We start from the raw sequence: 58,221 nt of genomic DNA on the forward strand, positions 1-58,221 counted from the left end.
ATGTATATTATGTTTAGTTTGTAGGATGGATATTGGGGGGGGGGGGGGATTTAAGAGTTTAAGTTTTGTAGATTTAAATTTAAGCTTTTAAGTAATATATCACATATCTATATTAATTGGATATGTGTAATTTAAATAGACAAATAAAAAAAGACTTAAAACATTATTGATTGCTTTCTATTCCTTTATTTTCACTTGTTCCGCGTTATTCTAATTTGTTGATAAATTACATGAATTAAAAACTTCAATTATACTCCTACATTTTATATTTAAAAACATTATTATGAGATTTTAAATTTTAATAAAATTGCATCCTATTGGTTCACAATAAGATGAAAAAAACACTAACGTACGAGTTATGACATTAATTTATAAATTTAAATCATCATCCAAATAGAAATTTTGATAAATTGAATAATGTTTTTTTATCTTGAAAAATACATTACAAAAATCTGCAGTATCTTTGCATTCGGTAAAATCTATCAAAAAAATAAGTATTTAGTGACAAATTAAAAAATATTGGAAGAGTATTAACATGCTGAGACCATATAAAACTGGAGTATCATTTTCCTTCTTAAAGGTTGTAACGCCCGCCTTTTTCTAATCTTTTTGGGATATTTTTTTTTCTTTCCTTCAATATCTGCATCTTCCCTAAAATCTCTCCAACCACCAAATCCTTCAATATCTATCAGTTTTGCCTATAAATATCCCACGATCTTCACCCTCCTTCCAAATTTTGGGAAAAACAAAAGAGAAACCGAGAAATATAGAGCGGTAGCCTTCAAACATATTCATCAACTCCTATAGTAAAACTCACCCAAATCAGCTCGCACGAACGACAGCCGCAGGCTGATGGATGAAACTCCGAGAGTGCAGCGGCGGCGACCCCGGCTGTGGCGACAGGCTATCGGCAACAGCCGATGCGATTCATGGCGGCGCTGCAGTGCGGGATAGAAGGAGAACGGCGGTGCTGGCGGAGTTTCGCGAGCAGGCAGAGGCGCGATGGAGCTTGGCCACGATGGCATCGTCCCTGGACCATGGTGATTATCGCGGCTGGAGAAGCGGCGAATAAGGAACAGACGACGGAGATGAGAGAGAGATGTAGAAGGGAGAAGAGACCGATTTTGTGGATTTGAAAGAGGGAGAAAAGATTAGAAATTTCAATCACATTCTGGAATCTCACGTATGGTGAGAAAAGATGATGCTTTGCCCTTTTGTTATTTTTTTTATTTTTAGCCAAATGATTTAATTTAAAGTTTTGGGCCTATGGTTTTAACAAAGGAGATTGGGTTGGAGTTAATTTGAGCCCGGGCCAAACTAATTAAATGGAAGATTTGGGCCGGAGCATTTTAAATCAATGGGTGACTTCACGCACGCTTCCTGAGAATGGAACGGAAAGACAAAGTTGACGATTAAGAGAACGAGATGGACTTCCGAACTAAAGTGTTTCAAGAGCTTTCATTTTAATATATATCGATTTGAGCATCATGTTATGTGGGATTGATTTATTATATTTATTCCAATGATGAGGCGAGATATGTGATCAAAGTGAAAGTGTTGTTGCACATGTTATGTGGTGCTATGTGTTGATTTATTAAGTGATATTAAAATTGCTTGGCTTTGTTGATGTGATGTGAATTGATGCTCGACCTTGATAGAAATGTGATTTGTGTTTCAAATACGTTTTTGAGGAAAATAAAGTCTGCAAAGGGAATGTCATGCCGTGTTTTTATTTTGAGAAATGCCTATATGTTTGTTTAGCAAGGGAGTTGTCCCTACTAAACCTATTGAAATCGAATTCGGGTTTGTCTAGGGAGTGAGTCTCTATTCAAGCTAGTGTTCACAAAGGGGATCGTGCGCTATCTTTCGAGTTGGCCGGTCCGGTGATCGAGAATGCGACCACATTCTCGTTTCACATTATGATGTTGATGTTGATGATTGCTTAGTGGGGAGTGAGTCCCTGCTATGAGTTTAATCGAATTTGGGTCCCAGCAAGGGTGCGTCCCTACTCGAACTAGTGTACACGATGAGGACCGTGAGTCATCGAACGGGTTGGCCGATTTTCATGCTCGTGGAAAGTGGCCCCCTTACACGGCACCCTAAAGAACAGATATGACAATTTCTTTAATAATTCAAGGAGAAATGGTTGTGTTTTGAAATGATGAGAAAAAATGATTTGAGGATGAGTTGAGAGTTTGTGTTTGAGATATTTTTAGTGTCTCGGGCCTTTTCAAGTTAAAACCCCGAGGTCACTCAACGGTGGCATAATATAATTGTTTTTATAAAATTATTTTGGCATTTATCCATTGAGTGCATCAAGTACTCAGCCCTGCATATGTTTTCCCTATGTGCAGGTCGAGCGGTGACGAGTGTGGTGGGTGTTGAGCAAGACCGTTGAAGAAATTTAAGTGTGTAGAATGTGTCATGTCTTCACACATGGCATATTCATTCTCTCAAATGCTTCCGCTAAGTAGTTGTCATTCTTTTGAGTTCTTGTATCACTGAGATAATATTCATTTTGAGTTGTTGATTGTTGAGATACTCTTATTTTATTCGAGTTATTCCCATTTGTTTCGAGTTATGGTCGATTTGTGTTGTTTTCCCCTTTCTTCTCCGCTTCTTTAATCCTCCCCTAGTCGCGATCAACCGCGTTTTCTATCCTTAGAAAATGCGGGGGTGACAAAGGTGGAGCCCGCGCACGCCTCTATTTTTTTTTTCTTTTCTTTTTTTATAAATTGTACACATGTCCGATTAATATCCCTTCTAACTTTCAATTATATGAATAAAATTGAGTGGTCATAATAGACATTTGTTATTACATATTTTTCAAATTAGAATGATTTTCAATTTTGGCAATTTACTTTAAACTGATATTTGGATTTTATGAAACCAGTATAAATGTACTCCACTTTATTGCGTATCATTATAATTGAGCGTTTATTTTTTTGTGTTTTTGCAATAGTGATATTACTGATAAAAATATTAAAAATTACTCCCTCTGTCCCGCTTAAGATGACACATTTCCTTTTTCTTGAAACTTTTTCTCTCCAATTAAATTATTCATCTTTCTTTCTCTCTCTATTTTAATACTTACACCCACATTTTCTCACTCCAATTTAACACTTTAACAAATAACTCCTAAAATCCCGTGTCGGCCAAGAAATGTGTCATCTTAGTCGGGACGAAGGGAGTACTATTATGTATTGTATTTGGACCGTCTCCCATAGTTGATAAATTATTACTACGCAATAGTTTCACACTATAGCTCTTTTCGTGTAGAGAGCCTATTACTACAATTTAAATTCAAACTATAAAAATAAGACCAAAAACTTTTAGGGCGTGTTCACTATAGGAGGTTTCCATTTCTAACATTTGGAAGAATTAAATTTTCCAATAATTGAACCATAATTAGCCACATATATAATTCTTTTCCCCATTGTTAGTATCCTAGAATTGGCCAAGAATTGACCCAAATATTACCCAAAATAAAGACTTTGAACCAATAGAATTATGGATTGATAAATTTATCCCTCAAAGTGGAAAGGGGAAAATGTGAAAATGTGGAAAAGTAGGGCAAATGTATAAAACCAAGTCCATTTCTTTGTGCATTTTTCAATGTACAAACAAATCTTACATAAAAGTCAAGATTTCAATTCTTCCTCAATTGGCATGAATAGTGCGGACCCCACCTCAATTGTAAGGACCCCAACAATTAATTAGTGGAAGGTAAACACCATAATTCCCCAATTGGATCGAGAATTGACTAATTCTTACATAGTGAACATGCCCTTATAGATTTGGAATAATACCAAAATATCATTTTAGAATATTGAAACATACAGTATCTTATAATAATATAATGCAATCTTCAAATAAGTTTGTTTGAATAACTATCTATTGATTAAAAATACTAATTCAAGCCTCTTCTCCAAAAGAATACCTTTAGCAGGAAAACTTTTTTAAAAAAGTGTGCAGTTTGACTGATTTATATTACTCTCTTTGTCCCTTTTTAGTATCCTATTTGAGTTTGGCACAAGTTTTAAAAAATGTAAAGGAAATTTGGTGAAAAAAGACAGTGTAATGTGGAACCTACTTTTATGTATATTAGTTTAATAATAAAATGTGAGTGAATAAAAGTTAGTGGAATGTGAGTCCTATTACCATTTATGGAATAATGCTACCGGGACTCCTAAATTGAGACACCAAAAAATGGTAAATCGGGACTCCTCAATGGGACGGAGGGAGTACAAGATATTAGCCCGTGGTTATTGGAAAGCAATGTTACAACAACTCACAAAAATAAAAATTATTTTTTACGTATTTGGTTAATAGATTCAAACGCGAATCAATCAGTAATTCTTGAGCATTTTGCCATGCATAATTTCATTCTTCAAAGTGCTAAAGAAGCTACGAAATATTGCAATGCCGATTTTCAGTCTTTAAGGTGCATAAGAAGTTAATAAATATTGTATTTCTGATTTTCAGTCTTGAGTGTTGTTTTGTTTTAAGTTTTTGTTCCTATTTATGAATATCAATGTTTATTTTAATCAAAATTAAACTGTTTATTTATTAAAATTATATGATTTTTTCATCTTTATCCTTAGTAGAATAGTATATATTATTCTAACTATGCCATAAGCTTTGATCCTTAGTCACATATCTTCTCTTTGTGTTTATAGTGTTATGACTACTTATATAATTAACACATATTCTTAAATATGAACTTCATTATATTCTTTTTATCCTTTGTTTACTTACCTTAGAATTTATTATCATTATTTGAAAATTCTATGTCCCAATGGTGATAACACTAGTAAATCAAGAATTGGAAGAGGTCTTAAAACCAAACAGCCCCTACCGGAACAGATCCTTGATTCACAACTCTAAGGCATCTCTTCTGCCGCAGCTGCCATTGCATAATCAGGAATTCTCAATTTTGTATAGTTTTTTTTTCACGAAAAAATAGTTATGGACAAGGGGAAATCAGTGATGGGTTCGGGCCGGCGATGGGCCGTCGGATTCACGGACAATTCGGCGTCCTCGTCGTCACGTGATATTCCGGATCCACCGGGCTTCACTCGGGCCTCCCAAGATCAGGTGTGTGCACCTTTGCAATCATCTACATGAACTACACCAAGTTAAATTATCAACTGTTTGAGCGCACACACTTAGTAGATATCGACGTTAGTGTTTGGTTTTCGGGGATTTAGTTTTGATGGATCTTTTTGGCGGGTTTTTGAGTGATGCGATTTACCTTTTTTTTGGGGGTTTAGGATGATTCAGCTGTGAGCAAGCAGAAGAAGGACGCTGAGCCAAATTGGAAAGCTCAGGTAAAATTTATGCGTTTTTAGGGATTTGATTTGGTTTCGATTGCAAATTTTATGAAGCGAGGAATTAGTATGGATTTGGTTGTAACTGAGATCGAGCTTTTTGTTGATTGATACTGTTGCTTATGATTGTTCTTAATCATGAACCAATTGGGGGTGTAAAAGTTTGAGTTCTTTTTTATGTTGGGGTTTGGATCGAATTGCTTGAATCTTTTGATCTATTACTAGGTTTACTCTGTATTTGACTTTGTCTAAAATGCTTTTGATCCTGAATGTCTGATATTATCGTGTAATCGACTACTTCTGTAGAAAGCTATGTGAAGATTAAGTTTAAAAATGTTATTTGGTGATGTAAAGAATTCCAAATAGGAGTTATGATTTCTTAAGAGAGAAAACTGGATTGAAGTGAAGAAATCAAAGGGGAAGAATTTCCTAGTCTAATGTGAAGGAACTTGTCTGTAATAAAATTGCTACAGTTTGTAGGAGGAGAGGGAGTTCTTATCTTTACATGTTGGTCTTCGACATGTTGGTTTTCGACTGTAGCTTTAAGCTGCTGCTCTGTATAGTGTTGATGCCTTATTTCAGTGCTTTTGGCAGTGCAGTCTCTGAGTACTGAATGGTCTTTCTTGAGATTTGTTTAGTTTATACTGAGTACATCTTTACTCCTCTTTACTATACTGGTTGATTTGCATCTTCTTTTAAGATTTTGTGCTTTTGCTTTTCTACTATTTGGCTTTATTACCGCATCTTAGTTAGTTTTATTTCTAAAACTACTGAAAACATTCATTTGTATGTACAGAAAGCATGGGAGGTCGCACAAGCACCCTTTAAGAATTTGATGATGATGGGATTCATGATGTGGATGGCCGGAAGCACGGTTCATCTATTCAGCATTGGCATAACATTTTCAGCTCTTCTACAGCCAGTCAACGCACTTCGTGGGGTTGGAAAAAGTGAGTTACAACATACTCCCTCTGTTTCCTAAAAATAGGAACTTTTGACATGGCACGAGTTTTAATGCAAAATTGGTAAAGTAAGAGAGATAGAAAGAAAAAAGTGTGTTAATGGAAAAATGGGTCTTACTTCATTAGATAGAAAGAAATTTCCTAAATTGGAAAGTTTCTATTTTTAAGAAACGAACCAAAAAGAAAAGAGTTACTATTTTTAGGAAACTGAGGGAGTATTTAATTGTTGTGCATCACTGATTTTATTTCATATGCACTTAGTTTTTCCATTTTCTACATCAGTTGTTGCCTTTCTGTGATATATAGTGCACCAGTCACAAGAAGTCATATTTGTTGGCCTGCCTTCATTTTTGTGTATAATACACAGAACAGTGGTTGCTGCTATATTTAGGTGTTTCTATAGTTATGTTGTTGTTTTTATCTCTTAGTATGGCTTTGCAACCTATGCAGCTGCATTGGATGCTTATCGATTCTGACAGCTTGGTTTATCTATGAGTGAACTAGAACATGATGGCTTTTACCTTGAAACACTCTACATCACCCTAACCTTTTCAATTCTTACACCTTACTGACTTACGTATACTGTTGCTTTTGTAGTGTTTGAGCCATATAAGGACCACAAAGTCGACCTTCTAGCACCTAAGCTAGTATTCATCGCCCTTAATGTGGCAGCATTAGGGCTGGGCGTCTGGAAGGTTGGTTTTCGAGCTTCTTTAGAAGTCGTGACTCATTATAACTCCTCCCAATTGCATTTTGAAGTATTTGTGAGACCTCACCGAATTCTTTTCTTTGTTGACAGCTTAACACACTCGGTCTTCTTCCAACTCATTTATCGGATTGGGTTTCATCCCTGCCCCCACCACAGGTTTGTTGAGCATACTAACAATTAGTTTTGTCCGAATATAAACTCAATGAATAATATAATCTTGACTCTTTATTTCACGACTCTAAATGAGTTCCACAAATAGTGTCATCGCTCTATGATATTCTCTGATGAGTCCCAATTTGGATGTTCAGGAGGTTGAGTATTCTGGCGGAGGTATCCCGTTTTAATAGCTTCTCCTCCGGTCAAAAATAGGGTTGGACGAGAGGCGTTTTGATTGAAGGGCATGATCTGAGGTGTAGGTAAAATGCTGTATTGCTGTCTCTCATCCCATGGATGCAGCTATAGAATGTCAACTTGGAACTTGGATTTTGCAGTCTGAAAAATAACTAGAAGATTTCAGTTATTCTGGGAGGAACTCTAGCATCGCTTTTTGATTTTTAATCTTGGATGATGTAACATAACTTCATTTTTAGTTTTATTTAATTTTATTTTACCACTTTTTAGTGAACTTGATACTGTTGTTAAAAATGAAAATCATCTTATTTTACCAGTTTTTACTTTAGAAATGCTAAACGATGACACATATTGGTGTCAAGCTCTCAATTTTATAGTATTCAGAATTTGATTAGAGACATTAATTATTCTATCACTGCGCCAACACAAACAAATACTATTAATATATTCGTATAATGTAGTAGTATTACTAAAATAATGATGACAAAAGTATGGATTGTGGTGGATCTCACACACATGACACATCTGAGGAACACCATCATATACTCTTCTTATTAAAATGCAATTGTGTGTCTTATCCATTCAATACTACGCGAATAAAGCCTTGTACTACAAAATATATATATAAAGATACCAACTATAATACCATAATTAATTATTAAAGTGCACAAAACAAATGGGCAGCATTGCTGCATTAGCATCCTCAAAAATAAGCATTAGCTCCCAACACTCCAAAAGCTCCCTTCTTTATTTTTTACTGACCATCATAATTTGTCACGTTGGAATGGACCCAAAGTCTAGCTCATCCAATTGTAATAGTAAATCCATATCAAAACTGACCAACTAAAAATTAAAATTAATAAAAAGTGATATTTCATTTCGTTGTATTGATTGGAAAAAATCAATGTTTTAAAAACCGGACCGGACCGGCCGGTTCGACCGGTTCAACCGCGAAACGGTAGATGGTCCGGTCCGGTTAGCACTATAAAACCAGTGACATGTTCAACCGCCATGAACCGTCGAAACCGGCCGGTCGGACCGGTCTGGCCGGGAACCGGAAACCGGTTGAAATGCTTTTCAAAATTTTATTCTAAAATTGGTCTGGCCGGGAACCGGAAACCGGTTGAAATGCTTTTCAAAATTTTATTCTAAAATTTTGGCCTTGATAGGGGTCGAACTCAAGACCTCCCGGTGAACTTACCAACAATTCTACCACCACACCACAAGGACTTCTTGGTAGTAATATGAACATAAATTATTTTCATATGTTAAACACGAAATATTTATCTATATAAACTAATAATCCGTGTTTAATACGTATATATGTATATTAAGAATATGTGATTAATTATATTAAAAGTTTACTACTATTTGATTATGTACTAGGAGTATTTACTAAATATATATTTTTAATTTATGTTTATTCATATATCTTTGTGTATAATATTATTTTGCCGCATTACTTTTTGAAAATAATACTATGAACTTATTTATTTTTATACATAAATATTAATTTTTTATTTACAATAACTTACTACTAGTATAATTTATATATTTAATTATATTTGTTGATAAAAAATTAATAAAATTCTATCATTCACTAAAAATATATTCTTTTTAATTTTATATTCTTTTAAGATAATTCATTTTAATTTTATATATTCTTTTAAGAAATTGTTAATTTTAATATATTTCTTATATTTTAATTATACTTTTACAATCACTAATGTTTTATAATATAGGATTTTATAATTATACAGAGTTTAATACTAGTTTTTAATATTGCGTATTATAATTTATTATTGTATTTAAACTTAACGTCATTAAATATTCTAATATAGTACTAGTACAAGACTTGTTTTCTATAATAATACTATTAAATGTATAATACAATAATATTTATTGATAAAACATTTGATTAAATTTTATTATTTACTACTAAATAAATATATATATATATATATATATAAACAGTATTTCGGTTCAACTAATGGTTCGACCAGTGAACCGGTTGAACCAGTAAACCAATAATGACGTCGATTCGCTTGTTGGTCCGGTTTTTAAAACATTGGAAAAAATAGAGTGCACCCTACTGTGATTTTGGTATGTGACCTATTTTGGAAAAAATAGAGTGCACCCAAATCGTCAATCGCTGGCTTATCATCTCATGATCAAAGTTTTCAACGGCTGTGATCTATCGATCAGAATGGTCTGTCCCACAGCAGAAATATTGAGTCGGTCTCTGCAAACTAGAAAGCGACCCCATTCTCTCCTCCTCCATCTCCGCTCCTTTTTGCCACTGAGGTGGATTCAGCTCTTGATAAATTATATAGTACTAGTATAAAAATTTAATCTTTAATATACCCAGCCTTTTCTTCTATTGTTTTACCAGCTAATCAGATCAACCCTAGTTTTTTAATTTTGGTGTTGATTCATTGTTCCCCTATTTATCTGAATCTTGATTTGCTATTTTTGTTTAAGTTTTTTTTTCGTCCCCTGTTCCTATCTATTAAAGATTATTTCTTGAATAAAGATTCAATTTTTATTGATTATGTCATCAAGAAACTCTCTCTTCACAATCCCTAGACCATGCGAGCATCTAGTGGATTACAAGATGAAGCACGGATTAAAGGGTTACAATTCGATCCAGGATTTGTTAAGGTTCAGCCCCTGTGGTAGAATAACGATTGATAAATCACAGCCCAGATGCAGTTCCTGCTCTGGCAGCTGCTGTGGCAGATTGTTTATGTGTTTGATCTGCTCCTCAGTTACATGCTGCATAAATCAAGAATCAAATCATGCCCTTTTGCACAGTGAATCTGTTTGTGGTCATGAGATTGGTGTTGATATGGAGAGGGCTGAGCTCTACTGCTCCGTGTGCTGTGATCAGGTCTATGATCTTGAATTTGATAGAGTTGTGATGTGCAAGAAAATGTTGGGGTTGGTTAGAAATGGGGATAATGGGGTTGTGGAGAGTGGTCAGCTGAGGCTGAGCAAGAGGAGGAGGTTGGATTTTGGGGCTGATTTGGGGTCGGAGAGTGTGAAGAGGTCGGTGTTGGTGAGTAAGCAGAGGTCGAAATCGTGCCTCCCGTTGGGGTTGAGGGGGTTGAACAATCTTGGGAATACTTGCTTCATGAACTCTGTGTTGCAGGCATTGCTTCATGCACCCCCTTTTAGGAATTACTTTCTCAGTGATAGGCATAACCATGAGAGGTGTACGAAGACCTCTGCTGATAGGCTGTGTTTGCCTTGTGATGTGGATGTCATCTTTGATGCTGTTTTCTCGGGTGATCGGACGCCTTACAGTCCTGCTAAGTTTCTTTACAGGTTAGGCAATGTTGATGGATCGTTTTTTTCGTGCTTTTTGGCAGTTCTTGGTTGGTGGTTGCATTCTGTGTTTATGGATGTTAATAGTGGGATCATATTTGGGATGAGTAAGTTTGAAAAAATGGTAGCTTTAACTTCATATATTTGGAAGGATCATATTTGGGATGAGTTCTTTTTGGGTTTTGATAGAGTTAAAACTATTGAAGTGCTATTTATATGCTTGTATTATCTGTATATGTGAGAAAAACTTCATATATTTGGAAGGGATCTAATGGTTTTTGAGACATTCTGAATGAAGAACAATGTTGTTAATTGAGGTTGTGTTCATCATTTTCAGCTGGTGGCAGCACTCAGAGAATCTTGCTAGCTATGAGCAGCAAGACGCTCACGAGTTCTTTATCTCGATGCTAGATAGGATCCACGACAAGTTGGGGAAATCTAGTCTTGAAAATAAAGGTAAATTGAGCTCCAAGATTTTGCATTTCCTATTTTTGCAGATTGCAATTTTGTTGAAAGATATTAGATTACATTATTCTTTGCTTGTTATGAAAAAAAAAGTCTCATGCTAAGCCGAATGAATAGATTCCATCAAACTTGTATAGATATTTATGCATAGAGTCTGCACTACAGAATGTTGAAAAGATTCAATCATTTGTTTTTTTCTGTTTCGCTGATTGTAAAATCCAACATGTTTGAACAGGAAATGGGGACTGCCAGTGTATTGCTCACAGGGTATTCTCAGGGATTCTGAGATCCGATGTCACGTGCACATCATGTGGGTTCACGTCTTCGACCTATGATCCGTGCATGGACATCTCCCTCGACTTGAACACAGGCGCCTCCGCTGCAGCTGACTTCAGCAGCCGACCAAGTAAGCTGAATGAGACCTTAGCAGGCTGCTTCGACCTCTTCACGAGGCCGGAGAGGTTGGGACCAGACCAGAAACTCTACTGCGAGAACTGCCACGAGAAGCAGGATGCGCTAAAGCAGATGTCTCTGAAGAAGCTCCCGCTCGTCCTGTGCCTCCACATCAAGCGATTTGAGCATTCCCCAATCAGGAAAATGTCGAGGAAGATCGATCGGCATCTGCAGTTCCCATTCTCCTTGGACATGAGGCCTTATCTGTCCTCTTCTATAGTGAAGAAGAGATTCGGGAATAGGATGTTTTCTTTAGAGGGAGAGGAAGCAGATGTTTCTTCGACTGAGTTTGAGGTTTTTGCAGTGGTGACTCACACTGGGATGTTGGAATCTGGGCATTATGCGACGTATCTAAGGCTGAGAAACCAGTGGTATAAGTGTGATGATGCCTGGATCACAGAAGTTGATGAAGAAGTGGTTAGAACTTCACAGTGCTACTTGATGTTTTATGTGCAGAAGGTGTTTTACCACAGAGGGAGTGAAGATCTCGGGTGCCAGCACATGTCACCACTGGCAGACGCATTCGTCCCTATAGCTGGCTGTTGCTAGCCGGAGATGGGTTACGCAGCAGCTGAGTGTATTTTCTTGTTGGGTTTCTTTTCAGCCTCGGCATCACTGTAAACGACCCTTGCAATGCAACTATGTACAGATACTAACTGTTTAACATTTGACAGGAAGGGTTTTGGAATTATCTATGTCACCTCACATTTGAAAATAAAGATCAATATCAAGACAAGAAGCTATGATGATTATCAATAAAATGACAAATGTGACTTAGAATTGTTGTATACTCCCATCTCTTTGCAGTCACCATCATACAGTTTCTTGAATTTTCCTACAGCAACGAAGGTGTAAAAGAGAAATCAATAATGAGATACCTTATTATTGATCTCATACCTTAAAATAGCCTCATACTCTGCAATGACTTTGCCACGTGGATATATCGCCTAAAAGGCCACGGAGCTGATCGATCAGAATATTGAGATACTTGTTCTTCTCTGCAAGTTCCTATTCCAAATCAAGATATATAATGAATTGTACTCCTCTGTACCATGTTAATAGAGCCGTTTTCTACTTTGGGAAGTTTCAAGTTAATTGAGTCATTTCTATTTTGGACAAAAAGTAATTCTCCCTTTTACTTTATTCTCTTCATCTCTCTTACTTGATTCTCTCTTACTTTTTCCACCATCCATTTAACACTCTATTCTTAAACTTTGTGCCGAAAAAAATGTATCTATTAATAAGGAACGGAGGGAGTATGTTTCAAGTAATAAACACATTGCAAACATTAAAAAAAACATATGATTTGCAAGTGAATAAAAGGAAAACAATCTATTAGCTGGTCTCTTGATCAGGTCTTCTACAACTTCATAAGCCATAGAACAAGTATTGCCAAGTAGAATACTAGGAATGCCATATCAATGAGCATTGAGCAGCAACAGATTGATCAACATTTCATTTAGGTATAAAAGCATAACCAAAATACAAAAGATTTATGCATTCAGTTCCTCTTAATTGTAAATCTTCACATAATAAAGTATTCACTAGAAAACTCAACCAACGACTCTACTACGCGTATGTTATCACACTGAAAGTAATACAGAGTAGTACCGTTCTTAAGATAAGCTCGGATGCTGATCCTGAAGTGCTTGTCAAAACTGATTCGGATTATTTAACCTGTTTTAGTTGAACAGAAAAAAAGGCACTCAAAATCAAATTCACCTCACAGTGTAACTTAACATCAAGAATATAAAGACCAGACACTAAAAATCACCTCAAACTGTATCACTATCACACAATTAAAATATGCAGCTCAACAGGAGTTCCATTAATAAATGATAAATCCATCAAAGTAAATTTTACTAGTAGATTAGAGCAACAATAAATTTATAAGCTTGATGCAATTAATAACTCACAGAAATCATTGCCACAACCTACAGGCTACATCCAATCAAAATGCAGTATTCAGAGTGCAACAACTTGAATCATCAAACATCCATAGATAATTAGATTAATCGGCATCAGCCTTGCAATACGTGGAACATCCAAAACCAGTAATGCAGAATTACAAGTTTTAGGTCAATTGCAATTTAACATTATTTATCCTCAATAATTGACAAAAATAGAAAATACCAGATAGAAATTACACCTTGTGCGCATTGGAAATAGCGAGGAGGACTGAACGTAGAGACGCGACGGAGGCCTTTTTATAGTGCAGCCGAGCTTGGTCGATGGCGCCTCCGCCGATCTCGAAGCTATCGCGATGCTGAGAGGCGGAGGAAGACGCAGGAGAGACGTCGTTAGTGATGATAGCGGAGGAGGAGGTGCTTTTGGCCTTTAATTTTCTTTTACCTAACTATTCTTTTTTTTCCTTCTACGCATTATTCTCATAAATAAAAAATTGTGCAATTCAAATTAAGAAAGTAGAATATTTTGAACAAGAATAAATAACTAATGCACTCAAGTTTTAAATTGATTATCAATATTTGTCTGTCCAAAAAATTTTAGTCTTATATTAAATGTGATATTTTCTGGTACTAAATAAGAGTATTTTAATAAGATTAACTTAATTATTTGAAATTAAAAATTAAAAGAAGAATGTCGTTTTTTTAAAAAATTTAAGGAGCCATTTGCCCATTTGTTCCTGAACTAATTTGCTGATTTTTTTCACTTTTCCCCATATTATCAGTGTATAATACGGTGGAGAAAGGGACTTATAAAATAAAAATAAAAAAAGAAAAACATCAGTATACAGCAATCAATATTTGGACAGCCTACAAGAGCGAATTTTGATAGCATGTTACAAGATGAAGACTAGATAGAGAAACAGGCTATTAGCAATTAGCATCACTGTATTTCCACAAAATAAGGAAACATGAGATGAAGACTCACACAAGTTTCAAATTTCATGATTCTAGAATGGTGGATGGTCCAGCTGAACCGAAACATGTCACACTTAAGAGTCCAGCATCTGTGATGATCACTGAGCCAATTTCTTCAAGTTCTGCAACGTTTTCTGCTTGATCCATTGTCTATCGTATGGAAGATATGCCTGAATTGAGTGATCGTAGCTGCAAAAGCATGATGATCAATTGACAGGTTAATGAAGTTGGGAATCTAACTCATACACGAGTGTTATGACTGCATAAGTTCATAAGAGAGTGAGCGAGACAGAGAGGTTTACACTAATGCACTCAAATCAGCAAGTCCATCGAAGAAATTGTACAAATCTGAGATATCATATGTGATATTTCTTATGGCTGGATTTAGATCCTTCAGTTTTCGTTCATACAGTCCACATATTCCTGCAGAAATTGTTAACTCATATAGACCTTTAGCATGGGATCTTGAAATGCACACGGACACCTATATCTGAACAATTAAACAATACTAGATCATACTGTAAAGACATTTAGTTCTCATTTTCTTTGCTTGATACAAATACCTCTCATCTTAAGAAAAAAGAAAAACACAAGCACAACTGCCATAAAACAAAACCAGAAAAGTTTGCATAGGCATCTTTTGTTCCCTCTGATTTTCTTTGAGCTAAATTAATCAGAAAACAGCAAATAAAACATTGCAATTTTGTACAATCTCAATCCTACAAAAGCACAAAGAATGAGCAGAGGTCATAATCATCAATGCATCTCATTTTTATCTATCCAACATTAATGCTTTGTAGAGTATTCTCCAAAAATATAACTTATAAAGCACAGCTAGCCTCTACCTTGGACACTATGAAATCTGTTGCACAACTTAAATCACGAAATGATACAATTCTAGCATTGTTTAGTACTACTCTGATGTAGGAAATGGGTGGCTGGATGGTTGCAAAATGAATAAACAAGTACGATTAAAGAACAAGATTTGTACCTAATGGTAAAAACCACACTCACTTATCACCAAAAAGATGTGGCCATTTTCTGTTTTGGATGGCATAAATTTAATGGTTTCCACTACTTCATCATTTACTGCAAGGAAGCTGAACAAACCTAGCATCTACTCGGGATACTTTTTACACACACGTTGATTTGCATACAGTCGAATCCAAAGAAAATGGCAGGCTTTGAACATTACTAACTCAATCATTATTTATGGAATGGGTCAACGAATTCAAATTCTGCAATCTGAACTCACCTACAAATGCCAATATCTGAACAGTAAAAAACATTCATAAGGTGTACATTTTTAAAGCATACCATCCATTGCTTGGCTGATCGACTCATAGTCCATGAACGTGCGGGATCCTCTGTGTTGGGATGTTTGCATCAGAATAATAGTATGCCTATTAGACTGCAAAGTGTATGACGCCAGAAATAAGTAAATAACAAGTGGCAATTTTATTCCTTCAAAAATGACACAAAATATAATTGCTCAGTGAGAATTCAGATATCCGCAAGCATAACACTAGAAATTAAGCTAAAGAAGCTACATATGATTGTATGAGAACAACACAATCAAATGCCTTCTAAACCAAAATATGTCTAAATAGGAAATTTCAAATAGTAGCAACTAAAATTACCTTTTTCGTAGTCTATAAAAGGAAAAAGAAAACTTTCAGAAACCACTCGAACAGCAGCAATACAACACAATAGTATTTAGAGATAGCAAAAAAGCAGGCGGGTGAGTAAAAACAAAAATAAAAACTCAGGGGAAAAAAAGGAAACAAACGAGAAAAAAAACTGGAATTCACAGGTAACCGACAAATACACACCATGTGCTGTTTAAAATCACAGAAACACTACCAATGCCAATCCAAAATAAAGATAAACGAGTAAATTGATTTTAGAGTATTCTGTAGCGCCATAATCACGAAACCCTAACGATTAACGAACAAGAGAAAGAGTACATACATGAACGCATAATCATAAAATCGTGGGGCTGGTGTAAATGGAGTTAAAGAGGAAGAACATTACCATTTTGGAGGAGCGAAATGATACGGAATGAGAGAATTTCCGACGTCCGATATTAGTGTATGAGTGAAGAAGTCTACTCTAAAATTCACTGACTTTGATGATTCATTCATCCAAACTGTTTTTAATTTGGGTCGTTTACGAAAATTAGTCTATTTTCCGTCAATTTCTGATGTGATTGTATTTCTATAACAATTTCAATTTCTTTTTTTCCTTTTTATTTTCTACATTTTATATAAATAAATTACATATGTCATTTTTATTATCCTATAAAAATTAAAATACATAGTACTTGCTAACTTTTTCTTTTTAACGAAATACTTCAATCAATATTTCTTTTTACCTATTCCTGCTATGCATTCAAATATGTCTTATTGCAAAATATACTCCTTTCATCTCAATTAATTAAGTCGTATTCTTTTTCAAAATGTCTCTGAGTTATTTCTTTTTTTAATTAAAAATTAAAATATCTAATCATTTTTATATTATTTTCCTCTCATATTTTATTCTATTTTCAATTAATTTGTTCCACACAATTTCTTAATGTATGTATTAATTTTTTTTTACCTTAATTTAGTTGGAATACAGAAAGTATAATATTTTATGAAACAGAAGAAGATATACGCGGAATTTTAATTTAGGTCTCATTGTCTACACTATTTCAACTTTTTGTTCTTATACTGTGCTAATTATATGTTAACATACGTGATATTCCCAATATTTTTTTTGGAATAGGGAGGGTATATTTTATTATTTTTATATTAAAGCATTTATCACTCGTTAGCTAAACAAGACTCTTAATATTGGACACATAAAATATTAACTTTTGCTTTTATTTTTTATGTTTATTTCTTTTTTATATTATACTATTAATTTTGCATTGAAAAAATATTAACTTTTGATTTTATTTTTTATGTTTATTTCTTTTTTATATTATACTATTAATTTTGCATTGAAACTTGTGTTATATATATTACGTTATCAAGACAATTAATATTGGAAGAGTGGAAAAGTATTAGCTTTGTTTTATTTTTTCTACTTTTGACATGGGAGACTATATATTAATATTGGACGAATGGAAAAGGATTAACTTTGCTTTTATTTTTTCTATTTTTGACATGGGAAAGAAAATATGGGTGAACTTGAAGAAAATTTCATCTCAAGTATATTGCTTAAAATGGTTGATTAAATCTAATTAATTCACTAAAGTTGTAATCGTGCAACACAAGAAATTAAATTTGTATTCCACCCAAGTCTTGGCTTATGTTCGATCTGCTACTCCGTTGAATATTGATGGATTTTGTTTTAGTAAGAGGTTCCTTGATCATGTACTCTGGTGGTGGAGATGGTGGAGGAGGTGGCAGAGGCCATGGAGTAGCTTAACGCCATTCCTCATGACCACCTTGTGTTAGCCATTCTTTTCTGATCTCTATACCGAAATCACATTCTAGTTTTGAATTAATTCAACCATAACATTTATACTATAAAGTGGATATAGAATCACCAACCTCCATCCATGCTTATTAATTTGATGTAGGGTTGGATCCACTATTTGATGTTTCCCCTTAAGCTGCTATTGATGTTTATCCTCTCCTTGACCTCAAGCCTTCTATTTGATTCTTTTAATGGATAAAGAACCAATAACTTTTAATATGTATATATATCGTGAGGATATATTTATATCTATATATATATATATCACTGCCGAGAACATGCAAATATATTTTTGTGAATTATCTATTCATTTGCATGCATGAGGCCTTTTATAGACTAAGAAGTCTCCTCATGAAAGAAGGTGACGATTCATTTTAACTTTATAATGAATCAACCGACCCCTAATCAAAAGGACATGTTGATTGAAATTGCAGTTGTCTAATATCCAAAATAACTGTCATTCACCATTTTAATCAACACATATATACTACCTTAATGCTCACGGCAGATTCAACATATATTATATATATATATACATATATATATATATATATAAACATTACTTTGAAATATACTATATACTAATAAACATGAACTCTTTTCGTATTTATGTATTATTATATTTAATACAATAAATCCTTTCATATATATATATATATATACACATTCTTAATAGAGGTAAGAGAGGAGGGTTATCAATACACCCGATTCTAATTCTTTAATCGAAACCGATCCATCACGGTATCGTCTTTTATATTAGGATCCAACTTTAAGTATGAACTTGAACTTTAATATTAAACCAATCTTTACATAGGTCACATATAAGAATAAATATTCATACATTCTCCCACTTGACCTTTGTAGCTCTCAATGGTTTAATAACCTTTATGCGCACTTTACAACTAAGTTCATATATCCTTTAAATACCTATAAAGTTAGATTCAATTGGATCATGGCGGTCACACACTCATTTAGTCGACATGATTCCTTCCATGTATCACAAATCAATTCTAACTTTATATGAATAAACCTTTCATTGAGATGTACTTTAATTCTCAATACAACATATGCTATCTAAACAACCATACTGTATACAACTTTAATGATAACATATAAACAAGCAGAAACACAACTTTTATTGAATTCACAAGAGTGTTTACACAATACATGAGTCCACAACTAAAATAGCAAGGCTTTGTCTATAATACCCATACGTTCTACATGGCCAATAAACATACTGGGTGGTAGTCCTTTAGTTAACGGATCCGCTACCATCATATCCGTTCTTATGTGCTCAAAATACACCCTTTGTTTCTGCACTTCTTCTTTAACCGATAAGTATTTCAACTCCATGTGCTTAGCACCCTTCGAGTACTTATCGTTCTTTGAGAAGAAGACAGCTGCGGAATTATCACAATAAATTTTCAGCGGCTTGGCTATGGTGTCGACAATTCCAAGTCCCGAAACAAAGTTCCGCAGCCACAATCCGTGAACTGTGGCTTCAAAGCATGCCACAAACTCTGCCTCCATAGTAGAAGTAGCAATGACAGACTGCTTTCCACTTTTCCATGATATTGCTCCATCGGCTAAAAGGAACAAGTATCCAAATGTCGATTTTCTTGTATCAACGCATCCGGCATAATCTGAATCTGAATATCCAACCACCTCTAGATGATCGGATCTTCTATAGGTAAGCATGTGTTCTTTGGTGCCTTGCAAGTACCTGAGAACCTTCTTTGCAGCCTTCCAGTGGTCCATACCGGGATTACTTTGATAACGACCCAACATACCAACCGCGAAGGTGATATCTGGTCGTGTACATGTTTGAACATAGTTCAAACTCCCAACCACTGATGCATAGGGAATCTTTTCCATTTCCTTACGCTCCAATTCATTTTTCGGACATTGCATTAAGCTAAACTTGTCTCCCTTCTGAATTGGAGCAATTCCTGCGGAGCATTTATCCATTCTATATCTCTCTAAAACTTTATTGATATAGCCTTTCTGAGACAGACTTAACAATCCTTGTGATCTATCCCGGAATATCTCTATTCCGATCACATAAGATGCCTCACCCATATCCTTCATTTCGAAGTTTAAAGAGAGATACTTCTTTACATCATGTAGTAAACTCATGTCATTTGCGGCTAGCAAAATATCATCAACATATAGGACCAATATGATAAACTTACTCCCACTGATTTTAATGTAGATACATCTATCAACGATGATCTCTACAAAGCCATATGAAACAATGATATCATTAAACTTTATATACCATTGTCTGGAAGCTTGTTTGAGTCCATATATTGATTTTCTCAACTTACATACTAAGCCTTCTTGTCCTTCTATCATGAATCCTTCGGGTTGTTTCATGTATACTTCCTCTTCAAGTACTCCATTTAGGAAGGCCGTCTTTACATCCATTTGGTGAAGCTCCAAGTCATAATGAGCCACCAAAGCCAATACAACTCTTAAAGAATCCTTCTTTGAAACTGGAGAGAAGGTTTCTTTGTAGTCAATGCCATCCTTTTGAGTGAATCCTTTGGCAACAAGGCGAGCCTTGTACCTTTCAATGTTACCTTTCGAATCACGTTTTGTTTTAAAGATCCATTTACAACCAATGGCTTTAAAACCCGTAGGCAATTCTACTAAGTCCCAAACATTGTTATCTCTCATGGATTTCATCTCATCCTTTGTTGCATTTAACCAATTTTCAGAATTGTCACTTTCCATGGCTTGTTGGAATGAGATAGGATCTTTATCAATGCTCAAGTCACATTCACTTTCAACGGAATATACCACATAGTCATCCGATATGGCCGATCGTCGTTCCCTTACTGATCGCCTTAAAGGCTCTATTGGTTCATCATTCCGTTCTTGAACTATGACTGGTTCATCTTCAATTTCAACAGGTGGGTTATGCACTTCATGTTGTTCAACAGGAACAACAATCTTAGGTGCAACAAAAGGTGGATGAACAATCTTTTCTTGAACTTCATTGAAGTCCACTTTACGAGGTTCATCACTCCCACTAATTTCAATGAACCTAGCATTACCCGTCTCAACTATCCTCGTACTATGGTTAGGACAATAGAATGTATATCCTTTCGACTTATCTGGATAGCCAATGAAATATCCACTGACCGTCTTTAAATCCAGCTTCTTTTCATGCGGATTATACAACTTTACTTCTGCGGGGCAACCCCAAATACGTAAATGCCTTAAACTCGGTTTCCTTCCCGTCCACAGTTCGAAAGGTGTCTTTGGAACTGCCTTACTAGGAACCCGATTAAGCATATACGTTGCAGTCTTTAATGCATAAATCCACAACGAAAGAGGTAAATTACACCCACTTAACATGCATCTAACCATATCCAAAAGAGTACGATTCCGCCTTTCCGCTACACCATTTTGTTGCGGAGTACCGGGCATTGTATATTGTGCACAAATGCCCTTACTTTCGAGGTACTTTGCAAATGGACCCGGACATTGTCCAGATTCATTGAACTTTCCGTAGAATTCACCACCTCTATCTGATCTCACCACTTTAACTTTTCTATCTAGTTGTCTTTCTACTTCATCTATGAATATCTTTAAGACATTCACGGATTCAGCCTTTTCACGCAATAGATATATGTAACCATACCGTGAGAAATCATCAATAAAAGTGATAAAATAATTTCTACCATCCCACGAAGGTGCATCAAACGGACCACAAATATCAGTATGAATTAATTCAAGAAGTTGAGAACTTCTTGTGGCTTGTTTCTTTACTATGTGTTTAGTTTGCTTCCCCTTTATGCAATCTATACACATATCTAGATCACTAAAATCCAATTGAGGAAGAATATCATTCTTTACCAACCTCATCATCCTTTCCTTGGATATGTGACCTAGTCTTTGATGCCACAAGAAAGCCGAATTTTCACTTGACACACTACGTTTTATGCCTCTACTTTCAACATTAAACAATGATTCAGAAAACTTTGCATCAAGATTGAAACTGTAGAGTGAATCAAACAAAGTACCACTTCCATAGAAGTAATCATTTCTGTACAATGTAAATACACTATTTACAAACTTGATTTTAAATCCTAATCTATCCAACCTACTAACAGATACAAGATTTCTAGCACAATCTGGTACATAGAGACATTCCTTAAGATCTATATGACATCCCGTGTCCAAGATCAGTCTATAGGTCCCGACGCCTTTAATTTGTGCCTTCATCCTGTTCCCCATGAACAAGTATTGTTCACTTCCTTTTATAGGTTGGATCGTACTGAATCCCTGTTCAATGTGAGACACATGAGTAGTAGCACCAGAATCTAACCACCAAGTATTATTAGGCACTTCAATAAGATTTGACTCAAAGCAAACGAAACTATTATGTTTACCTTTCTTATCGAACCATGCCTTCCTTTTTGGACAATCCTTCTTGAAGTGTCCCGGTTCTCTACAGAAGAAACACTTCCTTTCCTTTTGGATCTTCTTTTCGGGGCCTTTAGGAAAAGAAGACTCTTTACGTTTATCCTTTTTACTTGCCTTTACCTTACTGGTGCTTGCTCCTCCATGACCCATTAGATTCACAACTTGGTCACCCATCTTCTTTAGTCTCCCTTCCTCTTGAACTAACATGGCCTTTAGTTCTTTAAGGTCCCATTTATCTTTTATGGTGTTATAATTCACCTGGAACTGGCCAAATTCAATAGGAAGAGAGTTTATGATGAATTGAACCAAGAACTGTTCATGAACCTCCATTCCTAAGGTCGTGAGCCTTGCTGCCAAGTTTGACATGTGTGTTACATGATCGTGAATCGGCTTAGACCAGTCAAACTTTCTTGTAGTGAGCTCACTCATTAGGCTCCCCACAATTGACTTGTCGGCCAATTCCGATTGTGAACACTCCTTTATCTTTTCAATAAATTCCCTTGCACTCTCTGTCTTAGGCATAGATGGCTTGAAACTTTCTGCCATCGTCATCCTCATAAGATTGAGACTTAGCCTGTTAGAGCGCTCCCAAGTCTCATATCGAGACTTATCCGTTTCGGAGCTTTCTTCCGTAATGGCTGCAGGCTCATCTTCCGTAAGTATGGCATGGTCAAGTGACATAACACCCAGTGAAAACCGGATCTGTTCTGACCATTCACCATAGTTCTGCCCATTGAACTTTACGACGGAGTTTGCAGATGCATATATATTAGATGAAGCTGCAACATTTATACATGCTTACAATTAGTGCTTTGAACTTTAAACACCGATTCAGATAACTGTAATACTTTAAATAACATGCATTCAAGTAACCTTTGGGCAATACTTAAAATACACATACTTTCAACGATGCTAAAAAAAATTTCTTTAATAATTAATCAAATCATACATATACCAAATAAGCATGTTGCCTTTGGGTATACATACTACATAAGACACAAGTAGACATGATTAATCCCTTTCGTAATATTAAATGTATACAATGATCCACCTTTGGGTGATCTCCAAGTATATAAATAATAATATAATTGATCAATCAAACTTTAATGTCATTTATAGCATCTCTTTAATCATGATCAATTAACTAACATTCATCATGCTCAATAATTAAATGCAATATAACAAGACCACTTTGGTGATTAACAAGTCATATATCATTTAAATATTGAAATCTTTAATGGGCAGAAAACATTATATTTGTTTTATCATTTCATAAAACAATACCCAACACATAAGCGGAAGCAAATTTAACCAAAATCGAAAATTAATACCATTTAAATTTCGATTTTGAAAAACACATAAATGGTGAATTAACCAAATCTAGATTGGCTTTGATACCAACTGTTAGCCATTCTTTTCTGATCTCTATACCGAAATCACATTCTAGTTTTGAATTAATTCAACCATAACATTTATACTATAAAGTGGATATAGAATCACCAACCTCCATCCATGCTTATTAATTTGATGTAGGGTTGGATCCACTATTTGATGTTTCCCCTTAAGCTGCTATTGATGTTTATCCTCTCCTTGACCTCAAGCCTTCTATTTGATTCTTTTAATGGATAAAGAACCAATAACTTTTAATATGTATATATATCGTGAGGATATATTTATATCTATATATATATATATCACTGCCGAGAACATGCAAATATATTTTTGTGAATTATCTATTCATTTGCATGCATGAGGCCTTTTATAGACTAAGAAGTCTCCTCATGAAAGAAGGTGACGATTCATTTTAACTTTATAATGAATCAACCGACCCCTAATCAAAAGGACATGTTGATTGAAATTGCAGTTGTCTAATATCCAAAATAACTGTCATTCACCATTTTAATCAACACATATATACTACCTTAATGCTCACGGCAGATTCAACATATATTATATATATATATACATATATATATATATAAACATTACTTTGAAATATACTATATACTAATAAACATGAACTCTTTTCGTATTTATGTATTATTATATTTAATACAATAAATCCTTTCATATATATATATATATATATACACATTCTTAATAGAGGTAAGAGAGGAGGGTTATCAATACACCCGATTCTAATTCTTTAATCGAAACCGATCCATCACGGTATCGTCTTTTATATTAGGATCCAACTTTAAGTATGAACTTGAACTTTAATATTAAACCAATCTTTACATAGGTCACATATAAGAATAAATATTCATACACCTTGATCGTATCTCGGTACTTTCTCACGTCCTTTCGGTTGCATGGCTCTGTTCGGCAGCATTATGATGCGTTTCAAGTATGTCATACTAAGGCATTCGCATTTCTCAACCATCATTATGTTAGAGTTTGTATACTATAAATCACCTTTCGAGTGATTGAATACTGTAAAATTCTATATGATATTTTCCAAATGAATAAAACAAATTATTTTTGTCATAATGTTGTTATGTTTTACATTTAATGGATGGTTATTGCATGTTTAAATGTATAAGCAATACAACAAAGTCTAAGTCTTTGTTTTAGTAGACCGGTTGTGGGCGTCGTCTATTTAAGGTAACACGGTCAGTTCTAAACAAAGAAAAAGAAGAATTTCACAACCTAGATAGGCCTAGACTACATATCGTGAAAGGTTGCAATGTCAGTCCGCATATTTCTAAGCCTTACTGAAATAAGATGACATTGGTTTGGTATAGCACTGAATTGGATCTAACGGCAAGACGAGTCTTTATGCTATCTAATGAAAGACGAGGTCTTGATAATTAATCTCTTAATCAATGTGCGTTAGCATTGAGCATACGGTATTGATTATGCACTACTTTGACTTACCAAAAGGTGCGAGTTTTTCGCAACCCAAGAATCCTGGTATATTGGGTAGTGGTGATTAATATCTAGCGGTGCTAGGATTGCTATTATATTGAATCGTGCGCGAGGTGAGTCTCCTTTGATAACGTCCACAAGAGGAGCTCGAAACAAAGTTTTATTATTCGAACCTAGCTAGTTGGAGTTTGATTACTCTATGAATAATAAATAAGCGTTTCTTGCTAAGTCCACTCTTGGAGTTAATAATATGTTAATTAATTAAGTCCATAGCAGACATTGATTAATTAATGAACGTTTCTATCTTAAGCGCGAGAAATTAATGACAAACAAATGGAAACCCGGAATACTTGTGATTTCAGATTTGGATGGGCAGTGCAATATTATTTCTGTAGTGGCTGCTCGTAATATTCCAATATAAGCTTATATTAAATTGTGGGTTCAATTTAATTAGTAAAAAACTAATTGGGGGAGGCTATATCCAAATTCTTCCATAGATCCCTGACTGGGCCCAATATGTGACTAAATATAAATAAGAGAATAAAGGAGACAGAAAATACACTTGTATTTTCACATTATTTTCATCCCCCCTCCTAATACACATAGGGGACGATTTTTTTATCCTCAGTGAGAAAGGATTTCCTTCTTCTTTATTTAAGTCCTAGTTCTCTGGTGAGATTAGCCCACACTAATATCAGATTACAGTCTGGGAACCAGTCAGAAGATCCGTGGTTTAGTACTCAAGATCTTCACGAGGAGAAGACGCGAGCCATCTTTGATTCTTTAGTGAATCAACGAGGTAAATTGGCTTACTCCGTAGAGAGCATGTTTTAGTTATTATTTGTGACTAAAACGTGTTTAAATTCAAGTTACGAGCATGATACATGTGAGAATTACGCGAATAGAATTTGTCTAAACAATCTGCTAAATAGATCAGAATTTATGTGATCCGTTTTGAACGCACGCTTCTGCTGCCAACCCTAACACATTAATCATTAAAGAAGGTTCTAATCTCTTTCAAAACGGCAATGTGCACAGTGGATTCGCTTCACGGAACGAACGCTGATACTAGTATATCTACAGAATATCCACATATCTCTATTATTTAATACGGAGTATATCATTAATTTAGCATATCTTGCATATTTCTTGATCATTGCAATTAAAAAATGGAATTAAAAAATGGAATTTATTTAATAAAATAGCAAAACCTTTCATTTGAAATAAATAAAAGGCAATATTGCCAAAGCAGTATGGCGGTCCGCCCGAAAACCGCCACAGGGATATGACGCATCGGTATGGTATGATATGACTGTCATTAATTAAATAAATAAAATAATATTTATATATTTATACATAATTAAAAAATTAAAAAATTATAAAAATATAACATCAAAATTCAAGAATTCTTTAAACAATTAATAAAGCAAAAAATAAAAAAGCTATGTATAAGTCTAATAATTAAAGTCTTAGTTCAACAAAACATAAAGTCATCCTAAGCAATACTCAATAGTCATCGATCATCAAGCTCAACTGTAATATCCCAACCTTAGAAGAATTAGGAATTAGAGATTAGAATTTATAGTTTAGTTAGTGGTTTTAGTTGCATATGTTTTTGTTAGAAATAGAAGAGATAAATATAGGATTTTTTTTGGAAATTTAGGAAAAAGAATGAAATAAAGAAAAAGAAGAAAGAAAAAGAATATGAAATTGATGAGTAAGTTAGTAGGAAAAAAACGTGTCATGTGGAGAATTAGGAAAAAAATAAGGAAAGGAAAATAGGAAAAATAATACCCATCCTCTTCTTTCTTCTCTCTCTCTTTTTTTTCGTTCTCCATCTGCCCATGCCAACTTCATCTCTGTGTAAATTTTCAATAGCCCTCTACTCCCTCCGATCAGCTACCGCGAATCCTCCGGCCGCTCCACCGTGAAACATGTAATACACTCCATCAGTCCAAGCTCTCAATTCCCCTTCTTTCCCTCAATTTTGGAGCTTAGGTTGCAAACCCACTTCCACTAATCTTTGGAAAATTGTTGAATTTAGAGGTTAGCTTCCTCCATAACCTCTTCAATCATGTTTCTAAGTATAGTAGTGATGTTAATTTGATGTGAATCTTGTTGTTTGGTCGAAAATTAGGGTTCATAGATTTGGAAATTTTGTTGTTTGATGCTTTGGTGTAATTTGGCTATTTAACTATGCAATTGGAAGTAGGATATAATATTTAAGCATGAAAGTGATAGGAAAAATCTGATTTTTGGGATTTCATTTGTTGGAGATGAATCATAATTGGACTAAAACCATGTAATTTTGTTGTTGAACATGAAATGTTTGGAGAAATTACCCAATGACACACAAATAGGAAATAGCTTGTATGTGGGCTGTTCTGATGCTACTGTACTGGTCAGTTTCGGCCACTTTAACATGATATAATTTATGTTCTAAAAATTTTAATGCATACTATAAGGTCTTGGTAAGATGTCTGCAAAATTTCAGATCGTTTCGTCAACGTTTGCTATTTTTAAAAATTCATGCTAAACCGTCGCCAGAATCTGTCACAAACTGGCAGGCTGTAGTCAAACGTTCATAACTCCCTAGTCCCTTGGAATTTTGAGAAAAACCTTTTTTGTAATTAAAATAGACACATAGGGGTTTATTTTGGTGTAGGGCTCGACCCCTAGTTATCTCCGAGCTAAGTCGGTTTATTATATGAAGTTGATGTAATGCAGTCAATATTTTTCTAAAGCTTTAAAAGTTGAGAATAAAGGTTTTTATGCTAAAAGGGAGATAGATAGATGTGATATTTTGGCTTCCATACTTGTGCTTTAAGTGTTTATTTATAATTTGTATATGTGATTGTTTGAAAAATTAGGTGAACCGAGTGCAAGCACAAGCGATAAGGGAAAAGGGCACCTCCATGGTTGACTAAGCAAGTAATAGCGAGTTTTTTTGACGTGTACAGGTAGTGTACGCGTGTTCTAGAATTTAGTTCCTTAAACTTCGATAAATACTACTACTTGTTTGTGTGATTCGTATGCTTATGCCATAGAACTTAAGAATGATTGTGTGGATTTTGTGTACTTTCAAGGTGAAGTGACAGAAACGGTGGTATTTCTTATGCAAAGTGATTTAAATATTTATGTGTTGAATAATGTGAAAGTTGATATGAAATAGTTGCGTTGTGCCCCATTGCTTGAGTGAACCACAGGGTATAGTTGGCATGCCATAGGACAGCAGTACTGCACACATGTTGATCATTCGTCTTCTGGATAACCGAAGCGATGGTCTATATGATATATCGATTGTTGTAATGTACCCTATATGGGTAATATATGACAGTTGCATTGCATAGGCCATATGGAAGATTACAGTGTCCGATTCGGACTTACATGATAGACGCCCTCATAGGGCTACAGATAGTGTCCGTGTACCCGTGTTCATCACTAAGCATAACTTGGGGGCTGAATGTGACTTTCTATTTTCGAAATAATATGGTTGTGCTTTGAATTCTTTAAATTGTTATGTTTCTTATAGTATAATTATGTTGACGAAGGAAAGTGACTGCTGACAGGATCCTTTGTTTATATCATGTTGTTGTACAGGATGAATGTGTTGGTTATTTGCAAGTGATATATGTGATCTTAACTGGTTCAAACTTTTAGTAATGATAATATTTGGTGATATTGTGTTGAGTTTGTATATTGATGCCGATGTAAATTGAATATGTGTTGTACGACATTCCAGGTAATAAAGTGTTTACTTGAGCTAGTGATATGGATTGAAGTTTTAGAGATTTTATTCTGGAATGCGATTACACTACGAGCTTTTCGAAGCTCACCCCCCCTTTCTTCTCCCTCTTGCAGAGTATAGAAGCGAGTGAACTCGCTAGTTGGCAGCAGCACGTGTCAAGTCACCACCTCCCTTTTTGCTGGTACAGTCGTAGTTTACACGTGGCATGCTTAGATTATCTTTTGGTTGTAAATAGTTGGTTACAAATGTAAGGTTATAACCTTCTTTTGCTAGTGGAGTTGTAGGTATGTCTATATAAACAGGTTAATGTTATTTTGTTATGTATAGTAGTAAATAGTTGTGTTATCAGGTTTAGTTTCTTTTATGATAGTATTGTATGTTGAGTGTTGCAAAATGGTTAAAAAAAAATAGGCAGGTTTTGTTTATCGATCGTACCGAAAGGTAACGTCACTTATTTGGTTAAAACTAACCGAGTAAGGGGTGTTACATCAACATAGTCTTCTAGTTCATCCTCATCACTAGAGGTGCCCAAGGTTTAGGGTTCGGTTACAGTTCCGAACCGGAACCGTAAGAATTTACCCGACCGAAACCGTCGATTTTAGAACCATGGTTCGGTTCAGGTTTGAAAATTTCCGAACCGAAACCGTGCCGAACTGCCGGTTCCGGTCGGTTCCAAACCGGAACTGTGAAAACCGCCTGAAAACCGCAAAACCGAGTCGGAACCCCCAAAAAAACCGAAAACCAGCGGTTCAGAACTGTGAAAAATCGTAAAAAACCGCCAGTTCGGAACCAAAACCGGCGATTTTGTAACCGAGAAACACCCTCGCTGTGCGGTTCCGCCGTTCCGGTTCGGCAATTTCCAAAACCGAAACCGCCGGTTCCGGAACTTTGAGCACCTCTACTTATCACTATCATCGGCATCCATTGCTTCACATCACTATAATTAGGGTTTCAATTTCTATTTTAAGTTTAATCTATTTTCATTTTAATTATAAAATAAAATGGGTTAGAATGGTTGGGTGGGCCTGTTCAATTTTGGGCTTATACCAAAATACAATTAAAAAGTAAAAATTCCATTAAAAAGTCAAAATTAGAACAAAAAATAAAACACCGCCATGGCGGGATATAATGGGGCCATGGCGCCACGATCGGCGGGCATGGCGGCCGATACAGAAAAATGTCATAAATTGGTGTGGCGATGGCGTTTTCATTACTAACCGATATGATATAGCGCCATATCACCGCCATAGCAGCTATTTAACAACTTTGATAAAAGGGTATTCGTACTTCACTGATTTCTTATAGTATTTCCTTACTAAAAGACTACTAATATAAATCAGCAAGATAATCAAACGATCGAGCACTCACAAATAAACGACGACTTCACTAAACAATAAGTCCAGAAATAGCAAGTGTTTCAAGTATCCACGGGGCTAATAGGTTTTCTCCACATGGGATCAGTATCGGTAACTTTGCCAAAGCATTGCGTTCCATAATCCGATAAACAAGATGTATATATACACAAGACAAAGGACTTATTTCATCGAACTGTACTAAAAAGGTAGAGAGAATTGAGTGACAGAAAATACACGGTAACAAGCAATGAGCACGTGAGCACATGATGTATGCATATGTGGAACTCATGCTGCAAGAAGCTTCTTGATGTCCTTCTGTAGAAAAGCCGGGAAAGATGGATTATTTGGAGAAACATATTAAAGAGAAGCTTTGATATGGATCAAAGAGTGAACATTTCATTTCTTGATTATCTTACTGGAGAAACAGAGAAAAGAAGGTGAGGAACTCTTTGATAGTAAATTACTACTACAGAATCGATTGTGATCCTTTAGTTTTCATAATAATGAACGCATAAGTGCTACAACTACATGTATATAAATTGAATTTCAAGTACTCAAGCTGTAGAAATATACGTTCCAATGCACCAAACTCCACACCTAAGTAGTTCTTGCATTGAAACAAAAGGATATTGTTTTACCAATTCAGCCAACGCCACATAATTGGGCTAGAAAATTTCAAGACAGATTTAAAACTTTATATAGATGTAAGGAAAATTAGAATGCACATACCAGACCACGAATAAAATTCTTCAGAAATACTACATAAATACATATAGTATATGATATATTTGTTTCTCTCGGAGCAGAAATTTACCTCTATCTGCAGTGGGGAGGTTGTAGGTGGATATCTTTCGACTACTTTACCATCTTTGTTCACCAGGAACTTCTCAAAATTCCATTTAACTAAATCACCTAGAAATCCTCCAGCGTTCGACTTCAGAAATTGATAAACAGGAGCGGTATTTGGTCCATTAACATCAACCTGCACAAACTAACCTTTAGAAACTGATTCACAAGTTCTACTGAAAAAGTACCATGAGGGAAATCTACCTTATCAAAAATTGGGAATTCTGCTTTGTAACGTGTACAAGCGAAATTCTTAATATCTCTATTCGATCCTGGCTCTTGGCCTCCGAATTGATTACAAGGGAAGGCCAGAATTTCGAGTCCTGCATCATATATTTGCAATTCAACCTCACATAATCCTATTGGAAAAACTTAGATATTTATGAAATATTAGTGTGAGATCTCACCTTGAGATTTGTACTTTTCGTATATTTGAGAAAGCTCAGTGTAATTGGATGAGGTCAAACCACTGAATCCACAACCAATCAATCACGTCAGTTGGCATGCACTCGACACAATATTTCAACTTAGAGATAAGAAGTCAGATTCGCAAGCATATTCGATAATCACACAATTCAATTCGAGAGAGGATAAGATATTACCATTGTGAAGCAACATTTACTATTAAGAGTATACTTCCTTTGAATTTGCTCAGCGCAACGTCCTTCCCATCAATATCCTGTTTACAGTTAGAGCAGTTTACGGTTACTCTCTAATATCTCTAATATGAGAAAACATTATAGACATAGGTTAATAACCTTTCAAATGCTGCACATCTATTATGCAACAATTCAATGTCATACATTGAAAGAGAATAAAATGAACCCAGACACAACGGGTTAGGTTCGATCTTCAAGTTCTACGAGGTCCTCATTTCTGTTATTGCGCAGTTAATCCTCCTAGCCACGATTCACTAATCTTTTCAACAGCTAAAAATGTAAGAACAACTCATTGTGCTTAAAAGCCTAATTCACTAGACAAAGAAATAGAAAGCGAAAACAAGCTATAAATCGTTACACCTTATGAATAAACACAGAATTTAGAATAGGTAAATAGGTAATCACAGAATTCATACAAGTCTACAAGCATTGCGCTAAATAAAAACTAAATCAGGCCAAATAAACACAGAAGTTAGCTAATCAAAACTATTTCTAAGCAACTTATTAGCAAGAAACACTACATAAACTTCAATTGCATTTTCTAACTGTGTGAGAGAGAGGGGGGTAATAACTAATAAGTTACCTTAACGGTGAAATCATGAATTGTCTTCTCCGTAGCAGCTCTGGCGTAAACAGAGGCAAAGGATCGAGACTTGATTGAAAACCTAGATAGAATTGGGGATAAAACGGGGAAGCCATCTCGGAAAAACGTTGATTTGGAAGAGGTGAGAGTCGAGCGATTGGACGAATCGAGAAACGGCAGCGCGGAATTGGTGATGAGGTGCAGTTTAGAGAGAGCTACACTCTGCAGCGGTGGTGAGATAATTGAAGAGAATGACATGGAAGCCATTGGCGAAGGAGAGTGTGGTGTGTGAATGTGTCAGTTTGATGCTGGAAAATGGAAGCTCAAAATTTGTGTGGCGAATGCGCTTGTCTTGCAACCGCCACGTGTTCCATTAAGCACCCACTGTTTTTTTTTTAAAATCTAAACTAAATTACTGGATAGTATAAATAGATTATTACCTAAACGCGTTTTCTCCTTAATCTGCATCCAGTATTAATAATTTTGATGTATAAAATTAATAAAATATATTTTTTCCGACCCATCTTCTCCCCGACACGAGATGAAACAAAGTTATATTTAATTGATTAAATAAAATAAATAAGATTTATTATTTTATTATTTGCTACAGAATTAACTCAAATAATTTGAGATCTTTAAAAACAAAATACAACTCAAATAATTTAGGTTGAAAAGATTGTAAAAGTTAAATAAGTGGACGGTAGACTAATATTAGTAAAATATAGAAATCCACTTTACTACAATGACGAGAATCTTATAATTAAAATGAGTGACCTACAAAAATGGTCCATGAATTATGGGTTTATCTCGCCTATAGTCCTCGGACTTTAAAAATATCGCCAGATAATCTTAGACTAAGAGTTTATCTCAAAATTGGTCATTTTGCCTTTTTTTTTTCTACCCGAAAATGCCCTTTTGGGGTGCTGGACAATTTGGTCTTTTTACACTTTTAACTTTTTAAATCTGATATTATTTCAGTGATGTACTAAATCTGATATTATTTCAAAATTACCATTTTTCTTATCTTTTTTCATCCTCCACTTTGTTTCTTTATTTTAATAATAGATTTAATTTTATAAAATTAAATTTTATATTTAGATTTTAAATATCGATAAAATTTTGTTAATTCTTAAATTATTTTATCACAAGCATTTATAACAACCGAACGAAGGCTAAGTAGAATAACTCTTATAATTTCCATCATGATTAATATTATTTTTCTATACTTCTTCAATTCAACTGAATATTATATTAAATAACAAAAATTAACAGTGTTCATCAATATTTATAATGTCCATGAATTAATAGTTTTAATTAAAATTTTTTATTGATATTTAAAAATTTTAAATTTAAATTTATAAAATTAAATCTAATATTGAAATAAAGAAACAAAATGAAGGACTACAAAAGGAAAGAAGAATGATAATTTTAAAATAATATCAGATTTAGTACATTACTGAAATAATATCAGATTTAAATAGTTAAAAGTGTAAAAAGATCAAATTGTCTAGAACGCCAAAAGGGCATTTTCGGATGAAAAAGGCCAAAAGAACCAATTTTGAGATAAACCCTTAATACATGATTGTCTGGTGATATTTTTAAAGTCCATGGACTATGAGTGAGATAAATCCATAATTCAGGGACCATTTTCGTAATTCATTTAATTAAAATTGAATAGATTACTTTCTATGGATAAATTAAAATAAAAAGTATATTATGTTTATTATCAAGTGAACGGTGCACCCTCATGACTCACGAGTACTATTTTAATTTGAACAACTTTAGGCAGCTATACACACGCTTATTTCCAGAAGAAAAGTTTTTTTAAATACACCTTGTTGGCAAAAAAAACCTCAAAAAAAATCTCGATTCTTAAATATTCTTCACATGCTTACCCTACCAAATTAACCTAAGCCAATTGCTATAACTTGTGATGTAACAGAAGACCGACTTTGTAAATGAGAATAGTAGTATTTTTTAGAATTAAATTTAGTCCCCAATTTTTAGCATTTTTCAGAAAAAAATATTTAATTTATGTTTTATTTGAGGAAAACATTTTTACAGCAAACAGAGAGATTTCGAACAAAAATTCGCATCAATGGCGTCGTAGAAAAAAAAAAGTTCTTGCACTTACCCTAAAAAGAAACAGGGGAAATAAAGAAATGACGAAGTGGTATGGCACATAGAATTAGAATTACCTTTTACAGTCAACACAAAGTCCAAATCTTTTTGGTCACAACAACACTCGATCATTCTCTTTCTCGATCTCGTTTCTCTCTCTCATCAATTCAATCTAGCTGCATTTGTTATCCCTCATCCAAAATCCGGAAAGCGTTGCTTTCTCTCTTTTCTTCTTAACTTGATTTCGACACCGTCGAGATTTCAGGCCAATCGCGCTTTATTTCCTTATCACGATTCCGTAAATTCGTTCGATTCCTCAGCTGGGCTTCTAAGTAAGTATCCTTTCAAAGTTCCCACCTTTCACTTAATTGCGATTCTCATCTTGCCCAGCTCACGAGATATTGTACTATTTGTTTCTTCTTGATTTTTATTTAGTCTGATTCGTGCATCTCTTGATTTATTAGGGCAGAGGGTTTTTATTCTAAATTATATGGATTGTCCCAGCTGTGATGTGTTTTTATGTTGGTATATATTGGATTCTGTTAAGTTTTCTCGGGAAATTTGTGATATGGGGGTGGAAGTGATTTTGATTACTTATAAAGAATTTTGATTTGGTTTATTGTTTAGATAGATGAAAATAATTTTCACTCGGTGTCTCTGTCTCACCCACTTTCTATTTTGATATGTCTCAACAAAGATGGCCCATTTCTATATAAACACTACTATCTGATGGATATTGGATAGACTAGTTTTCTTGAAATTATTACATCACATGTACTGTAAATCTAGTCTTTCACCCATGGTAAACACCCTTATAGTGTAAACTTAACTGTTCTATATATACATACATTATGTGTGTGTGTGTTTCTCGAACTGGCTATTATGGATTCCAGGCTACTCTCGTGCTCCGGTGACTATTGAAAATTGAGAAGATAAAATTAGTAGTACCAAAAGTTGAACTGTATGTGATTTTTGGTCTCAGAAAATTTTGAAATTGATTATGGTAACTCTTTTGGATTTCCTACTCTCTGCATTCGTGCATATATATACATACCGTGTTGTGAAATATTTTTAAGTGCTGCTTGAATTGACTGCATGTTCGTGACAGTTGGAGATGGGAATATACCTCAGCAGTCCTAAAACAGAGAAATTATCCGAAGATGGTGAAAATGATAGACTTAGGTTTGGTCTGTCCTCCATGCAAGGATGGCGTGCTAATATGGAGGATGCTGTAAGTTGTTGGTCAACTCTAATCTCTGTACCAATTAGTAATGAATTGTACAAATATTGTTTCTTTTAAGCAAGAGAGTTGTTTTGACTTTTGATAGCATGTATGCAGGCACGGACGGCTCTGCAAAAATATGAATTTTTAGTTTTGACAATGCAGAATCCTGCTAGTTAGGGGCTTTTGCAGATTTCATTGACTATATTCATGTTTTCTGTTTTCTTTTAATTAAAAAGTATGATTGTGCTGACTGGAACTGAGTTCTGAAATCAATTTCCTGATTCAGCTTCATACATATGCCACAAGGAGATAGACTTCCTAAATTGTTAATACAGTACTCCCTCTGTCCAAGAAAGTCCTGCATACATTGGTGTGGCATGGATTTTTATAAAAATTAGGCAGTATGCTTTGTAAATGGAGAAAAGGCCCCACTTAGTTGATTCTTATGTTTGTATAGCAGATAATGGTGTGCCATGTTTGTAATTTTTGTAAACAGGTGTGCAAAAACGAGGGCAAAACAACACAATTAGGAAATGGGTCTAAAAAGAAGAAGTTAAGAAGTGTGCACTATATTTTGTGGGACTCCTCAGAATGACAAAATGTGTACTATTTTATGGGAACTGGGAAGGAGGGAGTATTGCTTTAGTCTGACTAAGGAACAATTTTCCTCAGCAATGCCTTAAGAGCTAACAGTGCTTTGTCTAACACATGTACAATGAACTTAAAGTTGGTTCGTTAGTCATGTTTTTTTAAAGGAACACTTTGATATTTCCAGATGAACCATCTGGCGATCTGTCATTTAGTCTAGCAGCTAAGTTGTCAAAAGAAATATTTGGTTAAGGAGGCATCTGCTTCCTGCTCCTAAAGAAATCATAAAGGGAGAAGAAAAGATGAATCAATTCCTGAGGACGTATAGGAGTTTGAAAAGGTAAAATGGGAGAGTTGGGGCGATGAAGGAATACAGTGAATAACTTTTAGCTTAGAATGTTCAGAAATATTTTTCAAAGATAAGTAAGTTTTGGTTATTAATTGGAGGTGATCATGCTGGATTTGCTTTATTGTTAAACAGTGCCGTGATGTAAATTAGTACTCTCTCTGTCCCTTGCTAAGTGACTCATATTCCTTTTTGGGACGGCTTAAGATAATTGAGTCATTTCCTTTTTTGGCATTCTCTCGCTTACTTTTTCCTCTCTACTTTATTCCCTCTCTTACTTTATCCACTCAACTTTACTAACAAAATCCCATTTTCTTAAATTCGGTGCCCAAAAGAAATGCATCTCTTAGCAAGGGACGGAGGGAGTATTATTTTATATGACGAATGTCCTATTATGGTGTTTTAAACTCGTGTTTGTTATTCCTAGCTAATGCAGATGAACTTCATTTTGATGATATCTATCATGTCTTGTTCTTGTAGATGTAATATTTACTAAAACCAAGCTAGTTGTCACGAAATATGATGTTGTTACTCTGTCTTTTAGCATGCTGCACTTCTGAATTTGGATAACTCCACATCATTCTTTGGTGTTTACGACGGCCATGGGGGTATGTTTAAGATTATCCTGCACATATATAATCTTTTCGCCCTAACTTATTTGCTTTTGTCAAATAATAACTTGAAATGAGTTTTTCACTTTATCATTCCTTGATTTTGCAGGCAAGGTGGTTGCTAAATTCTGTGCTAAGTTCCTACATCATCAAGTGCTGAAGCATGAAGCATATTCAGCTGGCGATATCGGAACAGCTCTTCAGAAAGCTTTCCTCAGGTTATTTAAAACTGTAAATTTACTTTACTTCTTCGCCATCGCTTCCAAATTTTTGGTATATGCCTATCTTATAAAAGTGGGAGCATGTAGAACGGCTTGGCTTGCCTCTCGCACATGTGTCTATTTACTTTCTAGATTAGGAAAAGTCTTACCAGACCATCCTCATCAGAATTCATACACACACATACTTATATTTAATTAGGATAAAGACTGGTGATCAGAAAAATCATGATGAAAGGTATCGTAGTTTACGATTACCCAAATTTGATTCTCTTTTCAAAAGATCAGCAAGAAGAGTTATGTTTAATTACGTGAAAGAAAGATACCTCGTTTACACTAAAAGCTGCTGAATATCTAACTATATCTTTTGTTAAAGCAGGATGGATGAAATGATGCGTGGACAGAGAGGCTGGAGGGAGTTGGCTGTCCTGGGAGATAAAATGAACAAGTTTAGTGGTATGATAGAGGGTCTGATATGGTCTCCGAGAAGTGGTGAAAAAAATGTCCAATTTGACGAATGGGCATTTGAGGAGGTGCTTAAATTGTTCTTGGTGACTGAGTAACCATTTCCACTGTAACTTGGACTTTTGGGCTTTGGCTTAATGTATGCTTTGTACAGGGACCACACTCTGATTTTTCAGGACCAACTTCCGGATGTACTGCTTGTGTTGCAGTCATAGGGGAGAAACAACTTGCTGTTGCCAATGCAGGTGATTCACGCTGCGTGATTTCCAGGAACGGTCAGGTAACCATGTCATGTTTTTTCATGATCTTGGTCTACTTATTTATCTTATATAACTAATACTCCCTCCGTCCTGCCATAAGCGAGGCGTTTCTTTTGGGCACGAGATTTTTAAAAAATGATGTTTAGAGATTTAAATGGAGATAGAATAAAGTAGGAGAGAGAATAAAGTAAGAGGAGTAATTATGTTATACTATTTTTCAAAAAAAGGAAATGGCTCATTTTGGGTGGGACGTCCCTAAAAGGAATACTAGTGGATTATGGTGGGACGGAGGGAGTACTATGTTTTTCATGCTGTGGTGTTAAGAATATACTGCGTGCAGAACATATTTTCGTTTTAAATTATAACGTTATGGCATTTTGTCAGGCATACAACCTGTCAAGAGACCATAAACCCGAACTGGAGGCTGAGAGAGAAAGAATTTTAAAAGCAGGGGGATTTATCCATGCAGGGCGTGTTAATGGCAGTTTGAATCTTTCAAGAGCAATAGGTGCTGCTGCATGATTTTCTCTGTCATTTTTTTTTCAATTTAATAGCTAGGAGAGTCCGGTCATCTTTACAGCTGATCCTGGAAAATCTCAGGATAATTTTGTGCCTAAATCCATAGCCTTGTATATTACGATGATCGAATTAGCTAGAACTGTTTAGTCATGAGCTGTTCTTGCTGTGATGTATACATAATTAGTCAGCTGGAGACTGGTAGTTTTTGAGGTTTCTTACGGAAGACCATGTGTTTGTTGCAGGTGATATGGAATTCAAGCAGAACAAGTTTTTACCGGTGGAAAAGCAAATAGTTACTGCCGACCCGGATGTCAATACCGTATGTATCTTCATCTTGTGTTGTGATGGATTTAGAGCATAGTTATAAATTCTTCTGTTTCTTTAGGCTTTCCTGACATCTTCTGCTTTGATAAGAAGGAAGCAAGTTACACAAGTCGAACTTCCATAAGATGAGAAATAACACCCGCGGACAGTTTATATTAAGGCCAAAAAGGATACACCACCCTATGACTATCCAATAGTAAACAGTGCTATCTATATTTAGGGAATATCAAACTAAGTTAATGTAATATTCCAAGTCCGGCAGCAAAATATATCCATGAGATTTGGTGATGATATTTATTGGGAAACTTTTAGGTTCTTCTATTTGCTGCAATATCACGAGAAAACATATGAACTATACTTACTAACATCACTAACATCTGGTCGTTCATGTATTAAACCAGGTTGAACTTACAGACGAGGATGAGTTTATTGTGGTTGCCTGTGATGGCATTTGGTATGTTGCCTGAACTTCTTTTATTATTTAACCTGCATAACTTCTCTTGAGATTTCATCCTAGGGTTGAAATAAGTTTTCTTATTGTGTTCTCGGTAATAAAGCATGTGTTATTGCTATACGTTTGATTCTTTTGTATATTTAGTTACAAAAGGACATCATATAATAATTTTCTGATTATTCGGTTTCCACTGCTATCTGCCTCTCAGGGATTGCATGTCAAGCCAACAACTTGTGGAGTTTATACATGAACAGCTGCGACATGTAAGTTTTTCCGGTACTACTTTATAGTTGTTCCTTCCTATCTCAAAATATAGCTTCCCGTCCTAGTAGTCGATGCGTTTTGAAGGCTTTACATATTATATGTACAAGAAAAAATGCGTTGCTAAATTCTGTGGGCAACAATCTTTGAAGCGAAGCTTTACATAATCCTGAAAACTTAAATGCAGCGAAAAATCGCAAAAACTTATAAAACGATGTTTTAATTGCAATAAAATTAAAAATTCATGTGAAAATCGCTAAATGGCTTTGAAGTAGTAGTGTGAAATTCGATAAATATATCCATCCGTTATTACTATGATCCTCTTGTATATATCTATCTTCTCACTCTACGTTGTGCAGGAGAGTAAGCTCTCGTTGGTGTGCGAAAAAGTACTAGACCGGTGCTTGGCACCTATAGCCGGAGGCGAGGGCTGCGACAACATGACCATGATACTGATCCAATTCAAGAAACCCAATCAGTCTGGGGAGCCTTCAGACAAGAAATCCCCAGCTTCTGAAGAAAAGCAACCCGAGTCATCATCCGAAGCCACCTCAGATTGAATCCTGATATAATGCAGACTTGTTCGCAGCCATACCTGAACCAACGACACCGTGTGAGGGTTCGGATGATCTCTTCGGAGGGCTTGGAGCTGCAGCGATGATGGGTGGGGCGCCGGTAAATACTAAAAAGTACATGTCTTCAACGCTTCTTGCATACTTGATAGACGTGTTGAGTGAAGAATTTGTATAGGTTGTTTATTTCAGTTCATGTATGAATAGCTCTAGCTTTGCTCCATCCTGATATTTTGTAATTTGGTTTATCTGATAAATTTCCTTTGTGAAATGATGACACTACTTTAATACTTTTTGCTTACACAGTTGTGCCTTTGAGTTTAATGGACCCAATTTAAAAGAAAAATGATTCCTAAATTTTTAATTTATCTTGTGTGGAATGGGAAGCTAAAAACGGTGTTATAATCAGCATATGAGAAACGACCAATATATATATCTAAAAAACTTAAAGACTCTGCAAAACACAACTGTTGCAAAATTGCATCCCAGGATGGGGAGTGGATCCTCTGCAATGGAGCATAATCACAGCATGGTGCAGTTCATATTGAATTGGGTTTCTTTAGTTAATGGTTGATTCTTCATTGTTACTAATATATTTTATTCATTTAACAATATTTTTTGAAACAGGGAAATGGAAGTGTAATAATGTATGCAAAATAATGATAATTATAATACTATATTCAAAATAGTTTTTTTAAAATATACTAAAATAATACTCTGTAATAAATCTCACAAACTCTTGCATGTAAGAAAATTCACAAAATTCTTATATAATTTCTGTTGGCGGGGATGTGATCAAATGCAAACTCTAAATATTGTACAAACTCCAAAATATGATTTGGATTATTAGAAAATGTTACTAGATGACAAAATAACAGCAACAAAAAATGTCAACACAGTGTCAACGGTTAATATTGTGTTGACACGGTGTTAGACATTTTTTGTTGCTGTCATCTGTTAACATTTTCTAACAATCTAGATCATAGTTTAGAGTTTGTACAATATTTAGAGTTTGCATTTTATCACTACCCTCTATTGACCAAAGTTTTATTGAAAAAATTAAATTATATGTTTAAAGAAAAAATATAAAAAATTTTACTTAAAAAGATATTAATTAGTTGGCTAATTAAATTCAAATAGAATTATAGTATATATATTCAACATCAAATTCAGTTTCGTATTTTGTTATACTAGTATATTTCTTTATACAACACACCTATGCATTTTTTGTTAAACTGGTTTATGTTTCTCTGTTACACAAGTGATGTAAATAGTAGTAATTAAATATGAATAGCATTATAAAATTGTAATTATAACTCTCATAATTTTAAATTTTTAACTATGGAGAGAACCCACTTAAATGGGCGACCAATTAAATGAGAGTATAAAAATAGAAATACAAAAAAGAGTAAGAAAAATAAAACCTGTAAGGAAATAAACAAAATACGACGCCGTTTTTTGGCGCAGCACCATGGATCTACGCCCTTGCAATTCAGCAGTTGTAGAGCTCGGGCAGACCCCGTTTTCTGCCCGCCCAATGCGGGGGCGGGGGCGGAATCCGATTGGGGTCGACCACCGGCGGAGGGTTGCGCCACTGCGGGAGAGGGCCGGCGAGAAGGAGCGTCTGAAGCAGCGGCCCTGCTTTCACCACCGCCTGCAGCAGCTTCCCCTTTTCCGGCAACGGGCCTTTGATCAACTCCGCGGGTATTCTGCGGGGCGAGGAAGCACTGGCGGATCCAGTTCATAACAACTTTAAAAATATGCATTGGTCTAGTGGTTGCTGATGTCTCTTTCCTACTTGGAGGCAGGGGTTCGATTCTTCCCCACGTTTTATAGTATTTTGCTTTTTATCGGGTTTTTTCTTCTTTAGTTCTAGAGTACATTAATCATTCCTCGTTTGTACTGCGTTTTTTTTTGTTCCGGATTTGGGAGAGACGCATGACCCTCATGCGTCTCTTTTTAATGAAACGCATGACTGTCATGCGTCTTTTATAGAGACGCATGAGGGTCATGCGTCTCTCATTTTTTTTCCGTTTTATTTTGACGACGCATGAGAATCATGCGTCTTAGAAACAGACGCATGACGCTCATGCGTCTTTTTTTTTTTTTAAAATTTGACTGGAGACGCATGATGCTCATGCGTCTTAAAGAGAGACGCATGAGCGTCATGCGTCTCTACTTCGAATTAAACCAGCTGCGAAGGCAGTAGCTCCTCATTCACGCACGCAGACAGCAAAGGTTGCGATTTCCTTGGCGATTTCTTGGCGACTCCCGTCATATTTCGGTAAGTTTCCTTCAATCTTTCAACACTGCTCCATTATTTGTTGTTTATTTGCATATTAGTAGGGTTTTTTGAAAAATTTATGTAAACTTACTATTTTAGGGTTTATTGAAAAAATTTATCTTTAATTGTTGTTGGTTTGTATATTTATTTTTGCAGAAATCATGCAAGTATTCGTGAGTTTATATTGGGGTGGTAGAATATATCAACTTCCTCATGTGGGCATTTGTTATGATCCTCCTCGTGCGAGAGCTTCCATCGTATTGGATTCATGTGTTTCATTATCTGAATTAGTAGGAATGATATGTGCTAAGATAAGAATAGATTCCAACCAACACTTCATCGAAATATCTTGGAGGCATTGTTTCTTGGGTACCGGTACGAGTTATGTATGTACTGCGGTTGACAGTGATCAAAGTGTGTTTTATATGTTCAATGCGGCTCTAAATTCTACTCGGCATATTGAACTATTTGTTGAGTATTCGTCTGTTGGAAATGCCTTAATCCCACCAATTGTTGATCATGGTGTTGGTTCATCTACGAGGTTTGAACCTATGAGCATCGACTGCGGTATGAATGAGCAAACAGACGTTGCAGATGTTGGATTGAATACTCAAGAGAATGTACAAGAACATGCTGATGTTGATGTTGTACGAGGAGACCTTGCAGATCCAGAATTGTCGTCATCATCGTCTGATGATATTTTAAGTGATGATTCCGGTGCTGACTCTAGTGATGAGGAGGTAGTGTATAAACCCGTCGTACAAGGTGAACAACCACTTCCAGAATATGTTCACACTGGGTTGAAATATTTTCGCAAACTGCTAAGTGGTCGTACTGAGGTACCTGAAGTTGGTAATGAACGCAGTACCATGTACTGGGATGAAGAACACCCATATCGGATTAATGGTGGAACAAAATTTGATAGCAAGCTGCATGTGAAGACTGCTATTACTATGTGGAGTCTGAGGCAACACCGGCAATTTAGGGTGGTTGAGAGTAAATTAAGAAGGTGGCATGCCGTGTGCAAATATCCAAATGGGAGGACAGAAGATGGGACAGCTATTATCAGCGAGACCGACGCTGACAAAGCGAATGAATGTCGGTGGGAAGTGTCTGTTACACACATGGCCCATGATGATATGTGGGAGATTAGGAAGTGGCGGGGACGCCATAGTTGTGAAGGTCATCGTAATGATAGAGGACATGCTAACTTTTCATCACCAATGATTGCTTTGTGTATTCGCCATCAGTTGCTAAAAAATGCCGAGTTTAGTGCCGCCGCCGTAAGAAATTTTGTTCATGACTTTTTCATGTGGTAGTCAGTTATAAGAAGGCATGGTATGCACGGAGGAGGGCTTTAGAGATTGTATTTGGTGGATGGGAGGAGTCATTTAGGGATTTGCCAAGCTACATGCTTGAACTGCAGTATAGGAATCCAGGCACCATTGTTGAGTGGAGGCATAACGAGTTGTTGAGCCAGGGCCGTACTAAAGTCTTCTATTACGTGTTCTGGGCACTTGGGCCTGCTATACATGCTTTCCAGGAGTGCCAACCAGTTTTGACAATAGACGGAACTCACCTCCGAGGAAGATTTAAAGGTAAGCTGCTTGTTGCTTGTGGTGTTGATGCAAACAAGAAATGTCTGCCTATTGCATATGCTATTGTTGATGAAGAAACTGGCGACAGCTGGGAGTGGTTTTTGGATCATGTCAGAATTCATGTGGTGAAGTACGAAAGGGAGGTATGCATCATTTCGGATAGGCACAAAGGAATCCTCAAGGCTATGCGTTCAGATGAATGGAAAAAGCCGCCGATATGTCACCACAAATTTTGTTTGATCCATGTGAGGAAAAATATCTTGACAAAACTAAAGGGTAAGGGAGGAAAAGCAAAAGGCATGATATGGGCATTGGGTGTCACAACTCAAGTACGCAAGTACGTGAGAAGGCGACGTGCACTACGGGAGGAAAGTCTTATTGCGATACACGAGCTCAACAAAGCCAAAAAAGAGAACTGGTCTCTTTGCTACGATGATGAACTGAGATGGGGGGTGCCCTCGACAAACATGTCAGAGAGCTACAACAACGTACTGAGAGGTGTAAGAGAGTTGCCAATAAGAGCTTTGGTTGATCTGACATTTTGGCGAACAGTTGAATGGTGGGCAGATAGAAAGACAGAAATACAACAAACCGAAGGTCGGTTGACCCCCTGGGCGAGGGACAAACTTGTTGCGAATGATGCGAAGGGGCAAATGCATTACTGTTCAGTAGTCGCCCGAGAATTAGGTCATTACCAAATTCAAAGTCGTCCACGTGTTGAAAATGGAAAGGCAAAGGGCGATAACAGACAAGAAGTCGAGTTTATGGATTCAAAGTGCAGTTGTGGGAAGTGGCAGATGTGGAGAGTCCCTTGTTCACATGCGTGCACCGTTGCCAGAGATCGAGGTAACTCTATTTTTGAACTCATTGATAAACACAACCACAAAGCTACATGGGAAGCACAGTACTATGGTGTCTCATTTCAAGCACCAAGACACCAAGACTATTGGGCAAATCCTGGATGGAAATTGCGTATCACCCCTGAGCAGTTGCTTCCTCGAAAGCGCGGACGAGGCAGAACAAGGAGGATTCCTAATCAAATGGATATCTGCGAGGAAGATGAACCGAGAGCGCCCCGCAAGTGCAGGAATTGCGGCGTAGAAGGACATGACCGAAGAAACTGCACAGTCGGTCGTGTTATGTAGGGGTTATTCACATTTGCAGCGCAGGTATTTTTGTACCTTATTTTTTATGTTTGTATATTTTATATTTTCGTTCTATGAGAAATCGTACTCTTTCTGTTGTAACAGGGCTTGTGTACGTGAAGACAGTGTTGGACAAAAAGCGTGTTAGAAATTGAAGACTTTGGAATGAATTGAAGACTTTGTATTAACTGAACTTTGGACATATTTTGTACTGATTGAGTTTGCAATCTAAATAAATGGTTGTATTGAAAAATGGAAATTATTTATATCAATTCCACTGAATAAAAGAAAAATGTAGGTATAGTTGAAGTATAATCGCCCGATTGGGCGAACTCTCTGTACTCTGCCTGCATACAAGTTAGAGACGCATGAGCATTATGCGTCTTATACAGAGACGCATGAGGGTCATGCGTCTTATACAGAGACGCATAATGCTCATGCGTCTCTAACTTTTCAGCAGGCAGAGTACAGAGAATTCGCCCGATCGGGCGATTATACTTCAACTATACCTCCATTTTTATTTTATTCAGTGGAATTGATATAAATAATTTCCATTTGATGAAGAATATAAGATAAACATGACATAATTGAACATAAATAACATGAATTTGAGCACCAAACCATAACATACATATCCAAATATCATGTCATATGCAACAAATGCACAATCAGTTCCATCAATTCGAGCAACTCCACCATCATGCCTGGGACAATTCCACCCTCATTCTTCACTGCCCGACTTCCTGGAATGGAGATACTAATGAAATTAGTAACCAATTGAAGATTCATAGATATGAAAACTTAAATAAACAAAGTACCTGAAAAATTGCTACTTATACGCTGATGGAGTATATTTTGACGGTTCAACACCCTTATTCTTCCTGGAGGACAATCTCTTGTACACTTTGCTCACGAGCTTCCCAACCCCGCCTCGTGATGAACCCTCTGCAGCAGGTCGAGGTTGGATACCGATGCTCTGAACGTCTTCTTCCTCATGTGCCTCGACAATGTTGTCATCTTCTTCTACTCCTTCATCATCATCCTCTTCTTCAGCTTGTACAGGAGGCACTACCTGATAATTCTGGAAGAATGAATCGACCGAGGCTCGGGCCCCACTCCATTGCGGCGCGTCCTGGCTTTGTGAATATGGGCGACGATGCCAATCGGGCTCAGGCTGGCTAGGAGAATACTGGGGACGCTCCCACTGTGACTGTGACTCATGCGCCGGGTATGAATACCACTGGGGTGGGTCATGCACTTGATACTGCGTCTCTGGTGCTACATAATCGGGCACCGGCTGGGACATCCTGAACTGCTTTGTGTAGCCGTGTCCCCCAGTCCGAACACCAGGCACTCCACGACGCCGTGGAACTACTTCTGGTTCATAAGGCATGACCACATCCTGATGTTGAGAAGCGGGGTACTCCATGACATCCGTGTTGTTCGTAGATTCGAGGACATTCTTAACAATTTCCCGAATCTGGCGCACTCGTGGGTCCATTTCGTCTTCCGTAGTTAAATGGAAAACCTGCTGAAACCCCTCAACCTAGACACAAAATGATACACTTATCAGTACTAAACAATCTATATCACATGAAAGCATATATTTTAATATAACAAACTTACAAATAGTCTCATCGAAGCAGCCGACTCGTTCATCCCAGTAGTGGCCCATGTCCCCGGCTGAGTCATGTACGTCACGGTAATCCTGTTATACCACGCCATATACCCCGGGTTCATGGGGATATCCATGGACATCGATGCGGCATACTGGGCAGCTTGGAACCTTTCGAACCTCATGTCCCACTCCCCAATGTAGAACTGATGCGTGTTTGCCCAGTTGTTGCCTTTCTTGCCACGCCGATCAGTTTTGCCCAAATGATCGGCGTTCCTTAGCATCCTGTCTACGGACTGCGGTATATCCTGGTACCGATTGAACTGTCGGCGTACTCTTCCAGGCTCATGGGCCTCGACATAGGCCCAACATACCAAGTAGGTTTCGCACAAAGAGCATCCATTCACATCATTGCAGTAGTCAGGCAGTGTGAAAGGTGCGTACGGCGTCCAGATAAACTACAAAACAACATTGCAAATGCCAAATTAATTTCATAATAAGTTCATAAACGAAGTCTAAACCGAAAGAATATTCACCTGGCCAGGTCTAATCAGAGATAATTGGTCACGGTAATGCTCAACCGAGTGTCTTGGAGCATTTCCTATCTGCGTTGTTCCTCTCCACCTATACATAAAATTGATGTAAGAAAAAAATTCACCCAATATGCATTAATAAATAAAAATTTCGATATATACCTGGCGCCACATGGTGTATATGGCTCGTGCACCTTTGGTCCTATGAACGCAGGCCTCAATGTGGGCATTCTTTCCCACGCCCATAGCTGCAGGAGGATCATAGGGCCGCCCAACTCTTTTCTCTTATCCATGGAAGCCTCGCATAGATAATGATAAAGGTAGGCCAATGCCGCGCTTCCCCAACTTATATTCTTCACCTCTTCCGGATCCCCAAGCCCATTCAACCACATAAATGGCACCTTACACCCCGTGGTATCCGGTAGAATGAGACCTCCTAATAAAATTAGGGCATGGATACGTGCTCTTTGGATGTATACGTAAGTAGGCAGGTCATCACCCAGAGGCATCCTTGTCTGGTTGATCAGCGCGGTCATCAGCAAACCGCCTTGCTTTGTCTCTGTGGAAGAATCTGGTATCCATCCCAACAGATCGCGGCACTTGCTGGTCCAATCTGGAAAGTTGTCATGATAGTCACGACCCGTGAAAACGACGCCATCCGCCCTCAAGCCCCAGATGGCTTGCACATCTTCCAAGGTGATCGTCGTCTCACCGATCGGTAGATGGAATGTGTGTGTCTCCGGCCTCCAACGCTCAATCAACGCCGTGATCAGCTCATTGTCGACCTTCATTGGCTTCCCACAATCGATCACGCCTTTGAAACCAAAGACGTCAAGCCAATATCTTACATTCTCGTGAATCACGGCGTCCCAAGTCTTACTTTCAGTCCTTCGGACTTTAAATACTTGGGTTGTTCCCCCTTTCATCAGTTTATTTGAAATGTGATTTTTTTGCATATTTAACACGGACGGGTCTTCGGGTCCATACAATAAATGTCCAGTAGAACTTGAAGTCGCCATCTAATCTAAGTACAATCAAAATCACAACCAAAAAACATACAAAATCACAACGACAATCATAAAAAACATACCAATATTATACAATAGAATGAATTTAGCCACTAAAATCGTAGACATTTAACTAAACAACAAAAAAATCAACCAAATTGGAGCTATTCGTTTTTAACCCTAATTTACAAACATTAGGGGAAATCTAAATAATCTATGCAAATTAACAACAAATAAGGAAGGCAAGTAGAATGATTGAACGAAACTTACCGGAAAACAAGTCGAAATCGTCTTCTTTCGCCGAATCTAGGAAGAAATCGCCGCCTCCGTGAGTGTTTGCTGTCTGCGTTCGTAAGTGAGGAGCTACTGCCTTCGCCGCTGGTTTAATTCGAAATAGAGACGCATGACGCTCATGCGTCTCTTCCTAAGACGCATAAGCATCATGCGTCTCCAGTCAAATTTAAAAAAAAAAAGACGCATGAGCGTCATGCGTCTGTTTCTAAGACGCATGATTCTCATGCGTCGTCAAAATAAAATGAAAAAAAAATGAGAGACGCATGACCCTCATGCGTCTCTATAAAAGACGCATGACAGTCATGCGTTTCATTAAAAAGAGACGCATGAGGGTCATGCGTCTCTCCCAAATCCGGAACAAAAAAAAAACGCAGTACAAACGAGGAATGATTAATGTACTCTAGAACTAAAGAAGAAAAAACCCGCTTTTTATCCTTGCAGTTCTTTTACTATACTTTTTTTATGTTTATCATTGCTTATGCTTTTTTACCATTGTACTCCTTTTACATACTTATTCTACTTCTTTTATATTTTACATTTTATTGTGTTTGTATAAATTTGATTTTTTCTGTTTTAGATATTGATTTATTTTGTTTGTTATTAATATTGTATTTGGTTTGACATTGAAAATGAAATTATCCCTTCAATAAAAATATTATTTTTATTTTAATATGTGATTTTAAATTGAACATTATTTTTAGATATAATTTTAAACGCATTTTTTTGTTATATATGTATTAATTTAGCATGAAAGTCGCACCCCAATTGAAAAAGTCTGGATCCGTCACTGCGAGGAAGCGATGCTCTGCTCGCCGTCGGAGGAGGACAATCCGTCGATTCCTTTAGCGGTGCAGGAGATTACGGAATTGGGGGCTGATTGGAGGACGGTCATCTTCTCCAACAACATCTTCTTGCAGTATTCTCGAGCTTCGTCGAGTTCTTTAATGGCGGCGGCGAGGGAGGATTTGGGCGCCGGTTTCTTGCTGCTCCTTGTATAGCATAACCAATTCCCTCACTTCATCCATGGTCTGCTTGAACATCAAATTCATCGGAAAATTGAGAAATAGAATTGAAATGTAAAATGATTTGATTTACCTTTTGAAGGAGCAGAGAATCATGATCGGAATCCGTCCAACTTTTGTGTGGGGTTGGCATTGGCATTTTGGAGGAGGGGAGAAGATGGGGAATTCCCGTGCCACTGCCATCGTCACTGTGTAGGATTGGCATTGGCACTTTGGAGGGGGCATCCTGGCACGGATGCTTATAAACACTGCAGGGCGTGCTGTACTCAAGTGGTATCTCTATAAGGGCATCCGCAGTGCGGCGGAATTCCCCGTGGAATTCCCACTATCACGTCATAAGGACTTCTCACTGCTTTGCCACGTCATAAGGACTTCCTGCTCTGCCATGTCATAAGGACTTCCCACTGCACAATGGCGGAATTCCCTGCAGAATTCCCACATTAAAAAAAATTAACCAATTTCTGGAAGTAAAAAATTTAGGGAATTAAAATTTCGACGCGAATACGGAGAAAACGAACACACTTTATTTTTAAAAAAAACATACTTCATTAAAAAAAACAAAATTAATTAAAAAAAAGTACATTATTTTTAAAATAAAAACCGGCTCGTCACTCCTCGGATCCATCGCCGCCGGTTCCCTCACCATCACCACCGCCCCTTCCGCCGCCGCCACCCTCGTCGCCGCTATCCGTCAGCGCGTCGATCCCCAGCTCGCGGCGCATACTGTTGACGACGGGTCTAAGCTGCCGCTTGTAGTGGGGGTCGGTCGCCGAGCGTCATTCCTACATCGCACGTAACAAGGCGTCGTGTGCGGCGATGCAGGCATAGGAGGGGTTCTTGGGATCCGGCTCGTTCTGGGTGGGTACTGCCGATTGGGAATCGGCGGAGGCGGAACCGGGGACTTTCCCTCGACAAACGCGCTGCGGCCCTTTGCTTAATCGGGCAACGGCGGCGGGCGGAGGATGTGGGAGTGGGGAACTCTGAATCGGCGGGGGGGAGTTCAGTGGAACCAGCACTGCTGCTCTTATCTCCGGATGCGCTGATCCTCGTCCGCTTCGGCCAGCCGGATTCCACACCCGCACTGAACTTGGGCGAATCCTGCACCGCGAGATACACATCCCAATAATTGAATTCTCCGAAGCCCTTTTCGGAGTCGGGGAACTGCTGGTGAGACAGCAGCTTCACATCCTCGGCGGACATGCCACTGGTTGCCGAGCGGAGGTTGTTTGTGTAAATGCCGGCAAATCGGCTGAGCGTCTTCTTCAACCGATCCCACTGTTTCCGGCATTGCTCGGAGCTGTGGGGCTTCCCCACCGCTGGTTTGAACTCGAGGTAGCTCTGGCTAATGGGCCACCACATCCGGTCGATGTGCTGGTTCGCCCCGACGTATGGATTCTCAACCACACTGATCCACGCCTTCGCTAGCGCGACGCACTCGTCTGAGCTCCAGATGGTCCGCTTGGTCCGGCTGGATCCCTCCCCCACGTCAGTAGCGTATGTCGGGACGCCCCGTCCCCTGCCCCTCCCTCGCCCTGGCCTCCCCCTCCTCTCTGTCGCCGGCGGAGTCTCCCGGACCGGAGAAAGCCCCAACTCCTCGAACGAGAATGTGTCGACCCCAGTGAACTGAGTCTCGAGATGAGGACTCACCGGGTTTTCCGTCGACATTAAGTCCATAAAGGGCCGATAGACGTTGTCCACCGGCGATTGGGGGACCGACGACCTACTCCCCCCGGAGCGCCAGACGATCCATGCATCATGCCCGATGGCATTTGAGATTGGGGCATCATCCCCGGCACCTGAGGCATCATCCCCGGCATTTGGGGCATCACCCCCGACATCTGGGGCATCATCCCATACCACTATGGGTACATGTTGTAGTACCACGGCATCATGCCCGATGGCATTTGAGATTGGGGCAGCATCCCCGGAATTTGGGACATCGACTGGGAAAATTGCGTACTCCTGCCGATGGGAAAATGCGGCGCCGGTGAATCGCCCGAGGCGGGAGAAGAATCGCTATCGTAGTGCTCCATTGATGATTCAAAAGAAATGTATTTAGAGAGATAGATACTCGTTAAAACAAGTGGTGCGAATGAAATGAAGTTCAATGAGACGTATTTATAGAAAATAAAAAAAATTAAATGCAAAAATCAGAATTCCGTGACAGTCCACGCAATGGCGGACGTCAGGACGGAATTCCGGGTGGAATTCCGCGGAAGGGCGCGGACCTCCGACGTCCTCATGCAAATTCCGTATCCGCGCGTGTGTGGCCTAATGGCAGACGTACGCCACGGAATTCCGCCAAATCCGTGGGAATTCCGCATCGAAATCCACCATTGCTGATGCTCTAAATTTATTTTATTGACCAATGAGATTATGCCATTTGTTACAATCTCATTGGTCAATAAATATTTTATTTATTATTTAAATATCTTTTATATATTAAATTAAATATATATAACAATTACACCAAAATTCATATTTTTTCATCCTCTACAAATTGAGATCACATTTGCTAAAGTTCTATTCATAAAAAAAATCTTTATTTTTCTGTACATATAATATTTCTTCTATATTATAATTTCTCTTCTTTTTTAAAAAAAATTTATTCACTATGGATGATGAGAGCATCTGCAGCGGTGCTCTTAGTTAAGAGCACCCGCTGTGCCGTCGGCACGACGCATACCCTGCTCGTCGTTCTGCTCTTGCCGACGACACGACCCTACTCGATAGCAAGAGCACCGCCGCGCCGAAGAGCACGCCTACGTGGCGCCTCCTATTGGCTCGTTTTTATTCTGTTAAATTTATTATTATTTTTTAAAATTCATAAAAAATCAAAAATAATTCGGAAAAAAGAAAAAAAAATATTTTCGGATTCCCAAAAATATAGCCGTTTTTTTACCATTTTTTTTATTTTTTAAAAAAAATTATCCCAAAATCATCTATAAATACCCACATTCGCCATCCATTCTTTACATCAAATTATCTCTCATTCATACTTCAAAGTTTTTTTTATTATGAATTTAATTATGTAATTTTTAATTTGGTAGTAATTTGTAATAGTATTTTGGGTATTTTTAATGCATTTTAATATTGTGGAAATGTTTTTGGTAATTGATGTATTTAAATTGAATAATAGAATGGTGGGACCCTTGAGCATGCTCTTGTGGAAGAGCATGGATGTGGGTGTTGTGCTCTTGCGGAAGAGTATGGAGTAAAAAATGAATAAATGTGGGTCTAGACCCACGTCCATGCTCTAGCGGAAGAGCATATGGATGTGGATGCTCTGAGAATGACATGTTCTCTAATCTATACATATATAAAATCCAAAGTTGTGGGAATTTTTATTTTTCCGCCCACTTACATGAAAAATTTTAGAGTATATTGTATAAACCTTTTAGCATGTTTAATGCAAGATACATGATATGATAGATTGTCATTATATAAAACACCATTATACATTAGATAATACCCATTAAAAATTTAATTTTTAATCCATTATATATACCTCATTCTCCTTCAATTCACATTCATCATTTTTCAATCTCAATTTCAATTTTATTACTTCTCTCCACGGTGATATGAACTTCAGCAACAAGGTGCCCAACATGAAGGGGAAGAAGAAGGAGACAGTCAAGGAGTAGTCTAAAGCTGGGTGGACGATGAGTACCTACTCCATAGAGGAGACGCTTGCTCTTGCTCATTGTTGGATAGAGATTTCCGAGGAACCGATTGTACCCAACAATTGCGAGGGCGGTTTCTCGGGGCGTATCACGAAAAGATACGAACAAGTAAAGCCCGCAGGGGCCCCGACACACCAGCCCGACGATCTACGCAAGCATTGGAAACGCTTGGTATATGAGTGTGCTAAATTTCACGATTTCTATGATGACAATGCGAGAAGATTCAAGTACTGGGAAATATATCTGCAGCTGAGGGTTAATGGGTCGTGTCAGGTGGATGAGTCTGGTGTATGAGTGTGCTAAATTTCACGATTTCTACTTCTGTTGTTTTTTATTATGTTTTCTATCTTTATCTTAGTATTTTTTTTATTTTTTTTAATGTATGATATTTTATTTTATTTTTAATGATTTTGTTTTTTGTCGTATATCACGTTGTCTTTAATTTATATCGACAATTACAAGTGAAATATATAAAAATAATGATGATGTGGAAATGAGATGTGCTCTGAGATAAACTCTGAGATGAGCTCTTATTGTAAGGAGATAGGCTCTGGGATAGGCCTACTGACGTGGCAGAAAAAAATGGAGACAAACTTTGAGACGGGTTCCTAGCAAAGTTTTCTAGCTATTTTTGAATTTATGAATCATACCAAACACAATTTACGATGATAGTGATGTTGAGGCATTTCTCTCAAAATAGACCCCCCGTCCTATATTGGATTCTTTTCAAAATAGAGATCCATTTATAAATGACAATTATGACTAATACTCCTCACTCCTACAAAAAAATAAAGATATCGTATTTTCGTGTGATTTGGTCTAGTGATAATGTGGTATTAGTGACATGAAAGAGCAATTACTATGAATTATGATATATACTTTTATGTGGTTTAAATTTCCAAAAAGGAAATTGCGGTCTAAAAGCGAAACAAAATAAGATGAGTTGGTCAATTGAGAATATTCCTAAATTTCAAGATATCATACACAATGGCCATTCATTCTATCTAAAATTCCTTAGGGCATCCACAACGCATCTTGTTGCGGTCCCTATCTCGTCTCAGAGAGACGAGACGGCAGTTAGACAGCGTTGCGGGCTCCGTCTCGTCCCGGTCTCGTCCCCATCTCGTCCCATAACTCGTCTCGGAGAGACACTCGGCGAGCTGTCTCGCACGCGCGTTGGCGACTGAAGAGAGGATTTTTGCACGTGTGTCGTGTGCACGTGTTCCTCATTTCAACAAAATTTATAATTTTCCCACTAATGCAACAAATATTACAAAGTATAAGCGACAAGAGCGGGGTCGAACCACATACACTAGGGACCTACTCGAGATTGTTTCTACGACACAATCGGAAAAGGGATCGGCTACTGCCACGCATTCATTAAGTGGGTTAAGACTCAAATCTACTTGACCTGGCGGAATTAAACTAGATCTATCTACCTGACCTAGCGGATGAGAAAAGTACGAACACTTGCATGACAACCAAACTCATGGCAACTTGTAAACTGGAGTTAAGCTAACTAGAACACCTGTGACTAAAGGAACATGTTAAAACTTTCCCAAAATAGGCAGACAAAGATGCAAAAGCAAGTGGGGACCATTTTTCCTAAACTGACTGGGGCTGGCAGAAAACTATGAAAAGCAAAAAAGCAAAAGCAAAAAGACAGATCTGATTTCTAACAACCTCTCACTTCATCTTCTCCAAACAACCAAGTAAAAACAGAGCATGGAACAGAGCTTCAACACCATTGACGAAATAAAACAGAGCATGCTTCAAAACGAGACGTAAACACGAAATTCAAGCTAGAGCTCGCAGATCTACTCTCCTAGGTCAAGCAGAAAGCGGAATAAATACAGATTAACCTTGCATGCATCACCTACTCACAGATGAACCCTAAACTAACAAATCTCAGAAATCGAACACGTGAACAACTAGATCTCAACCTCTAAACTACTGGAAATCATGTAAACATCATGGATCTAAACATCTAAGCCACCAATTGCGAAAAGCATCCAAGAAACATGAGTAAATAGCATCATCAACATGAAAATAAACACCGAAGCTTCATAAAACCAGAAATAGGTCGAGATCCAAAGGCGGAGTCGTCAATTCCTCCGATGAAACTCGAGATCTAACTACATCGTCTCAAAAGCGGTAAAGAAAGCAATGATCCAATGTCGGAGTCGTCAATTCCACCGTCGAAACCATTGAACTAAGCTAAGCAGTGAACTATCTAAACTAAGCTAAGAAATCAGCAACTCAACTAAACTAAGCTAGGAAAGCGGTGGCGTTAAGCGCCTATGAGAGTTTCCTACCTAAACTACGAGAATTGTAGCGTTAAGCGCTTATGAGAGTTTCCTACCTAAACTACGAGAATGGTAGCGTTAAGCGCTGCTTTCTTCATTCATGTTGGTCCCTTTATATAGGGAGGCTTCAAGCTCGAATCCCTAGGGTATGCTCTTCATGATTTGACGTTTGTACCCTTAAAATAGGATCTTTTAAATCTGCTCATTTCTTCACTTTTTCTGCACCATTTTCCCCGCCCCGGGTAATTTGTGTGCGTTCCTGGGTCCGACAGATTTTTCTTGCACCTGCTCTTCTAATAATTCTCCTTGACCTAGTGGATTTTTGACAAATTTTACTCATTTTCTGCTCATTTTGCATCTGCTCGGTCAATTTACAGCATCTACATGACCCAGCAAATATCTGCACACTTAAGCTCAAATTTGCGCATTATCTCCCCCAAAAAGTATGTAATATCACCCAAAACCAATGCATGAAACAATCCTTATCAGCGACGTGGCGAGCTGCGGTTCGTCCGTGACGCCCACTCGCCGGCCTGCGAGTGGGCGTCGTTTATTTCTGTTGAAAATGTATTTTTATTGTTTTTTTTAAATTCAGAAAAAATTCAAAAAATAAAAAAATCCCAAAATTATACTAGCCGTTTATAGCCGTTTTTTACAATTTTTTATTTGTTTTTGAATTTTTTAAGCCCCCAATCACTTCTATAAATATCAAATCATTCCCACAAATTAATCCACAAAAATAATTCTCTATTCTCACTCAAACACTCTACATTCTTTATCTCAAAACATTATTCTTCTCCCAAATTTAACTCATTTATGAATCAATTTGAGCAAATGCGTCGCATAACGGAAGAATCGCTAACAGAAGATCGACGTCGGGAGGAGAAGGAAGCTGCGGCGCCTCCAAGGCGATCCCGGACTTACATCCATCGTAACCGGGAGGAAGCCGCCGCAAGGTTGGTACGCGACTACTTTTGTGACAACCCGGTATGGGAGAGACCTACTTTCGTCGCCGTTTCCGCATGCAGAAACTGCTATTTATGCACATTGCAAATACGTTGGCAGCCCGGGAAGAGTTCTTCCAAGAAGGTTCGATGCCGTTGGCCGTCCCAGTCACACGACGCTGCAGAAATGTACTGCAACAATCCGTCAGCTTGTTATTGGACAAACGACGGATGTATTCGACGAATATCTGCACATTGGGGAAAGCACGGGGAGAATGTGTCTGATAAACTTCTGCAAAGGCGTCCGGACAGCCTTCACCGATGAATTTCTCCGGAGGCCAAGCACGGCAGATTTTTCAGTTTCTGCTCCGACTTCACGAAGAAGTGCACGGATTCCCCGGGATGCTTGGCAGCTTCGATTGCATGTATTGGCAATGGAAGAATTGCCCTGTGGCGTGGAGGGGGTCATACACGAGCGGCCACAAAGGCACCCGCTCCACCGTTTTACTCGAGGCCGTTGCCGACTATCGGCTATGGATTTGACATACGTATTTCGGGGTCCCCGGATCGAACAACGACGTCAACATGCTCAATCAATATGACCTCTTCACCGAAGTTTTGATTGGTAAAGTGCCGACCATCAACTTGCACATCAGCTTCATTATTCCCTGTTTGGTATACTGGTTTATTTGGACGGAGAGGAATAGCTGCAAGCACCGAGGCATTTCTTTTCGTCTTCACATGTTATTTGGCAGGTTGTTCAGCATCTGCGGATCTTGGTGGCGGCGGGTGTGCTAGTCCCCCTTCATTGGCGCGGTTGCACCCCGACCGTCGACTTTATGCCTTCGATTCCTCCTCACCGGCGAGTTCTACGGTCCCTGCAAGTGCTTTGGCATCCACCCGACGATCCTTGGGTGAAGCTGAACACCGACGGGGCCTTTACTAGCTCGACGGGACAGGCAGGCGGTGGGGGAGTGGTTCGTGGTTCAGACGGTTCCCTCCTGGGGGCCTTTTGCACGCCCCTCGTAGCTGGGTCGGCCTTTGAGGCGGAGCTCTTAGCTCTTCTTCACGGGCTGACTTTGGCTATGCAGTTCTCATCGCATGTTTGGGTCGAGATGGATGCGGCAGCAGTGGTCGCGGTGTTCACTTCAGGACGCGGAGGAGCAGCGGATGTGAGACATCACATGCCTCGCATTCGCACTTTGCTCGCACAGACGTAGTTTATGTTCTCTCACATCTATCGAGAGGGCAACCGGCCAACCGATTTTTTGGCAGGTAGGGGGGTCCAGACCCCTGCCATCACCTTCTTTGATGCGGATTCAATGCCTCGGTATTTGAAGTCGCTCGTCAGGATGGACCAGTTGGGCTATCCGAACTTCAGATTCAGAT

The 58,221-nt window shown here is 37.4% G+C and overlaps 7 protein-coding genes and 2 long non-coding RNA genes across 10 annotated transcripts; 5 read left to right on the forward strand and 4 right to left on the reverse strand.

Annotated features, from left to right (window-relative positions):
• The first annotated feature begins 4,783 nt into the window (after window positions 1-4,783).
• Window positions 4,784-7,626, forward strand: LOC121761676 (ER membrane protein complex subunit 4-like). Its single transcript, XM_042157313.1, has 6 exons — window positions 4,784-5,097; window positions 5,274-5,330; window positions 6,127-6,280; window positions 6,890-6,987; window positions 7,092-7,157; window positions 7,310-7,626. Exons 1-6 carry the CDS (start codon window positions 4,969-4,971, stop codon window positions 7,343-7,345), a joined length of 540 nt encoding a protein of 179 aa, XP_042013247.1. The 5' UTR covers window positions 4,784-4,968; the 3' UTR covers window positions 7,346-7,626.
• Window positions 7,627-9,608: 1,982 nt separating this feature from the next.
• Window positions 9,609-12,385, forward strand: LOC121789490 (ubiquitin C-terminal hydrolase 22-like). The gene is made up of 3 exons (XM_042187938.1): window positions 9,609-10,679; window positions 11,017-11,135; window positions 11,380-12,385. The coding sequence occupies exons 1-3, from the start codon at window positions 9,904-9,906 to the stop codon at window positions 12,144-12,146; spliced, it is 1,662 nt and encodes a 553-aa protein (XP_042043872.1). The 5' UTR covers window positions 9,609-9,903; the 3' UTR covers window positions 12,147-12,385.
• An 82-nt stretch (window positions 12,386-12,467) lies between these two features.
• LOC121774361 (mediator of RNA polymerase II transcription subunit 30-like) lies at window positions 12,468-14,507 on the reverse strand. The gene is made up of 4 exons (XM_042171254.1): window positions 14,490-14,507; window positions 13,747-13,953; window positions 13,209-13,265; window positions 12,468-12,605 (listed from the first exon to the last, which is right to left on the reverse strand). The coding sequence occupies exons 1-4, from the start codon at window positions 14,505-14,507 to the stop codon at window positions 12,507-12,509; spliced, it is 381 nt and encodes a 126-aa protein (XP_042027188.1). The 3' UTR covers window positions 12,468-12,506.
• Window positions 13,747-16,650, reverse strand: LOC121789498 (enhancer of rudimentary homolog). 2 transcript variants are annotated; one of them, XR_006048057.1, is made up of 5 exons: window positions 16,514-16,650; window positions 15,797-15,890; window positions 14,782-14,902; window positions 14,490-14,668; window positions 13,747-13,863 (listed from the first exon to the last, which is right to left on the reverse strand). XR_006048057.1 is itself a non-coding variant. In XM_042187948.1 (4 exons), the coding sequence occupies exons 1-4, from the start codon at window positions 16,514-16,516 to the stop codon at window positions 14,578-14,580; spliced, it is 309 nt and encodes a 102-aa protein (XP_042043882.1). In that variant the 5' UTR covers window positions 16,517-16,650; the 3' UTR covers window positions 14,312-14,577. The 2 variants fall into 2 exon arrangements, 1 of the variants encoding a protein (XP_042043882.1); XM_042187948.1 differs by lacking the exon at window positions 13,747-13,863 and having other exon boundaries at window positions 14,312-14,668.
• Window positions 16,651-26,975: 10,325 nt separating this feature from the next.
• On the forward strand, window positions 26,976-29,257 carry LOC121769868. The gene is made up of 3 exons (XR_006043712.1): window positions 26,976-27,292; window positions 28,117-28,206; window positions 29,108-29,257. It is a non-coding gene; the product is annotated as an uncharacterized LOC121769868 (long non-coding RNA).
• A 1,101-nt stretch (window positions 29,258-30,358) lies between these two features.
• LOC121789512 (probable phospholipid hydroperoxide glutathione peroxidase) lies at window positions 30,359-32,774 on the reverse strand. Its single transcript, XM_042187960.1, has 6 exons — window positions 32,438-32,774; window positions 31,798-31,874; window positions 31,603-31,664; window positions 31,400-31,518; window positions 31,164-31,331; window positions 30,359-30,664 (listed from the first exon to the last, which is right to left on the reverse strand). Exons 1-6 carry the CDS (start codon window positions 32,702-32,704, stop codon window positions 30,635-30,637), a joined length of 723 nt encoding a protein of 240 aa, XP_042043894.1. The 5' UTR covers window positions 32,705-32,774; the 3' UTR covers window positions 30,359-30,634.
• A 1,778-nt stretch (window positions 32,775-34,552) lies between these two features.
• Window positions 34,553-40,702, forward strand: LOC121789520 (probable protein phosphatase 2C 21). The gene is made up of 11 exons (XM_042187964.1): window positions 34,553-34,890; window positions 35,667-35,789; window positions 37,262-37,325; window positions 37,438-37,546; window positions 37,926-38,079; window positions 38,166-38,291; window positions 38,656-38,779; window positions 39,033-39,109; window positions 39,516-39,568; window positions 39,777-39,831; window positions 40,189-40,702. The coding sequence occupies exons 2-11, from the start codon at window positions 35,673-35,675 to the stop codon at window positions 40,387-40,389; spliced, it is 1,080 nt and encodes a 359-aa protein (XP_042043898.1). The 5' UTR covers window positions 34,553-34,890; window positions 35,667-35,672; the 3' UTR covers window positions 40,390-40,702.
• Window positions 40,703-42,533: 1,831 nt separating this feature from the next.
• Window positions 42,534-43,118, forward strand: LOC121789540. Its single transcript, XR_006048064.1, has 2 exons — window positions 42,534-42,685; window positions 42,842-43,118. It is a non-coding gene; the product is annotated as an uncharacterized LOC121789540 (long non-coding RNA).
• Window positions 43,119-46,081: 2,963 nt separating this feature from the next.
• Window positions 46,082-47,103, reverse strand: LOC121789531. The gene is made up of 3 exons (XM_042187973.1): window positions 47,055-47,103; window positions 46,247-46,974; window positions 46,082-46,171 (listed from the first exon to the last, which is right to left on the reverse strand). Exons 1-2 carry the CDS (start codon window positions 47,085-47,087, stop codon window positions 46,258-46,260), a joined length of 750 nt encoding a protein of 249 aa, XP_042043907.1. The 5' UTR covers window positions 47,088-47,103; the 3' UTR covers window positions 46,082-46,171; window positions 46,247-46,257.
• Between the last annotated feature and the right edge of the window lie 11,118 nt (window positions 47,104-58,221).

This window comes from Salvia splendens, chromosome 2 (assembly GCF_004379255.2).
Source record: "Salvia splendens isolate huo1 chromosome 2, SspV2, whole genome shotgun sequence".
NCBI classification, from domain to species: Eukaryota; Viridiplantae; Streptophyta; class Magnoliopsida; order Lamiales; family Lamiaceae; genus Salvia; species Salvia splendens.

Excerpts from the sequence above, each read along its gene's own strand:
- LOC121774361 (XM_042171254.1), bottom strand. Across the intron at positions 13,266-13,746 it reads CTATTTCCAATGCGCACAAG|TCCGAATCAGTTTTGACAAG; the intron begins GTGTAATTTCTA and ends CAGGTTAAATAA. Across the intron at positions 12,606-13,208 it reads CCGAGCTTATCTTAAGAACG|GAACTTGCAGAGAAGAACAA; the intron begins GTACTACTCTGT and ends GATTTGGAATAG.
- LOC121789520 (XM_042187964.1), top strand. The coding sequence starts at position 35,673 with ATGGGAATATACCTCAGCAGTCCTAAAACAGAGAAATTATCCGAAGAT. Across the intron at positions 35,790-37,261 it reads GTGCTAATATGGAGGATGCT|CATGCTGCACTTCTGAATTT; the intron begins GTAAGTTGTTGG and ends TCTGTCTTTTAG. Across the intron at positions 38,080-38,165 it reads ACGAATGGGCATTTGAGGAG|GGACCACACTCTGATTTTTC; the intron begins GTGCTTAAATTG and ends TGCTTTGTACAG.
- LOC121789531 (XM_042187973.1), bottom strand. The coding sequence starts at position 47,087 with ATGAACGAGTCGGCTGCTTCGATGAGACTATTT. Across the intron at positions 46,975-47,054 it reads CTGCTTCGATGAGACTATTT|GTTGAGGGGTTTCAGCAGGT; the intron begins GTAAGTTTGTTA and ends TTTTGTGTCTAG.
- LOC121789498 (XM_042187948.1), bottom strand. Across the intron at positions 14,903-15,796 it reads GATCAGCCAAGCAATGGATG|GAATATGTGGACTGTATGAA; the intron begins GTATGCTTTAAA and ends CAATTTCTGCAG. Across the intron at positions 14,669-14,781 it reads GCTGATTTGAGTGCATTAGT|CTACGATCACTCAATTCAGG; the intron begins GTAAACCTCTCT and ends ATGCTTTTGCAG.
- LOC121761676 (XM_042157313.1), top strand. The coding sequence starts at position 4,969 with ATGGACAAGGGGAAATCAGTGATGGGTTCGGGCCGGCGATGGGCCGTC. Across the intron at positions 5,331-6,126 it reads AGCCAAATTGGAAAGCTCAG|AAAGCATGGGAGGTCGCACA; the intron begins GTAAAATTTATG and ends TTGTATGTACAG. Across the intron at positions 6,988-7,091 it reads TAGGGCTGGGCGTCTGGAAG|CTTAACACACTCGGTCTTCT; the intron begins GTTGGTTTTCGA and ends CTTTGTTGACAG.
- LOC121789512 (XM_042187960.1), bottom strand. The coding sequence starts at position 32,704 with ATGGCTTCCATGTCATTCTCTTCAATTATCTCACCACCGCTGCAGAGT. Across the intron at positions 31,875-32,437 it reads TTCATGATTTCACCGTTAAG|GATATTGATGGGAAGGACGT; the intron begins GTAACTTATTAG and ends AACTGTAAACAG. Across the intron at positions 31,665-31,797 it reads GTAAATGTTGCTTCACAATG|TGGTTTGACCTCATCCAATT; the intron begins GTAATATCTTAT and ends TTGTGGATTCAG.
- LOC121789490 (XM_042187938.1), top strand. The coding sequence starts at position 9,904 with ATGTCATCAAGAAACTCTCTCTTCACAATCCCTAGACCATGCGAGCAT. Across the intron at positions 10,680-11,016 it reads CCTGCTAAGTTTCTTTACAG|CTGGTGGCAGCACTCAGAGA; the intron begins GTTAGGCAATGT and ends CATCATTTTCAG. Across the intron at positions 11,136-11,379 it reads ATCTAGTCTTGAAAATAAAG|GAAATGGGGACTGCCAGTGT; the intron begins GTAAATTGAGCT and ends ATGTTTGAACAG.